This window comes from Berghia stephanieae, chromosome 8 (assembly GCF_034508935.2).
Source record: "Berghia stephanieae isolate SIO BIC M18660-M18661 chromosome 8, UCSD_Bste_1.3, whole genome shotgun sequence".
NCBI classification, from domain to species: Eukaryota; Metazoa; Mollusca; class Gastropoda; order Nudibranchia; family Aeolidiidae; genus Berghia; species Berghia stephanieae.
In genome coordinates, this window is record NC_088367.1 from 7,717,347 (window position 1) to 7,772,346 (window position 55,000).

Here is a 55,000-nt window from a genome sequence, read left to right on the forward strand (position 1 = left end):
TTATTTCTGGTGGTGTGACACTCACCTTCAGACCTTTAGGTTCCTGATATGAGCCCCGATGAGCCTTGGAAGGGCTCGCATTCTCTCAGTGTTAAGCAGTCCCTCAGAGCCATTGGGCCCATGGAGCCGAGTTTATCCCGGTTTCTATAGCGTAAAACGGACAATAGCAATTGCTTGCTACCCTTTTGATAGGACGCTAGTCTATCACAAAGTACTTTCCGCCAGATCTAATAGACCCAGGTTTCCAAGCACTGCTGGGTGGACAGGGGAGGGGGGGGGGGGGAGAAAAAATCGATTACCCCCGGGATCGATCTCGGTCCCTTTGATTGTGAAGCGAGTGCTCTACCAGCTATCGGGACTCCCGATTCTCTCACGGCACTCAGTGTAAAATGAGGACCTGGTCGGTAACAGCAATCCTTTAAAAAAAAAAAAGCGTCATGTCTCGTCATATTAGATGTCATATAGTTATAGCTTGTCACCCTTTACGAACAGGCGGAGTTGTCGTACCAATAAGGTCGCAGGTTCAAACCCCACCACCGCCGCGAAAAATTTTTTTATTCTCTATTGTCTTTTGGCACTTTTCTACTCACTTCATATCTTGTTGTTACCAACATAAGTGCCTGCTCCACTCACTTTTCTGAATTAAAAATTCACCCCATACACCGGAGCATACTCAATGTCTCAATCGTTTCTATGTTATATGTTTGTGATGAGAATATTGGCTATTAAGCTTAACTGCTGGTCAAAATTACTTCGCGATGGTGGTGAACGAATCGGCGATCTCAAGAAGTGGGTGAGAGAGGGATCTAGAAATGACTTTGGGTTTGAAACGAATATTTTTGTGTTCGTGGATAGCTCACACGGTAGAGCCACGCTCTCACCTGCCAGGCGGAGTTGTCGTACCAATAAGGTCGCAGGTTCAAACCCCACCACCGCCGCGAAAAAATTTTTTATTCTCTATTGTCTTTTGGCACTTTTCTACTCACTTCATATCTTGTTGTTACCAACATAAGTGCCTGCTCCACTCACTTTTCTGAAGCGCTTTAACCCATTTCATGGATGTATAGATTTCCTAGCTGCCCTCTTCCCCCTCTTTCTTTCAAATGCAAGTTAGAAAGAAAAGTAATGCCCCGAAATAATGAATGACTTCTCTATTTAAAAAAAAAATTTCTGTATTTTTCTTTTTACGGAGTTTGGCTGTCTTTACCTATTTTGGCTACTAGAAAATCAATCTGGCAATTGGCAATTGGCAACCCAGCTACTGAAGAAGTGGACAGTTCTTTATTTACATTACCATACCTCGACAGAGGGTTTTCTTGAAATTATCACAAGATGTCATCCTCTGGAGGTTCAATCGAAATTCCTTTGCGAGATACAGATGAGGTAAGATTTCCAGTATTATATGAAGACGTTTGTTGATCTGTCTTTACGTGAAGTCAGCAGTATAACCTAATACCGATAACTGGAAGTGAAAGTGAAAGTTGTAAGCTGAACAGCAGATTCTTGACTCTTGAACCAATTATTTCACCTCCGACTCAGACATTTTGTTAGGGCTGTCATTATTCCCAGACGCCTGTCTGGGGATAATAACAATTCGTTATCCCCAGACAGGTGTCTGGGGATAACCAATTTTTGTTATCCCCAGACACCTGTCTGAGGATACTATCCCCAGACGCATGTAGCAAGTGGGCAGAAAGATTTTATGCAAAATGCCAAACTAGGCGTGAAAAATACCAAATATTCTGGAAAAAATACTAGTGGTTGTGTCCCAAAACAGTTAATATATCAAGTGATATTTAACACAAGATGAAAGTAAATAGTGATCAAATGTCAAATCCAGCTCTTTTAAAAAAAATATTTTAAAGCAAATGGATCAATGAAATTTCTTTTGTTACTTTGATCTGAAAACGTCAAACTGGCAATTCGACTTTTTATTTTCAACCAGGAAGAAAGTTGTTAATCATCGAATCTGTTCATAGTCCACCAACCATTTAAATTTTCATTACCAACCTACCTGTTAACTTTATTGATCATCTCTTGTTTCTATAATTTGCTCATTCTGGCCACAATTTTGGGGACGACCGGGAGTAATTTTTATGTCGCGGACGAATTCCTAGGCCATGGTGTTGTTCGCCCCAAAGCCCAAAACCCACACCTGTTATTTTCCTGTCTGCTTCGCACAAGACAATACAATTTAGTATCACACGTCCACAGAACTAGATCCAACAACATATTTTTATTAGAATCAGAGATGAAAATAACTACCAAAACAAGGAAGCAAAAGTGGTGGAAATATGTTTAGCTCATATATGAATTTAAAATATTCCGATAGCGGTGTGGATAGGCAGCTCAGTGGGTAAGGCCACCTTTCATTTTACTCCTTTTAGCTGCACAGATTCGACCCAGTCGCGACCCCCGCCCCCCCCCCCCCCCCCCCCCCCCCCCCCCCCCCCCCCCCCCCCCCCCCCCCCCCCCCCCCCCACTCCTACTCATTTTTTAAATTTTTTTTTACTTTTCTTTCTTTCTTCCCAATTGATTTTTACTGTTTTCACTTTTGTTCCGAGTTCCGAGCAAGAGTTTTTTTTTTTAATCAGTTGAATTTTTTATTTCTCCGATAATATTATTTCATTATTTAATTTGCTCTAGATCTATTATTGTTTTTTTTTTTTTTTTTGGTCAATGATAATAATAATAATAATAATAATATTGATTTTTATTGTTTTCACTTTTGTTCCGAGTTCTGAGCAAGAGTTTTTTTTTTTAATCAGTTGAATTTTTTATTTCTCCGATAATATTATTTCATTATTTAATTTGCTCTAGATCTATTATTGTTTTTTTGTTTTTGTTTTGGTCAATGATAATAATAATAATAATAATAATAATAATAATAATAATAATAATAATAATAATAATAATATAATAATAATAATAATAATCATAATAATAATAATAATAATTATTATTGTAATATTTGTTATTATTATTACTATTACCATCATAATCATTATTATATTATTATCAATAATAGTATTATTTTTATTATTAATACTCTTATTATCATACTATTATTATTATTATTATTATTATTATTATTATTATTGTTATTATTATTATTATTATTATTATTAATATTATTATTATTATTATTATTATTATTATTATTATTATTATTATTATTATTATTATTATTATTATTATTGTTAACACTATTCCCTGCTCCGAGGGAAATCTCTCTTTTTCTTTTTTTTTTTTTTATATTTTGACCTAAACCTTGGAGTTTTTTGTTTGCTAAACCTTTATGTAAATGTTCCGTTTCTGAGCATGAATTTCTTAAATTGTTTTTATTTTTAAAACAATTATTGTTTTTATTTTAACACAATTATTGTTTTTTTTTTCCTCTAACTGACCATTTGGTCGCTCTCTGAATATTTCTGTTTGTTTGCTTTATAATTATTTATTCTTTTTAGACACTATTTGAGATCGGAGTGGGGACGAATATATTTGCTAGAAACTAGAAAAAAAACAAAAGAGAGAGAGAGAGAGAGAGAGAGAGAGAGAGAGAGAGAGAGAGAGAGAGAAGAGAGAGAGAGAGAGAGAGAGTTTAATAAAAAAAAAAAAAGAGGTGGGGGGGGAGGATGGATGGGACATTTATCCCTTTCAACGTTCTGTAAAAAGAAGACGGAATTAAAAAAAAAAAAAAAAAAAGTGACGTTACCAGGATTCGAACCCACAACGTCGATTATGGTCAAACTTCCAGGGCAGACGACTAAACCATTCGGCCATGACACCCACTTCGAAGTCGACGCATATTGTGTATATGTAGTAACAACTGATTTTAATGTTGGTTAATTTTATGTTTTTATAGATATTTTATTAACTTTCCTTATTTCTATGTGCATCTGGAAACATTCCATATTCTGGAATGTGGATAATTGTTTAAAAGAGCGGAATTTCAAATATGCGTCTGGGGATAATGAAAATTCGTTATCCCCAGACAGGTGTCTGGGGATAACAAATTTTTATTATCCCCAGACAGGTGTCTGGGGATAATCACAGCGGTTAATTTTATGTTTTTATAGATATTTTATTAACTTTCCTTATTTCTATGTGCATCTGGAAACATTCCATGTTCTGGAATGTGGATAATTGTTTAAAAGAGCGGAGTTTCAAATATGCGTCTGGGGATAATGAAAATTCGTTATCCCCAGACAGTTGTCTGGGGATAACAAATTTCTATTATACCCAGACAGGTGTCTGGGGATAATCACAGCGTTTTGTTAGTTTGACTGATTCCTATACAATGTTAAAGACCTTCAACTTTAACCGTAAAATGCCCTCAAAATATTACTATACTACAGTCACGGATATTTGATGAATTTATAAATTAGAAATCAGTATCAAAATTAAGCTGTCGTTATCGTTATTATTATTGTCAGACATGTCTGCCAATAACAAAGAAAAACGATTATTGGCAGACACTTGTCTGGCAATAATAAAAAACCTGGACATTTTATTATTGGCATATATAAATATAAGTTAGAGGCAATGGAAATTTAAATATTCAGAAAACAAAAAGCTCTCCAAGAACAATCCCAAGATGCAGAGCAAAATATATTTTTTTAAAGAGAGAGAGTTGAGAGAGAGAGAGAGAAATTTCCCTTGTCTGTCATTCATGCTGTAATTCCTCAGATATTGTCCACATAGAAATCTCTGAGTCTAGCAGTGTGTAATAATTATTTTTGTTTTTGTATTTTTTTATTCTTTCTTTTCTATTTATAGGTGATAGAACTTGATCTCAATCAGCTGCCTGAAGGCGAGGAAGTATTAAGCATTCTCAGACAGGAGGTGGCTCCACTTCACATATGGGTCACTTTGGCGGTAGGTTAAGATTGATAATCATGTTGTTTTTTTTATCTTGCATAAAATTTCAATTTCTTTTCTTTCTCCCCTTTTTTCCACTGTGTCAAGTAAAGTAAACAGAACTCTGATTGCGGCTAATTTTTATTATTTTTCTTCAGTGTTCTCCCTTTCCCCTATTCCTTCTAACGTGCACTTATTTGCAGGTCTGATGATGACCCAATTCCTTATGGCCTCATTGTTTTAATGGAAGTCTCAAAAAATTACACAAAATATTGTCTATTGCAACAATGTTAAACTAGGCCCATTAGTGGGTTCGGATGTCAGACCTGCATATATGTACCTACATGTCTCTTCTAACCCATATTGGACCCAAAGGACATTTTCAGTGTGGTGTATCAGTAAAGTTCTTGCACTTATAATAATCATTTTATATTATTTAATGACATTTTTAATAATGCCGTTTTCTATGCCTTTTGTTTTTATAGTTGGAATATTACCAACAAGGATTTATAGATGACTTTGTCAAGATCCTTGAGGCATCTCGTACAGACGCAAGCTTGGACTATGCAAACTTTGAGAAAGATCAGATGCGGTCCCTGGACACCTTGGCCGCCTATTACGTCCAGCAGGCCCACAAAGAGAAAAACAAAGACAGGAAACGGGACATCTTCACCAAGGCCACACTCCTTTACACCACGGCTGACAGAATCATTATGTACGACCAGGTAGGTTATGGTTTTTATTGATTTCATTGCCTGGCTCAACTGTACAGTCTTTGCTTCGTACCTGAAAGGTACCAAGTTCGATCACCCGCAGCTGCACTGTGTGGCCTTGAGCAAGTCACCTCGCCCTAGCTCAATTTGTGATGCTGCACTGCGGTTGACACCTGGGTTATTCCAGTCTTCCCTTGGAATAAACCCTAGAGACAAATTTCCCCTATGGAATGAATAAAGGGAAATTTTTTAATTAATTTATTTTTTTATCATAGGCTCACTGGTTTTGTTTTTTTCTTCCACCAATATCACCTCTGGACTCAATTGTTTTTATTGACAATTATTAATTATTCCTTAAACTACAAAGATTTATCTGGCAAATATCTGACAGCCTTATTAAATTTTGATATAAAAATCTTCAAAATCAAAATACATTTAGTCGAGGGGATCTAGTTGTTCATACTGATTAATTATGAGACAAACCTTATCGTGCATAACTATGATGACAAACCTAGTTATGGCACAGGCTCTTATAGATAATTATTTAAAAAGTCTCGGGTGCAATTATGAAATTGAAGTTTTACAAGTTTTTCTTCACTTTGGGAACTGACAAAAACAAAGTCTGGCTAATAGAGCCTACTATTATGGAAGTGTATCAGAAAGATTGGATTTGGATGCACGCTGTATGTCATTCTCCAAACGCTCACATTGTGCTGCTCCACAACGGCTAAGCTTGGATTGCCTTGGTCTTTTCTTTTGATAGGCCATTAAAAAATATATCCCAATAGTATTATATGGGAAAAGGGAACGTTTTTATTTTTATTAATTTATCATCGTCACCACAACCACTACATCACCATCATCATCATCATCATCATCATCATCACAACCACTACATCATCATCAATACCATCACTGTCAGCATACCACCACTTGATCTTCGTCATCACATTTATTTAGCATATATAATTTTTTTTTTTTTTTTACAGGATATTCTGACAATTGCAGTTTTTGACATAAATCTTTTTTTTTGGTTTGATTTCAACAGAACCATTTGCTGGGCAGAGCTTACTTCTGCCTTCTGGAGGGCGATAAGATGGATCAGGCTGATGCACAGTTTAACTTTGTCCTCAATCAGGTTTGTTCAACCCTCGTTTCTAAGTAAATCTACACAGGGAACACCGCCAAAGCCCCCAAAATTACATTTTAAGTTAAATGATGTGTGATATTCCAGCATTCATTCTCTAATGGTTGTCCCAATGTTACTTTTTGTCCTGGATTAAAAAAAGATTATGCTGTAGTTGTAAAGCTGGGTGAGGTCAATGACAATGACAGAGATGTTATTGTACTCAGCTTCTTATAAGCTGGTGGTATTTACTGTTGGCTGCTCGCCCCATTTCATTTTGGTTGTGGGTGTATTTTGTTTTTAATTCTTCTATTTTTTATATTTTTAAAGATAGGAATGGCTATTTTTGCACCACAAAAGTTGTAAAAATCCATTTTCAGAGAGTGGGGGGGGGGGGGGGGGGCAGGGACAGGGAATTGCTTCCTTGGTCTCCTCAGAGGCACTCTGCCAGATCCCCAGTGACCCTTTGACCCTGTCATTCGGGGATGGGAATCCAGACAGTCGTGGGCAGAGATTTTTTTTAGTGGCATCCGTGCTCAAGCTACTACTCCTCTCCTCTCTGTCTACTTCACACCCCTTTTTTTTTTTTTTAATTTAAAGTTTTGAAAGCAAATTGATAGGTACTACCTTTTGTACCATTGTAACTATAGTATATTCTTGATATTAATATTAGACGTTTTATTGTCTTTTAATACTTAACTATGGTCCAATGTATTAGTATTATTCCTGAAATTTGAGGTTTTATCCTAAAATGTGAGTGCAGGCATGTCAGTTTGAACTTTGACCTAAGCATACACTATTTTATATTTATAGGTTGGAAATGGAAATGAAAACTCGGAAAATTGTTTCTATTAATTTTTCTAAAGCTTGAGAGCTGGAAGAAAGACTGAAGATAGTTTCCAGTTTTTTATTTAGGCTAGCACTATTCAGTATCTGATACTGAATAGTGGTTTTGTACTATTCAGTATCTGACACTGAATAGTGGTTTTGCACTATAATACGGTGTTTTTTTTCCGAAACCTGAAAAAGTTATGGGAAGAGGGCAGGTGTGAGAGTGAATATGGGACTCAGAGAAGTGTACACCAGTGGGGAGTGAACCTGGGACTGGGTTTCGGCGGGTTTCCAAATAAAAAGCAATTACTTTTTTACGAAACACGACGACACCTGGCAATATCCGACAAAGTTATGAGAGGTAGGCAGCAGCGTGTGTGTGTGTGTGTGTGTGTGTGTGTGTGTGTGGGGGGGGGGGGGGGGAGGAGAGGATGAACCTGAGATTCAGGGAAGTGTACACCAGTGGGGAGTGAACCTGGGACTCTGGGTTTTGTAAAAAAGCAATAACAATATGGGGGGGGGGGGGGGGGATTACATTTTTACGAAACCCGACAATATGCGGCAAAGTTGTGGAAAGTAGGCAAAGCGTGGGGAGTGAACCTGGGACTCAATGAAGTGTACACCAGTGGGGAGTGAACCTGAGACTATGGTTTTCGGCGGGCTTCAGCTAGTTTCATATAAAAGCAATTAATTTTTTACGAAACCAGACGAAACCTGGCAATATCCGAGAAAGTTATGGGTAGTAGGCAACAGTGATGGGGAGTGAACCTGAGATTCGGGGCAGTGTACACTAGTGGGGAGTGAACCTGGGACTGGGTTTCGGCGGGTTTTGAAAAAAAAAGCAATTACTTTTTGTTTACAAAATGCACCAAATCCCAACAAAATGGGGCAAAGTTATGGGAAGTAGGCAACAGTGGGGAGTGAACCTGAGACTCAGGGAAGTGTACACCAGTTGGGAGTAAACCTGAGACTTTGGTTTTCGACGGGTTTCAGGGAGTTTCACATAAAAGCAATTACTTTTTTACAAAACCAGGCAATATCCGACAAAGTTATGGGAAGTAGGCAACAGTGGGGAGTGAACCTAAGACTAAGGGAAGTGTACACCATTGAGGAGTGAACCTGAGACTATGGTTTTTGGCGGGTTTCAGCGAGTTTCATATAAAAGCAATTGCTTTTTTACGAAAACCGACGAAAACCTGGCAATATCCGAGAAAGTTATGGGTAGTAGGCAACAGTGCTGGGGAGTAAACCTGAGATTCGGGGAAGTATACACTAGTGGGGAGTGAACCTGGGACTGGGTTTCGGCGGGTTTTGAAAAAAAAAAGCAATTACTTTTTGTTTACAAAATGCACCAAATTCCAACAAAATGGGGCAAAGTTATGGAAAGTAGGCAAATAATGGGGAGTGAACCTGAGACTAAGGGAAGTGTACACCAGTAGGGAGTGAACCTGAGACTATGGTTTTCGGCGAGTTTCAGCGAGTTTCACATAAAAGCATTCACTTTTTTACGAAACCCGGCAATATCAGACAAAGTTGTGGGAAGTAGGCAACAGTGGGGAGTGAACCTGAGACTCAGGGAAGTGTACACCAGTGGGGAGTGAACCTGAGACTATGGTTTTTGGTGGTTTTCAGCGAGTTTCATATAAAAGCAATTACTTTTTTACGAAATCCAACGAAACCTGGCAATATCCGACAAAGTTATTGAAGTAGGCAACAGTGGGGGATGATCTTGAGATTCAGGGAAGTACACTTGTGGGGAGTGAACCTGGGACTCTTGATTTTGTAAAAAAGCAATCCAAGGGGGAGGGGGAATTACTTTTTACGAAGCCCACCACAACCCGACAAAGTTATGGGAAGTAGGCAGCAGTGGGGATTGAATCTGGGATTTGGACACCGATGAGGATTGAACCTGGGACTGCGAGAGGCTGGTACCAGTAGACAGTGCGCTCAGAATGTACTTTTATTTCGAAACCTACTGAAATTGTCAAAAGTTATGGGAAGGGGGCACCATTGGGCAATGAACCGGGATTCAGGGAAGTGCACACTGGTTGGGAGTGAACCTGGGACTGTGAGAAGAGGATATCAGTGGAAATGAACCTGGGACTATGGAAGATAGATACCAGTGGGAAATGAAGCCGGACTACGAGAGTTGGGTACCAGACGAGAATGAAGCAATTACTTTTTTTACAAAACCCACCGAAAAACCATAGACTTAGGTTTACTCCCCAATAGTCTACACTTCCCTGAGTCTCGGGTTCACTCCCCCACTGTTGCCTACTTCCTTTCCATAACTTTGTGGGATATTGTCGGGTTTCATAAAAAAGTAATTGCTTTTTTTTTTACGAAACCCAGTCCCAGGTTCACTCCCCAATGGTTTACACCTCCCTGAGTCCCAGGTTCACTCCCCACTGCTACCGACTTCCCATAACTTTGTCGGGGTTCGGCGTGTTTTGGCAGGTTTCGTAAAAAAAGAAACACCCCTAAAAATACCACCTGTATTCAGAAAATAGATGTCAATTGTAGTCTAATATTCAGTATATCTATTTAAATCATTATTATTATTATTATTATTATTATTATTATTATTATTATTATTAATAATAATAATAATAATAATAATAATAATAATAATAGTAATAATAATAATAATAATAATAATAATAATAATAATAATAATAAAAGAACAATAGTATAATATCAACATTAAAGCATATTACAAGCAAATAAAATTACTAAAACAAAAGTTTAAAAAATATCAATAGGCAGAAGGAATTTTTAAAATATTGGCGAAAAAAAAAAAAATTATCCCTGCCGGGATTTGAACTCTCGAACCTTAAGCTCAGAGTCAAACAGCTTATTTCCACCAAGCCATGGTGTCACTGAACATTTAGTGACATTTAATCATGTCTATTTAGATATTTAAAAATGTATTTGAATACCACTCTTACTTTGATATTTTGAACTATGTTAATTGCACTATAGCAGAAATTTAAAAATTACGATCAAAATATTTTTACAACTTTGAATCGGGCTGTCAGTTACTGCACGTGTTCAATCTGGAAGTAGGTCAGTAGTTCGACCGAGATTGTCGCACTTTTCACTCTCTCTATAAAAAAGAGTTCCTTGTGGATACTGAATAGTGGCAAAGCACTATTCAGTATCAGATACTGAATAACCACTTCCTTTTATTTATTTTTCTTTTATCTTTAGATTTGTTTTATTCAAGAGGTTAGATGTCAAACTCAGTCCCAGTCTTATCATAAATTTGTTGAGTATTGATTTTTGCTCGTATCTCTTGTGTCTTGTGGAACTTTGACCAGGATTTCGTGAGTCTGTTCATCTGTATGCAGACATGCCAATCATACAGATTTTATACATTTTTAGTTGCTCAAATTTCAAATTTTTTGCAATAGATCCGTTTTGTCATTGTGATTCTATAATGCAGGACCTTATAATTGACGGTGCAGTCTTGGCTCAGTTATTAAAACAATGTTGAGTCTGCACCGATGGAGACTTTTTTCCTTTGTCGCCAATTTTCCGTATATATGTTTATGGAATTCAGTATGTCACGAACCCTTAGTCTATTTTCCAATCAACTGCTAAACAGAAAAAAAGGCAGTACTTAACGTCTTTTTACAGGAGTTCAGCACTCAGAATGGGGTCAGTCTCTGTGTTTGTGTAAAAAAGGTTCAGTAAATTTTTGCCTCTTGAATTGGCAATCCTGCATTTGTGTGATTAATATAAAACAATATAATATGTCATATCTTTTCAACAGTCCAGTAATAATATTCCATCTACTAACTTCATTTCTTGTTATCATCAACATAAGTGCCTGCTCCACTCACTTTTCTGAATTAAAAATTCACCCCCAAATACCGGAGCATACTCAATGTCACAATCGTTTCTATGTTTGTGTTGAGAGTATTGGCTATTTAGCTTAAATGCTGGCCAACTCACTTTTCTGTGTTTGTGTGTGTTGAACCTGTGACCACAAGAAGTCGGGGGAGAAAGTGGCTCTCGATAGACTAGAATTTGAAGCGACCTTTTTTGGGGTCATAGATAGCTCGTATGGTAGAGTCACGATCTCCCCGGCCAGGTGGTGTTGTCATGCCATTAAGGTCACAGGTTCGAGCCCCCATTGCCGCCGCAATTTTTTAATTCTCTGTTGTCTTCTGGCACTTTCCTACTCACTTCATTTCTTGTTATTATTCCATCTTTACATGGCAAAGCTATAAATTCCCTCAATGTCTTTTCAACAGTCCAGCAATAATATTCCATCGTTGCTCGGCAAAGCTTGCATCGCCTTCAACAAGAAGGATTACAGAGGGGCCCTGGCCTATTACAAAAAAGCACTTCGCACCAACCCCACTTGTCCTGCTTCAGTACGACTTGGAATGGGCCATTGTTTTGTCAAATTGAATCGACAGGTCAAAGCAAGGTGAGAAGAAGAATTTCGTATTTTTGTTATCGGTGAATAAAAATGAATCATCTTCTTGATATCTTATGTTTCTTTAATTTAAACAGCAGACTACTTAATCACTTCACATTGTTAACTAACTGCTTGATAAGATTTCTACACAAATTGATGTACCTGGCATAGACTCTAGGTTTACCCCTATTATTTTTTTTCCACACGACTCATTTTTTTTAAAAAGAAAAGATCTGTATATATCATAATTTTACCATATATTTCACCTGTCAGAATGGCTTTTGAACGTGCTCTTCAATTGGATCCGCAATGTGTCGGGGCCCTTGTAGGCCTTGCCATTTTAGAACTCAACGCGAAGAGTCAAGAATCCATCAAGAACGGGGTCCAGCTCCTTTCCAGGGCGTACACTATCGACTCCTCCAACCCCATGGTGCTCAATCACTTGGCCAACCATTTCTTCTACAAGAAGGACTACCAGAAGGTTCAACATTTGGCCCTGCACGCATTCCACAACACGGAGAGTGAAGCCATGAGGGCTGAGAGCACATACCAGCTTGCAAGGGCTTTTCATGTACAGGTCTGTTGAACCTTTACACACACACACACAAATCTTGAGGTCTTATGAATAATTATGTGTAATTGTAAATGACAATCCTTTCCTTCAGTCAGGGAGAAAACAAAACTGATTCTATACCCCGATATTTTCTTGATTTTACCTCACCCCGCCGGATTTTGGGAAATTCCGATTTTTTAATGAATTAATTGAAAAAAAAATAATTATTTTTTTTAAAAATTATGATTTACAGAATCAGTTTTGTTTTCTCCCTGACTGAAGGAAAGGATTGTCATTTACAATTACACATAATTATTCATACCTCACCTTGGCACATTCATACCTTATGCCATTCGTCAGCTAGTTCACCTCAACAATTGTAAATTGTTGTTTGTGTGTTATATTTATAGATGCTTGCGCCGTTACGTCTAGGGTACGTTTGTTTTTTTTTCTCTTAACATTGCTTACCCCTATTTTTTTCCCTAGACACCTATTGTTTTTGAAGAAACATCCTATTTTTTTTCACTACGGGTTGGCAGGTATGTCTTATGTAGTCCAGTATCAATTTAATGTGTTCTTTTCAAGGGGTCTGGGCCCCAGCTGACATCAACTTTTAACAAGTAGGATGAGACTTGGCGCTTTGCCAATTAAAAAAAAAAAATTTCAAGCGAGACATAACTGATTTCAGCCAGGTTCTCATTTTACTCCTGAGTACAAATAGAGAATGTGAGTATAGAATTTAATATTGCGTCGCATAGTGTGGGACTCAATATAGGTACCTTCTGGTCAGAGAACGAGTGTCAAATCGCAAGATCACAAAACTGCAAATACACACACATATTCTAAACAATTCTGGCTTTTTCTTCTTCTTTTTCTTCTTCTTCTTCTTCTTCTTCTTCTTCTTCTTCTTCTTCTTCTTCTTCTTCTTCTTCTTCTTCTTCTTCTTCTTCTTCTTCTTCTTCTTCTTCTTCTTCTTCTTCTTCTTCTTATTATTATTATTATTATTATTACTATTATTATTATTATATTATTATTATTATTATTATTATTACTATTATTATTATTATTATTATTATTATTATTATTATTATTATTATTATTATTATATTTTATTGTTATTTTTATCGTCATACTATCAGTATTATACCCCGTGTGGTGTCCGGGGTCCCTCAACTGAGAGGGTCAAGAATAGCCCAACGCCAAGCCAGCGTGTCGTAAAAGGCGACTAATGGTGTGTGATTCCCCCATCTTTGAGTCACCTGGTCCTCCAGGTTGGGGGTTGGCAAAGGGTTAACACCCCTTTCCGTTAAACTCAAACCGTTACAGAAACACAGACAGACAAACTAAATCCTTTTTTTAGCTTGGGCGACCGAAGAGTTTCTGGAATTACAGAATTTATGAAGGACAACAGACAAAGCCGAAAGGACTCTGCTGACCCGATGACGTCTTCGCCAAACAAGCAGCTTCGAATTGCGTCGTGGAACGTTCGCACCATGTATGAAGCAGGAAAAAGCTCTCAAGTTGTGACTGAGATGAGAAGATACAGGCTGCATATACTTGGAGTAAGCGAAACCCACTGGATACAATCCGGACAGAAACACCTCAAGTCTGGGGAGAAGATTTTATATTCAGGGAGAGGGGACGGGATTCATACACAGGGAGTAGGAATAATTCTAAACAAGTTTGCCCAGAAGTCACTGAGAGGATGGGAACAATGCGGAGAAAGGATCATCATGGCGTCCTTTACAACACGGAGTAAGAAGATCAGCATGAACATTGTACAGATCTATGCCCCAACAAATGATGCAACAGATGAGGACAAAGATACATTTTATGGTCTGCTACAAGTCATGGACAAGTTGCCAAGGAAAGACATCAACATATTGATGGGAGATGCTAATGCAAAAGTGGGACAGGATAACGTAGGCTATGAAGGTATCATGGGACGTCATGGCATGGGAGAAATGAATGATAATGGAGAGAGATTTGCAAATTTCTGTGCATTCAACAGTTTGGTGATTGGAGGATCAGTGTTCCCCCATAAGAGGATCCACAAAGCAACTTGGGTCTCACCAGATGGTGTGACAGAGAATCAGATTGATCATTTTTGTATCTCTCGTAGATTCAGACGTTCATTGGAAGATGTGACAGTACGGAGAGGGGCAGATGTTGGATCAGACCACCACCTGCTATTGGCAAAGCTTAAGCTCCGACTCAGAAAACACGGGGCCAGATCACATACAAGAAGAAAATTCGAGGTGAATGCACTTGATGGGGAAAAGAATGAGGAATTCAAACTACAATTGAGTAATAGATTCCAACCTCTTACTGAGCTCGAGGAGGACATAGATGTAGAGTCACATTGGGCAAAGATCAAGGAAGTCTACATAACAACTTGCCACGAGGTATTGGGGGTAAAGAAATCGGAACATAAAGAATGGATAAGTCCAACCACCTTGGACCTTATTGAAAAGAGGAGAACAAGGAAGGAACAAGTGAATGCAAGCCGAACAAGGGCTTCAAGACTGGATGCACAAGAGCAGTATCGAGCCATAGCTAAGGAAGTCAAAAGATCTGTGAAGAAAGACAAGGAAGCATTCATGAACAGACTTGCAGAGAAAGCAGAAGCAGCAGCGACTGGAGGACACATGAGGATCCTTCATCAAACTACCAAGACACTTGCTGGAAAATATGGGAAACCAGAGGTACCAGTCAAAGACAAAGATGGGAAAACTATTTTTGGAAAAGAGGCTCAATCTGAACGATGGAGGGAACATTTCAACTGCCTTCTGAACAGACCACCACCAGACAACCAGCCAGAAATTTTGCCTGCAAGGAATGAGCTACCAATTAGCTGTGATCCACCATCGATAGCAGAGATTGTGGGTGCCATTAACAAGATGAAAAGGGGGAAAGCTGCTGGACCAGACCAGATTCCACAGGAGGCTCTAAAAGTTGATGCGAAAAGAAATGCTGAGGCCCTGCACCCACTATTTGAGAGAATCTGGAATGACGGGATATTCCCAAAGGATTGGAAGGAAGGACATCTTATCAAGCTTCCAAAGAAAGGGGACATCAGTAATTGTAATAATTATCGAGGCATCACTCTTCTTTCTATCCCAGGAAAGGTTTTCAACCGTATTATTTTAGAGAGAATTAAGAATGCAACAGATGCTAAACTGCGGGACGAACAGGCAGGTTTCCGGAAAAACCGTTCAACCACCTACCAGATTGCCTCTCTGCGAGTCATAGTAGAACAGTCTATAGAATGGAACTCTCCTCTTATTGTCAACTTTCTGGATTACGAGAAGGCTTTCGACAGTATTGACAGAGCAACATTGTGGAAAATTCTGGCACATTATGGACTCCCTGAAAAGATAGTAAACCTCATTAAGGAAATGTATGAAGGATCAAGTTGCAGGGTTGTACATGAAGATCAGCTTACTGACAGCTTTGAAATTAAGACTGGTGTCAAGCAGGGATGCTTGCTCTCACCATTCCTGTTCATCCTTGCCATTGATTGGCTAATGAAGGAAACCTCCAAAGGGAGAAGAAATGGGATACAGTGGACCCCCTGGACACAGTTGGATGATCTGGATTTTGCAGATGATCTGGCTCTTCTGTCCCACACCCAGGACCAGATGCAAGCAAAAACCACAATTATAAACAGCCTCTCGGAATCAATTGGTCTAAGAATTCACCCTGCAAAGTCAAAGGTCTTGAGGATAGGTACGCGTCAAAGGGAGTAGATCAAAGTAAAAGATCAGGAACTAGAAGATATAGACACTTTCTGCTATCTCGGAAGTATAATTGACAAGGATGGAGGCACGGAAGCAGAGGTGAAAGCACGAATAGGAAAGGCACAGGCTGCATTCACATCTTTGAACAGAGTTTGAAGAACTAAAGATATCTCCCTTCAACTAAAGCTAAGACTTTTCAACTCAAACGTGAAGTCTGTCCTACTGTATGGATGTGAAACTTGGAACGCATCACAGGCATGTATAAGGAGGGTACAGGCTTAGAAAGAATGACTCAACTATAACAAAGAAAGTATTGGACTGGAACCCTCAGGGCAGAAGATCAAGGGGAAGGCCACGAGGAACATGGAGAAGAATTAAAGAAGCTGATATACAGAGAAGTGGTAAGACCTGGAATGAGATAAAAAAGTTGGCTCAGGATAGAGAAGGATGGAAACTGTTTGTCTGTGGCCTATACCCTGACCCAGGGTGAAAAAAGGCAATGATGATCAGTATTATTATCATCATTATTACCACTATTTTAATTACTTTTTTCGCCTATTGCAAGAGCTGTAACCTAACAATAATTGCCTATTTGGACAATAAATATTATTATTATTATTATTATCTATATATATTTTAATCTTTATCATCATCGTGGCCTATCCCTCCTGGACGTGGCCTCCACAACTGACACAAGCTTCTGTCCTACGCCATCCAACCACATTCAGTCATTGGCTTATTCATTCATTCGCTGATGTCTTGTGACCATCTTCTTCCTGGTCTCCCTCTTGTACCATACGTAATGCCTATGTGGTCTTGATCTTATGGTATGACACTCGCTTTCGGATTGGAAGTTCCTGGGTTTGAACCTCGCGCTCGGCGCATAGTTGAGTCCTTGGAAAAGGCTCTTTACTCACATTCTCTCACCTTACACGGGTGTAAAATGAGTACCTGACCGTTAACAGCGTTGTCTTTGTCCGAAAAATTGTCATATCGCCTAATAGGCGTTATGTCCCGTCCTACATGTTAAATGTTGCTGTTGACCAAGGACCCCTTGTAAAGCGCTTTGAGCACGTTTAGTGGATTTTGCGCTATATAAAAGCTCGTTTTTTGCACAATGCCCTGTATAAAATCATTTTCAAGGAAGGATGTCATGTCTTAAAACTTAATGCAAAATCACCTTGAGACTTAGGTGAAAGGACCTATATAAATGTACTTCTATCATTACTATTAGGATTCTGGTTAAACTAAATGTTGATTTACAAAATGTTATGGTTGAATTGTATTGTTGTAATCATGTGACATTGTAAGTTATAGATCCAAATCCCAATTTTTGTCACAAATATTTATTTTTCTGTCTGATTCCACTTTTTGAAGGAATGGGGTTGACATGAAATAATCTTATTCTAGTTGTTGCATTTCAGGAAGACTATGACCAGGCATTTCAGTACATGAAATAATCTTATTCTGGTTGTTGCATTTCAGGAAGACTATGACCAGGCATTCCAGTACATGAAATAATCTATGACCTGGCATTTCAGTACATGACATAATCTTATTCTGGTTGTTGCATTTCAGGAGGACTATGACCAGGCATTTCAGTACATGAAATAATCTTATTCTGGTTGTTGCATTTCAGGAGGACTATGACCAGGCATTTCAGTACTACTACCAGTCTACTCAGTTTGCTCCTGCCAACTTTGTTTTGCCCTTTTTTGGGTTGGGCCAGATGTATATTTTCAGAGGAGATAATGAAAATGTAAGTCATATTGCTATTACGTAAATGTTGCCAATTAAGTTGATTTTAAAAAAATTGTAAACAGATCTGTTTATTTTCATCTGCCATAGTCATCAAATACAGTTCACTCCAGATAATCGCAACATTTCCCAAGAAACAGAAGTAAGATTCTATATAAAAGTCACTGGTTAATTGCAACAAATTTTTGACCTCAAAAAGTGGCAAATTTTTCAAAAATCAAACAAACAATATCTCATGATTAAATTTTATCATCGGTGAAATATTGACAGGTTGAAGAATAAAGAGTGGGCTGGGCTTAATGCTACAGAAGTGTGTCACTATCTTATTTGAGACAAAAGAGGACAGGGCTTTGCATTATGGGTTTGTGAGGTCATTAGTGACCATTAAATAGGAGGTGAGGGGGGGCTGGACATAGTCTTGACAACAGGTAAACAATGAGGGTATCCTTTATTTTGGGATTGACAACTGTGTATTGTGACCAGTGGGTTTAGTTAGAGCTTATTGTCTCTCATCAAGGCTAATTTCTTTGACTTTTACAAATGTTGAGAACAAAAGAGTGAAAGTTAATCCAATCTGAATAAGATGTCGGCTTGCATCAAGGTTGCCTGTGCTTACCAAAATCTGTACAGACCTGCCATTTGGTTCTTGTCTCAATCAAATTGCTGCAACTAAGTACACTGATAGTATGCTCTTGGAATCTACATCTGTTTCCTATTTGAACCAATTCCCCTTTGTCTTTCCTTTTCTTGGATGCTTTACTTGTAATTCTAGAACTTTTTACTATTCCATTTAGTGCACTGCTATGACCTTAACATACCTGCCAAATCTTGCGAAATTTTCGTAATTTTACGAATTTTAGTCAAATTTCATGGCCAAATACGAATTTTTTTGGGGGAAAATTACGAATTTTTAATTTTTAGTAATACTTTAATAATAATAATAATAATAATAATAATAATAATAATAATAAAATAATAATAATAATAATAATAATAATAATAATAATATAATAATAATAATAATAATAATAATAATAATAATAATAATAATATAATAATAATAATAATAATAATAATAATATAATAATAATAATAATATAATAATAATAATATAATAATAAATAATAATAATAATAATAATAATAATAATAATAATAATATAATAATAATAATAAGACTACTCCTACTACTATAATAATAATAATAATAATAATAATAATAATAATAATAATAATAATAATAATAATAATAATGATAATAATAATAATGATAATAATAATAATAATAATAATAATAATAATAATATAAAATAATAATAATAATAATAATATTAATAGTAATAATAATAATAATAATAATATTAATAGTAATAATAATAATAATAATAAGAAGAAGAAGAAGAAGAAGAAGACTACTCCTACTACTATAATAATAATAATAATAATAATAATAATAATAATAATAATAATATTGTAATGGTTTGTACACAATAATATACAATTTCAGAAATTACGAATTTCCTTGTCAAATTACTAAAAATTGACATAAAAATTACTAAATTTTAAGTTTTCAATTTGGCATTGTATGCCTTAATGTGTTGCAAGTGCCATAAAACCCTTTTGTCTCCGGCCGAAATGCTGGGAACGGAGGTGTTCGGATTGGAAAGACATGACAATTTATAAAATGTTTAAGTGGTGTTAATGGACTTCGTTTTATTTTTTTTAACTTCAAAATTTGCTTGAGATACCTTGTATAGAATTTAATCTTTAACCTATCATTTTCATATCATATGCCTTTGACGGTGCTGGCTAGCTCCTTCTGCACTGCAAATGAAAGATTTCATCAAAATCACTTTGATAACTTTTAATTCTTTTTTGTGATTTTTTTTCTAAAGGCATCCCAGTGTTTTGAAAAAGTGTTGAAGATTCAGCCTGGAAATTATGAAACCATGAAAATCCTCGGGTCACTTTATGCCAACCACCCAGATCAGGAAAAAAGGGATGTTGCCAAGGTTTGTGGATGTTGAAGTAGTATAGATAGTTCGAAGATGACGTCACTCAGGTCTTTGTTATTGTATTTTGCCATCTGCGTTTATGAGTAATGCTCACTGAAGTGTATTAACTCGACTATAAACGTTCATAGATACACACAGTTTTGTGTTCTGGTCCGTTATACTTCTGGGTGGCAATGTTATGAGCTTCTTAGCTAAGCGCATACTATCTATACTAACAGAAAAACAAAAAATTATGCCATTAAACAAGATGTCTGATGTCAACAGGAATCACCCATGTTGTCCAAGTGAGCAAATTGGGGGTTAATAATCTTGCTCATGGAAAAAAAACGAAAGTGCCTGAAGCGGGGCTCGAACCCAGGACCTTCTGGGTCACAGTGCAATGCCTTAATCACTCGGCCATTTCACCCCCAATATACTAACAAAGATGAAAATAAAGTTTAGTGAAACAGACGAAAATAGGAGCCAAAAAATCTATCTCACATGAAAACATCATCTTTTGAAATTGTGGGGTTCTCTAATAGTTGGTCTAAAAGTGACATGAAAATATGAATCTTTGTTTGAAAAAAGTAACAAGTGAGCTCTACAACACAGTGTTTAGTATTTCTGGCTGTTGTCAAAGAAATTAAAAAAAAATTGTGATGTACGAGAGAAATCAGAATGAGAATATTGTCGGTTACATCGTAATGAATGTGACGATTTTCCTATAGGTGGAAAGGAGAGGGTTAAGGTGCGGCTGAAAAAATTTCATGGAAATGTGTATTTTGGTAGCTTAGGAAAAAATCACAAACTTAATCTGTATGATTGCTTTTGTAAACCAAATAAAGCTCATACCGAATAAATCTACAATGAATGTAAAGGCCAGACATTGATTATGTGAAGTATGGAATTTTATGGTTTTTAAAAAAAATGTATTTTTGGTGCATTTCACGAGAGTGACAATTATATCTGTATGCCCATTTTCCTAACTCCCCAATCAGCTGGCACTTAGGCAGTAACTACCATTTATCATCGACACTATTATTTCTATTGAACTTCAATTATGACTGCCACCACCACCACCATTACGACATCAATAAGTGTAATACATAAAAAAACACTGTCTTTTTTTTTTTTTTTTTTTTTTTTTTGTGGTCTATTTTCAACTTTTAGCAACACATGAAGAAAGTCACGGAGCAATTTCCAGACGACGTTGAAGCTTGGATAGAATTGGCACAGATACTGGAACAAACTGATGTACAGGTGAGAGTTGAAACTAAGTCCATTATTTTTTACTTTCAATTTTTTTCTTTTTTCGTCTTTATCCTTGCCTTGTTTTGTATTTTGTTTGAAGTGAGTACGGTGGGAGAATGTGAGTAAACAGTCATTTCCAAGGACTGAAATGTGCTCCGAGCGTGACTCGAACCCAGGACCTTCTGGTCTGAAAGCAAGTGTCATACCACTAGACCACATAGCCGTACTATCAGTTAATCTATTTATGCACATGGACAGATTGTTGAATTCACTTAGTTTTCAAATGTGTAAATCTTCTAAATCCTGTGATCTTGTTTGCCACAGGGTGCATTGTCAGCGTATGGGACAGCAACACGGATATTGACAGACAAAGTGGAAGCCGACATTCCACCAGAAATCCTCAACAATGTGGCAGCTCTCCATTTTCGCCTGGGAAACTTTGAAGATTCTCGAGTAAGTCGTGTTTCGTTCTATTAGTCCACATACCTGCCAACCCTTCTACCACTTTGGGCGGAGTCATTCCTATTTTCCTTTTTCCTTTTCCACTCTTCCGCCATTGTCTCTTAAGTTCCTATTTTCAAAATGATGATAATGGTAAGAAGAAAATAATGGAGGGGGGGGGGGGGGGGGGGGGTTTAAAAGGTGAACTTTAAAAAATGTTTGCCAAAAGGGAGATGAGTAGGAATATTAATTTCATTCCTTTCCCCCCTCCCCATTCCATTACCTAATATATGTGATATGTAGTTTTTCTAGATATGTCCGAATGCTGTCTTTATGTGTTTGGTGGCAAAGATGGTGGTCATTTTGATACAGAATTATCCATTGTTAAGAAATTCCTATTTTTTGGTCTCCAATTCCGATTTTCTGACGTTCTGATTCCACTTTTGGAATATGAAGGGTTGGCAGATCTGTTGTCCAGACATTGTCAAACTTGTACTTGTATAAATATGAAATGAAATAGTTATAAACATTTATATAAAGGACATGTTCAAGGATTCACCATGCACAATGTGCTTCACTTATTCCTCCAGCAGGTCAAGTGGAAACAAATTTTCATTATCTAAAGTACAAGTTTCCTGTTAGGCTTCTGGTTTTTTGTTTTTGTTGTTGTTTTTTTGGGTTTTTTTTTTCACTAGCACTCTTGTAATATCCACCACTGCTTGTAGCAGTTAGGTACTCATTCACACCTGAATGGAGTAAGATAACACATGTAAAATACATGATCCAAAGGACACATTGATAGGGGCCAGAATTGTTTTGACATCCAGTCACTGACCTTGCTCAAACTGCCGAAATTTGGAAATAAGACGAAGACGAAACAGCAGTGCAGAGTCACTAGATATAATAATAATAATAATAATAATAATAAATAATAATAATAATAATAATAATAATAATAATAATAATAATAATAATAATAATAATAATAATAATGAAAAGAAGAAGAAGAAGAACAACACAACAACAACATACTACTACTACTACTACTACTACTACTACTACTACTACTACTACTACTACTACTACTACTACTACTACTACTATTACGACTACTATAATAATGATGATAATAATAATAATAATAATAATAATAATAATAATAATAATAATAATAATAATAATAATAATAATAATAATAATAATAATAATAATAATTTTGTGGTTGTTCATACACAATTTTAGAAATTACGAATTTCCTTGTCAAATTACTAAAAAATTGACATTAAAATGACTAAATTTGAAGTTTTCAATTTGGCAGGTCTGTAATACACTGTCAAATATTTATAAGACAGCCATGGGACCTCTGATATTTCTTAATTGGGAATTACCCGCTGATTATGTTGAGGGCCTGTTGTTATATGGAAAAATATTATCTTTATCATCATCATCATCATTCATTCATCAATACTATTTTACTATCAATGATAATAATCCTATCAATGATTTGGTATGTGAATGAATTTAATTATTTCCATGCTTAAATTAAATCTAAGACATAAATTAATATAAAGCGGTATTGACTAAAGACAGCAATAAGATTTACAAATCTCTGTGAATTTTCTTAAAAGTGTCAGTGTAAGGTGCTCTCACAGGTAACACAATGGGTAGTTGGGGGTCATATGTATATAATTGTATATATAGTATATATATTGTATATATACATATATATATATATATATATATATATATATATATATAATATATATATATATATATATATATATATATATATATATATATATATATATATATATATATATATATATAGATGTCACTAGCAATTGTCTATTGCATTTTTGGTTTTCAGTCAAATGTTTTTTAATTCCATGGTATTATCATCATTTCGTTGTCATTGTCTTCATCATCGTCATCGTCATTGCATTTTAAAAAAAAAATCAAGATATTGTTGTTGTTTTTTTTTTTCAATTCAACTCTTAGAAATACTATGAAGCATCTCTGGAACGTTCAAAATCAGACGCCCAACATGACGAGAATTACTACAGTGCCATCTCGGTCACAACGACTTACAATCTGGCCAGGTTGTACGAAGCACTCCACGAGTTTGACAAAGCTGACAAATACTACAGAATAATTCTCGGAGACCATCCCAATTATGTGGACTGTAAGTGATATTTTTTTTAAAAAAAGAAAAAAATTGATCTTTTATATAGCGATATATTTACTAACATGCTCAAATTAGACCTCTATCATCAATGGATCTCTCATTTTTTAAATGGCTCTCAAGTATCTTGGAAAACCTTTTTATAATTAGGGATAGTCCACTGGTCCTTAAAACTGACCATTCGTAGATGACGGTTGAGAGCAACAATCCATATTTAAACCAACACAAAGAAAAAATTTATTTTAATTGCAAAAAAACTGTAATCCGAACCAGTGTTTGAATTGTGGAGAAATATTTTGTACTGTAGTTCTTTGTTATATAACCCCCCTCCCGAATTTCTAGTTTTATACTATGACATACATGCCGAATCTTACGAATTTTTCGTAATTTTACGAATTTTAGTCAAATTGCATGGCCAAATACGATTTTTTTTGGGGAAAATTACGAATTTTTAGTTCTTATTATAAGAAGAAGAAGAAAGACAATTACTACAATTATAATAATAATGATAATAATAAGAAGAAGAAGAATAACAACTACTACTACTACTACTACTACTACTATAATGATAATGAAAATTACTAAAAATTGACATAAAAATTACTAAATTTTAAGTTTTCAATTAGGCATGTATGCTATGTTGTCAACTTTTGCTCTTTGGTTGCCCTAAAGAAAAGCCTGTTTTTGTTCCTATCTAGGTTACCTCCGACTTGGTTGCATGGCCAGAGATAGAGGACAGATTTACGAGGCATCTGATTGGTTCAAAGAAGCCTTACAAATTAATCAGGTTTGACATACACTCAATGTTGTGATTATAATGAACTGAGATAGACATAGTTTGACATGTTACTTTAAAAAAAAAAAATTGAGCTTTTATATAGCGCAATATCCACTTAACATGCTCAAAGCGCTTTACAAGGGGTCCCTGGTCAACAGCAACTTTTAACATGTAGGACGAGACATGACGCCTGTTAGGCGATATTACAATTTTTCGGACAAAGACAACGCTGTTAACGGCCAGGTACTCATTTTACACCTGAGTACGGTGAGAGAATGTGAGTAAAGAGTCTTTTCCAAGGACTCAACTATGCGTCGAACGAGGCTCGAACCCAGGACCTTCCGATCCGAAAGCGAGTGTCATACCACTAGACCACATAGCCGCACAATTGAGCTCCTGAACTGGACTGACTGAAAATTAGAGAAGAAGTGAGAACAGGAAGTAGGCATTCTGGCACCAGGAAGTAGATAACCATAATAACAGGAAGAAGAAGTGATTCAATACAGAAAAGGTAAAGGGAATATTCTAATATGATATATATATATACTTTTCTACTACATTACAGTGAACTAATCAGCTTTTTAAATATTTTTTCTTAGTAAATCATTACCTGGTCATACCATTGAATGTTATGTGTTGTCTAGTGGTATGACACTCACTTTCGGATCGGAAGGTCCTGGGTTCGAGCCTCTCTCGGCGCATAGTTAGAGTCCTTTGAAAAGGCTCTTTACTCACATTCTCTCACTGTACTCAGGTGTAAAATTAGTATCTGGCCGTTAACAGCGTTGTCTATCCGAAAAAATTATAATATGGCCTTACAGGCGTCATGTCTTGTCCTAACTGTTGCTGTTGTCCAGGGACCCTTGTAAAGCGCTTTGAGCACATTTAGTGGATATTGCACTATGTATATAAAAAAAGGTCAATTTCAATTTATGTTGATGTCAGGTCTTTGGTTAAAATGATGATTTTTTAATATAAACCATCTGTGTGTTTCCTAATTGACTAAGATTTGATGGCAGTATCAATATTGAACTTGTGCTTTCACTACAGGGATAGATCACTCTTGGGTCTGATCTATGTAAACCCTATTTTCACCTCTGGAGTGCAAATGCACCCCAATGCCATGTTTTTTGGCTCTAAAACCCACAATTTTTCACCTTTTAACTAAACTATTCCACTTTGTCGTATAGATAGTAAGTGTTTGGCTAATAAGCTCACAACATTGCCATCCAGAAGTATAACGGACCAACGCACAAAACTATGTAACCTTGAACGTTTATAGTCTGGTTAATACAGATTAGGGAGAATTACTCATAAACGCGGATGGCAAAAAATGCATAACAAAGACCTGAGTGACGTCAACTTCATACTATCTATATTTTCCTTGCTGTTTGATAGATAGATCTAAAAGTCTTTTCACTATTCTACCATCTTACTTTTTTACGTATGATTCATGAAAACAAACAGGCAATGATTTCTTCCATTTTTCCCCCCATTGAGCAGGGAGGTACTTTCTGTGTCTTCTATCCCCTTATATCTGTTTTCCAATTGGTTTCTGTCTTTGTCTTGGAATGAGATTAATTTGTTTTGTCCTGACCCTGGCCGGAGTCTTTGGCTGGGAGGGAAACAGTCGAATGTATAGTTAAAGTTTTTGGAGATGATATTTTTTTCCTTGTAAATCATCTCTCTGTTATATACTGTCATTTTTTATTTTAAGCATATGAGTATAAACATTTGAGTGTATTCCTCTCAGCGGGATCTTGTGCTGGTGTCTGGGTGAGACTTTTGGGTGTTCTCAGACCAAGTACACTGATAGTGTGCTCTTGGAATCTACATCTCTTCCCTATTTGAACCAATTCCCCTTTGTCTTACTTTTTCTTGGGTGATTTAATAATTGTACATCTAGAATTTTTTTTACTATCCAATATTCTTCCTTTTTACTGACGCTGATATGACCTAAATGTGTTGCAAGCGCCGTAAAACCCTTAAAAAACAAACAAACAAAAACAACCTTTGTCTTACTTTTTCTTGGGGGTGTTTTAATTGTACATCTAGAATTTTTTTTACTATCCAATATTCTTCCTTTTTACTGGCGTTGATATGACCTAAGCGCCGTAAAACCCTTAAAAACAAACAAACCAACATTTTCCCGCATTGCTTTCAGGATCACCCCGATGCCTGGTCTCTCATTGGTAACCTTCACCTTGCCAAACAGGAATGGGGTCCCGGCCAGAAGAAGTTTGAGCGTATCCTGCAACGGCAGACCACCAAAGATGACGCCTACTCACTCATAGCCCTGGGCAATGTCTGGCTACAGACTCTGCACCAGCCTATGAGGGACAGGGAAAAGGTTTGTCTAATTTAACTCAAATGCTCACTCAATAATTTCTCAACAACCGTTATCATATGGTAACATATGATATAATATAACATAACATATCATATCATATCATATATATTGTAACATATCAGATCAGAACATATCATATCATATATCATATTGTGACATACATCATATCATATCATATCATATCATATCATATCATATCATATCATATCATACCATATCATACTGTGACATATATCATATCATATCATATATTGTGACATACATCATATCATATCATATTGTGACATACATCATATCATATCATATCATATCATATCATATCATATCATATCATATCATACCATATCATATCATATCATATCATATCATACCATATCATATCATATACCATATCATACTGTGACATATATCATATCATATCATATATTGTGACATACATCATATCATATCATATGGACATACATCATATCATATCTATCATATCATATCATACCATATCATACTGTGACTATATCATATCATATCACATATTGTGACATACATCATATCATATCATATCATATCATATCATATCATATCATATCATACCATATCATATTGTGACATATATCATATCATATCATATCATATCATATAGCAATGACTATGAAAAATGTTTTTTTCTCTTTTTGAGGAAAATTTTTGTCTAATATCAAAGCCCTATCTCCACTTAGTAAAAAATGTTTTTGAATTTTGAAAATCCATTCATAAATAAATAAGTTATACAGTTTTAAAGGTGTCATTTATTTGGATGACCCGCAAAGAGGAAAAAAACGCGAAAATATGGGATGCTTTTTCGGCATTTTTTTTCGACCTTTGGTTGTATCTTGCGTAATAAGTGTGAAACTTGAAGAGCAAATTAGGATGGTGTTTTGTAAAATACGGGAAAAGTACTCGTCATATTCATATGAAATTTTACAACCAAAAAGAAGAAATGTTCATGTATTACCTTGTCAGCGACAAAACCTCCACGCCCGGTAGTTTTAGAAATATTTTACTCCAAAGAGTAAAAATCTATTTTTAACGGTCCTCTGGTAATCGCACGAGTTTTGTCGCTTGACATAATCTAAAATGACCTTTTTTCTAACTGTGTGCCAACTTTCAGTCATATTCATCAATAAACAGCGTCGTAATTAATTTTTTAAAATAACATATACGAAACGGCTTCGTCACATATTTTGACGCGAATTCGGGCACTTCGTAAGCGAAAAAGAGGCCCAAAGATTTGTGCGGGATAGTCATTGCTATATCATATCATATCATATCATATTGTGACATATATCATATCATATCATATCATATCATATCATATCATATCATATTGTGACATATATCATATCATATCATATCATATCATATTGTGACATATATCATATCATATTGTGACATATATCATATCATATCATATCATATCATATCATATCATATCATATCAAGATATGAAGTGAATAGAAAAGTGCCAGAAGACAATAGAGAATAAAAATTTTTCGCGGCGGTGGTGGGGTTCGAACCTGCGACCTTATTGGTACGACAACTCCGCCTGGCAGGTGAGAGCGTGGCTCTACCGTGTGAGCTATCCACGAACACAAAAATATTCGTTTCAAACCCAAAGTCATTACTAGATCCCTCTCTCACCCACTTCTTGAGACCGCCGATTCGTTCGTACACCACCATCGCGAATAATTTTGACCAGCAGTTAAGCTTAATAGCCAATATTCTCAACACAAACATATAACATAGAAACGATTGAGACATTGAGTATGCTCCGGTGTATGGGGTGAATTTTTAATTCAGAAAAGTGAGTGGAGCAGGCACTTATGTTGGTAACAACAAGATATGAAGTGAATAGAAAAGTGCCAGAAGACAATAGAGAATAAAAATTTTTATTCTCTATTGTCTTCTGGCACTTTTCTATTCACTTCATATCTTGTTGTTACCAACATAAGTGCCTGCTCCACTCACTTTTCTGAATTAAAAATTCACCCCATACACCGGAGCATACTCAATGTCTCCAATCGTTTCTATGTTATATGTTTGTGTTGAGAATATTGGCTATTAAGCTTAACTGCTGGTCAAAATTATTCGCGATGGTGGTGTACGAACGAATCGGCGGTCTCAAGAAGTGGGTGAGAGAGGGATCTAGTAATGACTTTGGGTTTGAAACGAATATTTTTGTGTTCGTGGATAGCTCACACGGTAGAGCCACGCTCTCACCTGCCAGGCGGAGTTGTCGTACCAATAAGGTCGCAGGTTCGAACCCCACCACCGCCGCGAAAAATTTTTATTCTCTATTGTCTTCTGGCACTTTTCTATTCACTTCATATCTTGTTGTTACCAACATAAGTGCCTGCTCCACTCACTTTTCTGAATTAAAAATTCACCCCATACACCGGAGCATACTCAATGTCTCAATCGTTTCTATGTTATATGTTTGTGTTGAGAATATTGGCTATTAAGCTTAACTGCTGGTCAAAATTATTCGCGATGGTGGTGTACGAACGAATCGGCGGTCTCAAGAAGTGGGTGAGAGAGGGATCTAGTAATGACTTTGGGTTTGAAACGAATATTTTTGTGTTCGTGGATAGCTCACACGGTAGAGCCACGCTCTCACCTGCCAGGCGGAGTTGTCGTACCAATAAGGTCGCAGGTTCGAACCCCACCACCGCCGCGAAAATTTTTTATTCTCTATTGTCTTCTGGCACTTTTCTATTCACTTCATATCTTGTTGTTACCAACATAAGTGCCTGCTCCACTCACTTTTCTAATCATATCATATCATACCATATCATATTGTGACATATATCATATCATATCATATCATATTGTGACATATATCATATCATATCATATCATATCATATCATATCATATCATAACATATATCATATCATATCATATCATAACATATATCATATCATATCATATCATATCATATCATATCATATCATATCATATCATAGGTGGAAGGCTAAAAGGAATAATAAAAGCCATTGGTAGAAACAAATATTAAGAATAATTTTAAAAGTCACCATTCATTGTCTACATTTTCTAACTGAATGATCAGAAATAATGTATTCAACAATATTCTTTCATCTCATCAGTCAGAAAAAAATCTCATTTGAAACGATTAAAAGTAAAAGAGCATGTATTTGTATTATCTAACTTTATACTATTCCAGGTATAGACTATTTGATATATAATTGTATTAAATCTAGTTAGATAAAATTTCTCTTTATCTAGATTTTTTATATAGACACCTTACTTATAAGTTTGCATGCACAATCCAATATATCAGAAATACTTTGTCCACTAGAAGAAATAGATGTTTTAAAGTTGTTAGGAAGTTGTTATGTTTATTTTGTAATTTATTTTTAAAAATACCCCACCCCTTATTATTAAAAAAAATATATTATGATATTATGGAAATATTAAATTATCAATTAACGAATTGTTGTGGTTTTTCTATTTTAATCAAAGGAAAAACGTCACCAAGACAGATCGTTAGCCATGTATAAACAAGTGTTGAGAAATGATCCTCGTAACATTTGGGCAGCTAATGGCATTGGTAAGAAAGATTCAGGGAAAATAGAATTTAAAACGTTTTAACATTCATGTCAATCATCGTTAAATTGCCACTTGTAACACGACGGACATAATTATGACAGCGAATCACTAACTCAAATGGGGAGATGATGATATTTTTTTCCTTGTAAATCATCTCTCTGTTATGCACTGTGTTGTGTTTTCTTTGTATTATATATGATCTGTAAAACATTTGAGTGGGGACCTCTGCTTGTGTCTGGGTGAGACTTTTAGGTGATCTCAAACAAAGTACTTTGATAGTGTGCTCTTGGAATTTACATCTACTTCCTATTTGAACCAATTCCCCTTTGTCTTACCTTTTCTTGGATGCATTATTGTAAATCTAGATCTTTTTACTTTCCCATTTTCTTCCTTTTTACTGGCGCTGATATGACCTTAATGTGTTACAAGCGCCGTACAACCCTTAAAACTTAAACTAAACTTAAACTAACTCAAATGCTATATTTACAGTGGTTGGTACAAAACTTCGAGGACAGCGACTTGACTTGTATGGAATCAGAAGACCTGACTGGTCTTGTGAACGGAAATAAACTAAACTTTGAATGTTCAAAACAGGATAATGATGATTCTTGAAGATAAAGTAATGAATTGTCACATTCAGTTCCTGGCCTGAAAACTAATTGAAATTGTCTATATATGTTACAGTGAATGACATAATCAGTCGGGATGGTGAAAAGGTTTGAACTAAAATATTGCCGAGTTTAGTTAGAAGGTCAATTTTTATCCAAAATGAGCTCTTGTCATAAATTATTACATCAACCCTTTTTGTACATCTTCGGGAAATATCAAAGATTAATTTCACTTCTAAATATTTTTTACAGCTAGTCAAGTTGAAAAAAAATATGAAATTTGAGAAAAGTTGCTGGATACCTTTCCAATACATCTGACCATAACTTTATGAAAAATCACCCGATTTACTTCAAATAAAAATAAAAATGCTCTGGGGAGCAAATTCTTTCAGAAAATGGGGGAAGAAAATGCAAATCCCAAATTTTCACCTTCCGACTGATTATGTCAAGCACTGACACACATTTCGATGGTTCCACTACTACCAGCACAGATCAACACATTGTCAGTGTGTACACAGTGTGTCTTTAGGTGGTTACAGTCTGATGATCAGAACATATAATATGTGGTCTTGTGTTGTGACGCTCGCTTTCGGATGGGAAGGTCCTGGGTTCGAGCCTTGCTCGCCGCATTGTTGAGTCCTCGGAGAAGGCTCTTTACTCACATTCTCTCACCGTACTCAGTTGTAAAATGATACCTGGCTGTTAACAGCGTATTCTCTGTCCAAAAAAATGTGTAATATGTGTCATGTCCCGCCCTACGTGTTAAATGTTGCTGTTGGTCAGGGATCCCTTGTAAAGCGCTTTGAGCACGTTTAGTGGATATTGCGCTATATAAAAGCTCATTTTTATATCACTTCACTTTTGCAGGTTGCGTTCTGGCACACAAGGGATGCATCAATGAGTCGAGAGATGTGTTTGCTCAAGTAAGGGAGGCCACTGCCGACTTCTGTGACGTATGGCTCAACATTGCCCACATCTACGTGGAGCAAAGGCAATACGTTGCCGCAGTACAAATGGTCAGTGGCTTTCAGTTATCTGCCCTCTTCCCTTTCCTCGGCTTTTCATTTTACCTTCTTTTGTTTATTTCATCTAATTTTTAGGAGGATTCACATCTGCTAAGGTCTCTCTCTCTCTCTCTCTCTCTCTCTCTCTCTCTCTCTCTCTCTCTCTCTCTCTCTCTCACTCTCTCTCTCTCTTTCTCTTTCTCCCCTCTCTCTCACTCTCTCCCTCTCTCTCTCCTTCTCTCTTTCTCCTCTCTTTCTCCCTCTCTCTCTCTCTCTCTCTCTCTCTCTCTCTCTCTCTCTCTCTCTCTCTCTCTCTCTTCTCTCTCTCTCTCTCTCTCTCTCTCTCTCTCTCTCTCTCTCTCTTCTCCTCTCTCTCTCTCTCTCTCTCTCTCTTCTCTCTTCTCTCTCTCTCTCTCTCCTCTCTCTCTCTCTTCTCTCTCTCTCTCTCTCTCTCTCTCTCTTCTATCTCTTTCTCTCTCTCTCTCTCTCTCACCTCTCTCTCTCTCTCCTCTCTCTCTCTCTCTCTTCTCTCTCTCCTCTCTCCCCTCTCTCTCTCTCTCTCTCTCTCTCTCTCTCTCTCTCTCTCTCTCTCTCTCTCTCTGTCTTATGATGCGTCTTATGATTAATACTTTAGTGTAGTTCATAAAACACTATGGCTATGTTTTCTCTCTTTTTCTTCCTCAAAACAATTGTGCCGCTTGGTTTTGTAAAAGCAGTAGCTTATTTAATTTGATTCAAAGTCAGATTAAAAATTAATGAATTATAATAGTCAAGTCTCTCTCTCTCTCTCTCTCTCTCTCTCTCTCTCTCTCTCTCTCTCTCTCTCTCTCTCTCTCTTCTCTTCTCTCTCCTCTCTCTCCTCTCTCTCTCCTCTCTTCTCTCTCTCTCTCTCTCTCTCTCTTCTCTCTTCTCTCTCTCCTCTTCTCTCTCTCCTCCTCTCTCTCTCCTCTCTCTCTCTCTCTCTCTCTCCTCTCTCTCTCTCTCTCTCTTCTCTCTCTCCCTCTTTCTCTCTCTCCTCTCTCTTTCTCTCTCTCCTCTCTCTCTCCTCTCTCTCTCTCTCCCTCTTTCTCTCTCTCCTCTCTCTCTCTCTCTCCCTCTCTCTCTCCCTCTCTCTCTCTATCTCTCTCTCTCTCTCTCTCCCCCCCACAATGCCTCATTTGTAAAAGCAAACATTTTTATCTAACCTTTGCAGTATGAAAACTGTTTAAAGAAATTCTTCAAGAGTCACAACGTAGACGTAATGGTTTATCTAGCCAGAGCGTACTTCAAGTGTGGAAAACTGACAGAGTGCAAACAGACATTACTCAAGGTAACGTATGCTACTTGATTCATCGTTGGAGGGGGGATCTTAATCTTAAAATCTTAAAAGAGCTTTATATAGCGCAATATCCACTAAAATGTGCTCAAAGCGCTTTACAAGGGGTCCCTGGTCAACAGCAACATTTAACATGTAGGACGGGACATGACGCCCGTTAGGCGATATTATAATTTTTCGGACAAAGACAATGCTGTTAACGGCCAGGTACTCATTTTACACCCGAGTACGGTGAGAGAATGTGAGTAAAGAGACTTTTCCAAGGGCTCAACTATGCGCCGAGCGCGGGGCTCGAACCCAGGACCTTCCGATCCGAAAGCGAGTGTCATACCACTCGACCACATAGCCGCACAACTGATAAAAAAAAACAATCCTGTTAGGTGTTTTAAAAATCTCTTCATTTTCCTAGATTTTATTTTCCCTTGATAATTTAGTGAAAGAGTCATTAGATGTTTGTGATGTATTTCTTTTGTATTTTGTAACAAGAGCTGACATTTCTCGGTTTTAAAAAATTATTTTATGATCAATATTCATTTAAGTACCTCAGGGAATGATTTTTTAAAATATTTTAATATTTATTTTTAACTTTAGGATTTGATTTTTAAAATATTGTTTTAATTTAAAACCCTGACCGTTTTTATTTTCCAATCCTGTTTCACCGGGGGCAGCGTGGCTCAGCTGTACGGTCTTTGCTTCATAACCGAAAGGTATCGAGTTCGATCACACGCCATTTCGCTGTATGGCCTTGAGCAAGTCATCTCGCCCTAGCTCAATTTTGCGGCGCTGCAATGTGGCAGATACCTGGGTTATTCCAGTCTTCCCTTGGAATAGACCCTAGAGATAAATTTCCCCTATGGGATGAATAAAGGGAATTTATATTTATTTACATATTTATTTATTACGGGGTGGCATAGACATACCTACCAACTACCCCGATCCAATCGGATTTACCCCAATTTTTTCTTGATTTTACCTCACCCCGCCGGATTTTGGGAAACTCTGATTTTTTAATGAATTAATTGGAAAAAAATTTTTAAAAATTTTCCAAATTTTTTTTATTTATTTTATATCAGAGGAAGCCACCTGCTTGCCTGTATTATTTTATGATTGATAGAATCAGTTTTGTTTTCTACCTGACTGAAGGAAAGGATTGTCATTTACAATTACACAAAATTATTCAGACCTCACCTTGGCACATCCATCATACCTCATACCATTTGTCAGCCAGTTCACCTCAACAATTGTTGTTTGTGGGTTATAGATCTATTTATAGATGCTTGCGCCACGACGCCTAGGGTACATTTGTTTTGTTTTTTTCCTCTTAACATTGCTTACCCCTATTTTTTTCCCTAGACTCCTATTTTTTTTTTTGAAGAAGCATCCTATTTTTTTTCACTACGGGTTGGCAGGTATGTATAGAGGAAGAAGAACTAACTTGAAATATTTTATCTCCAGGCCCGCCATGTGTCCCCCAATGACTCTGTGCTTCTTTACAACATTGCCCTAGTGCAGCAGAAACTAGCTACAGTTATCTTAAAGGATGAGAAGAGCAATCTGAAGAAAGTGTTGGTGGCTGTACGTGATTTAGAGCTGGCTCACAGGTAAGTGCTATCCTCAGTTATTTGCACAATGATAGTGTGCTCTTGGAATCTACACCTATTTCCTAATAGTATCATTCCCCTTGGTCTTACTTTTTTATAAAATAAATAATAATAAATAAATAAATAAATAGATTCCCTTTAGTCATCCCTAAGGGGAAATTTTTCTTTGGGGTCTATTCCAAGGGAAGACTGGAATAACCCAGGCGTCAGCCGCAGTGCAGCGCCGCAAAGTGAGCTAAGGCTAGGTGACTTACTCAAGGCCACACAACGCGGCGGGTAGTCGAACTCGGTACCTTTCGGGTACGAAGCAAAGACCATACCGCTGAGCCACGCTGTCCCATTCTAGGGTGCTTTAATTGTGATTCTAGAACTTTTATAATATCCTATTTTCTTCATTTTTACTGGCGCTGATGTGACCTCAGTGCTGATGGTTTTCCTCGGATCCGCGGAAATCCGCGATTTTTGCGTCAGAGGAAGAATTTCCTCCTTTAAAAAAAAATGACATTTTCCTCAATCCAATTTTCTGGATTTGAGAGATTTGATATGTGGTGAAACAAACTGGTGCAGCTTCCCCATTATCCAGAAGATAGCTAGAGTAGTTTATCGTCTCAGTGGCTCTAAAAGTGGGGGTTGGTGAAGTAAACATGTGGTGTAAAGAAAATTATTCATAATTTTCCTCCTTTTTCCCTTTTTGTCACCATCAGCACTGTGACCTAAATGTGTCACAAGCGTCGTAAAACCCTTAAAAACAACACAAAAATAAACAAACAAACAAATTTGCAATTTTGAAGACAAAGCTTTTAAGATATATTTTTGCAAAAAGTTCTGGTATTCGATAAACCCCAAGTGGATCAGCGAAGGGAATTCCTTTATTTGTTTTTATAGGGAATGAGATTAGCGGAAGAGTAGCATCCCTTGATTGGACGTCACCTTACAGAGAGAACGTCAAAATGGTTTTGCGCATATGCGTCTCTTTCGTCCTCGCTTTCGTTGAAGTGTCTCATGCCGCTTTCACCGGAAGTGAGGACGAGAGACGCATGTGCACAACCTGGGTGGGGATACTGACCTCCCATAGTGGGCAGGGAGGTACATGCTGTGTCTTCTATCCCCCCGTACCTGTTTTCCAATTGTTTCCTGTCGTTGTCTTGGAATGAGATTACTTAGTTTTGTCCTGACCCTTGGCTGGGAGGGAAACAGTCGAATGTATAGTTATAGTTTTGGGAGATGATATTTTTTTCCTTGTAAATCATCTCTCTGTTTTGCATTGTATTATGTTTAGTTAACATATTATATTATATGATTTGTAAACATTTGAGTGTATTTCTCTTAGTTGGGACCTGTGCTTGTGTCTGGATGAGACTTTTAGGTGATCTCAAACCAAGTACTTTGACGGTGTGCTCTTGGAATCTACATCTGTTCCCTATTTTAACCAATTCCCCTTTGTCTCACCTTTTCTTTTGTGCTTTAATTGTAATTCTAGAACTTTTTACTATCCCATTTTCTTCCTTTTTACTGGCGCTGATATGACCTTAATGTGTTGCAAGCGCCGTAAAACCCTTAAAAAAAAAAAAAACATGTGCACAACCAACATGACGTTCTCTCTCTAATAACTTTTCCGCCGGTGACGTCCAATCAAGGGACGCTACTCTTCTGCTAATCTCATTCCCTATTCTTGACCCTCTCAACAAGTCTATTTACAAATATATTTCTCTATAGAAATACTTCATTTTATTTTTTTTTTTAAATTCTTATCATAGTCAATAATCAAGTTTTTTTTTTTTTTTTAATTAAAAATTATTTTTTTTTCTTTCTTTCATTAACAGATACTTCACTCACCTGAGTCAACACGGAGATCGAATGAAGTTCGATTTGGCTCAAGCACAGGCCGAGGCTCAGTAAGGAATTAGAGATTAAAAGCAAGATGTTTTTGTTTCATAATTATTTTTTCTTTTCAGATTACAGTTAGAATTGCCTTAGTGGTAACCTGTATTAGGGCAATGGGTTTTGTCACTGGTTCTCTCCCTTCATCCTGGGTGGGGTTCCCGACCTCCCATTTTTATTATTATTATTAGTATTATCATAATTATTATTTTATTATTATTATTATTATTATTATTATTATTATTATTATTATTATTATTATTAGTATTATTATTATTATTATTATTATTATTATCATTATTATTATTATCATTAGTATTATTATCATTAGTATTATTATTATTATTATTATTATTATTATTATTATTATTATTATTTTATTATTATTATTATTATTAATATTATTATTATTATTATTATTATTATTATTATTATTATTATTAACATCAACATCATCATTATTATTAACATCATCATTATTATTATTATTATTATTATTATTATTATTATTATTATTATTATTATTATTATTATTATTATTATTATTATTATCAATAGTAGTTGTATTATTTGACAATTCGGCTGTTCTAAAGAAATCATTTTAAAAAATAAAAAAATAAAAGAAATATATTTCTAATAAATTTTAATCGTTTTTCTAGGCAGTGTTCAGATTTGTTGAGCCAGGCCCAGTATCACGTGGCAAGGGCTCGGAAGATTGACGAGGAAGAAAAGGACATCAGAAAGAGGCAAGAGGAAGAGATGGAGGCCATCAAGCAGAAGCAAATCCTGGAATTGGTATGGCCGACAACTGCTGGCAAAATCTTTTTAACCTATTGAACCTGGGTGGGGTTCCTGACCTCCCTTAGTGGGCAGGGGGGTACATACTGTGTCTTCTATCCCCCTATATCTGGGTGGGGTTCCTGACCTCCCATAGTGGGCAGGGAGGTACATACTGTGTCTTCTATCCCCTTATATCTGTTTTCCAACATGCTTTCTGTCTTTGTCTTGGAAAGAGATTACTTGGTTTTGTCCTGGTCCTGGCCAGATCCCCTGGCTGAGGGGTAAACAGTCGAATGTATAGTTGGTTTTGGGAGATGATATTTTTTTCATTTTAAATCATCTCTCTGTTATGCACTGTATTATGCTTTCTTTATATTATATATGATTTGTAAAACATTTGAGTGTATTCCTCTTAGTGGGGACCTGTGCTTGTGTCTGGATGAGACTTTTAGTGATCTCAAACTAAGTACTTTGATAGAGTGCTTTTGGAATCCACACCTGTTTCTTATTTGAACCAATTTCCCTTTTCTTGGATGCTTTATTGTAATTCTAGAACTTTTTACTATCCCATTTTCTTCCTATTTACTGGCGCTGATATGACCTTAATGTGTTGCAAGCGCCGTAAAACCCTTAAAAAAATAAAAACCTATTGAACCTGAGCCTGCTGCCTACCTCGGTGGTGTCCATTCACACTATAGATAGTATGCGTTTGGCTTAGAAGCTCACAGCATTGCCATCTGGAATATATAACTGACCAACCCACAAAACTATGGGTAACCTTGAACGTTTATAGTCTGGTTCATACAGTTTAGTGAGAATTACTCATGAATGTGGATGTCATAAAACAATTACAAACACCTGAATGACGTCAACTTCATTCTATCTATAGAGATTTGATGGTCTTTTTCTAAAATTGAAGAGAAAAAAAAATTGTCTCAGTTGGTGAATTTCACAGAAAATTGGTGTGGACAAAGTTTTGGCCAATTTTCTTCTTTATCATAATATAACATTTGAAGATTATTACGTTCTTCATAGAAAAATGAAAATAATGCTTAAGTAAAAAGTAACCACAGATTTACTAAAATTCTTACGTTTAGAATGTAATAAAAAGGTTAATCAAAAATTTTTTAATGAAATGATAAACATTTTTATGGTAAATTTTTATCTTTTTTTTCTTATAATGTTTTATTTTATTTATTTTGGTTGTATTTCTTGTGTCCTGGCATTATGGTTGATGGATTTTACCTATTATCCTGTTATGTGTTCACAATGGAGGTTTATGAATTTTCTTATTAATTAAAAAATATTTTTTTTGGGTCCATTTTCTTTCTACAGATGGAGAAACAGAAAGAAAAAGAGCTGTTTGAGAAGAAGTTGCTGGAACAGAGAGCGGTGTATGTGGAGAAAGCCAAGAAAATCAACCTGGAACCAGAGCCGGAGACTAGAAAATCATCTGGAAAAGTGAGAACTGAAAGCTTTTTAACTCAAACTCACTCAACCCTAACACCGACTATATCCGTAGTTTATTCAGATTACTTTGACCCCATAGCATACCTGCCTATTATTACGGACCGTCCGTAATTGTTAAGGAAGTGTAAGGACAATTACGGACTTACGGAAATAGAAGAAATATTACTGATACAATTGTCGCAACGTTAAATTAAAAAATAATTATTTTTTTTTTTCATTATTTACCACGTGCTACAATAAAAAATTTCAATGCCTCATTGGCTGGCGACGAGTGACATCATCTACTCGACACAGAAACTTTACCCTCATCGGTAGACACATAGCAGTGTCCAAAGTAGGTCATCAATAAGCATATTATTATCGGGGGGGGGGGGGGGGGGGGGGGGCGGTCATTGGCAATAGTAGGTCTATATAACATGGTGAGTTTATTTTACATATATAAAAGGGTGTATCATTATTTTTGTTTGCTTTAGTATTACTGAAATTTGACGATTAATTACTGATGAATTTTGTATTTCTTACTGAATTTGAAATTTTCAAGTAGGCAGGTATGCCATGGCTATTTATTACATTTTTCTGAGACAGTATAGGCGTAGTATCAAAGCTAATGTTTTTAGTTTTTGCATGTTAATGGTAGTTGAATAAAACTATATATGTACATGTTCATTTTTAATACATTTTTTCCAAGTTGTAATGATTCCTGTAAGGCATTACGTCTCAACCTACTTGTTAAGTGTTGCTCCTGGCTTGGGACCCCTTGTAAAGCGCTTTGAGCATATATGAATAGTTTGCTCTATAAAAGCTAATTTTTAAAATCTTTTTTGGGGGGGGGGGGGGGGGGGGGGGGTGAGATGGAGTTTGGTGTGCAAACAGATTCTTTGGGGGAATTTCATAGGTTTGAACTTTGAAACGGTTTGACACTTGTTGGAAAAACAACAGTTGTCTTTGATATTTAATAAAACATCTGTCTTCTATTTTGTCTTTCTCGTCAACAGCGCTCTAAAAAAGGTGAAGATGGTGAGATTTTGTCCGAGGGGAGTGAAGATGATCGACCCAGGAAAAAGAAGAAGAAGAGGTCGTCGAGTTATTCCGGAGACGAGGAGGAGGAAAGTGAAAAAACGATCGAAGAAGAAAAAAAGAAGGTTGGCTTGATTTGACTTATTTGTTAAAAGGTTTTATGTTTGATTTTTGTTATGGGGGAAAAACAAAACAGATAGAAGTGATAAAGATAAATTAACAAACTCCTTTTCCAAACCAAATTGAATGTTTTCTAAACCGTATTCGAGGATTTGTCAACCAAATTTGACACAGTGATGAATGCAACGTTGTAATTACTTTATTTTCACAATAGATTCATCATAACAACGCCGCTACCACATTATCTCATTCGTCTGTAGTGTTTCATTCATCCAGCGGTTGTGTTATCAGTAGTGCCGCGCTGAGGACCAGTCCTTGGGACCGGTCCCACGGTCTTTTAGCTGTGAACCGGGGATCGGTCCCATAGTGGAAGACCGGCGGCGGTCCTCACTTCTTATCACCTTTCAACGGTCTCACGACATACGACTTCCCCAGCGATTCATTGCCTCGGTTCTTTGCCTATCTTCCACCAATCACCACCCATCCCGCTTAATTAATCGCACCCACCCCCCTTTGCCATACACTAAACGACACAGACGACCATAGAGGCAGACGACCACGTCCCTCCACTCCGCAAACCGCCCTATTGTGTGTGAGATGGGGGGAACAGGAGGCGCACGCCTTGGACGATTCCATTATACGGGGTAAATTTCAAAAATTTACTACACCATAATGATCGCAATGACAATGATCTATGATGAAGGCATGACCCCTCTTCTCTAATGGGTTATTGTTTGAAATGCATGTGACTACTAAAGATGTGTGTGTTTGTGTGTGTGTGTGTGTGTGTGTGTGTGTCTCGAACCTAGCAAGTAGCAAGTCACCACTCCTTTCTATCGCATTGTTGTCATTTAAAATAATACAATAATATTAAAATTTCGTTTGGTGTTTTACCTAATCAAATAATGAGTTTCATTAGTTTCTTCCTTCCAAAAAACCCAGATATAACGTCTGTATTTTTAAAAGGTCCAATAGAATATTTGGGGACGCCGATAGCTCAGTTGATAGAGCACTCTCTTTATACGCAAAGGGCCAGAGATCGATCCCGGGTGCAGTCGAGTTTTTTCTGAGTCCCTGTCTACTCAGCAGTGAATGGGTAGCTGGGTTTGTTAGATCTGGCGAAAAGTCACCATCGACCCCACTTATTACTTATTACGCATCCACCCCCTCTTATTATAACTTCACACGTCTCTCTCTTACTCTTCAATGCTCGCTGCCCTCTAATGTGTGTGTGTGTGTGTGGGGGGTGGGGGGGGGGGGGGGGGGAGGAGGTGTTGCTTGTGTGTATCAACGCCACGAACAACTCGATCAACGCTTTGGGCGATTCCATTATCTCCGTTAATGGGGATAAATTTCAAATTTTATTCACGCTAAATTATCGAAGTAACAATGAAGTACGGTGAGCAAATAAAGAAGGCATCACCCCTCTTCTCTAATTAGGTTACAATTTGAAATGAGTGTGACTACTCCGTGTGTTTTACTCCTGTGGACCACGGTTTTCATTAGTGCGGGGCGGTCCCACAGTCCCAAAGGTCAAAACGGTTCGAACTTCCAACAGTCTCTCAGGAATGTTCAATGTCGAAAAGGACCGGTCCTTGCGGTTTTCATTTCCCAGGGACCGTAGGACCGTGGTCCTTAAGCTTGCCAAGGACCGCCCCGCATGAGTTATCAGTGCTGTGACTTTGTGCTTGTTTTTCTGGACTAAGTTTCATCTACCATTTTCATTTATCTACACAGCAGACCATGTTAACATATTTTTACCTGATCTTGCTAGAAATTTTAGTCACCCTGTGAAAAACAAGCATTTATTTTTATGAATACTGTTCTTTTAATTCTTACCACCATCGTACTAGGGGCGGCAAACGAAAACAACATGCAATACCAACCGTCAGTAGTCATTTTTATAATTAGCTTCGTATTTTCATCAATTAGTTCTCTCTAAAATATATTGATTTATGCATGTTTACTTGGTGCTATATCTATACATTATTTGTTGTTTGTTTGTACATTCAAATGCCATGCTTTATTTTTACTTTTTTTCAGCCTGGGTTGGTTATGTGCAATCCTTCACAATCTATTTTCAAAATTCTATTTACATTACAAATCCATTATTACAACTCTACTCTACTTTCATGTCCAATTTTTATAGCATTGCTTGTAACTGCTGTATATTTTATATTTTATTTTATTTTATTATCTTTGATTTTTATATTGAACAGATATTTCACTCCTACCAATTCTTCTCTCTCTCTCTCTCTCTCTATCTCTCTTTCTCTCACGTGTGCGCAAACACATATACACACACAAACAGATGCATTTCGTTTTCAATTATTTTAATGTTTCATTCTCTACAACCAGGCCAAAGAAAGGAGACATGGGGGATAGTGACGACGAGGATGGATCAAACAGCAAGAAAAAACGAAAGAAGAAGGGAGGCAAAGAAGGAAAGGGAGACAAGAAGAGTAGCAAGCCCAAGGATGAGGATGATGGACTCACCGCCAAACAGAGGAGGAAAATTGTTTCCAAGGCTGTTATTTCTTCGAGTGAAGACTCCGATGATGGGGGACACAAAGCTCGCATGGAAGAGTGAGTGTCTATCTATTCTTTTTTTTGACAGTAGGGTAGTTCTCTACAGCCCATGTTAAACTTTTGCCAATGAATCAGTGCTGATGGTTTTCCTCGGATCCGCGGAAATCCGCGATTTTGGAGTCCAGAGGAGGAATTTCCTCCTTTTAAAAATTACATTTTCTCGAAACAATGTTCTAGCAATGAGAGAGGGTTGATGTGTGGTGGAACACACGGGTGCAGTTTCCCACTCTCCAGAAGTTAGCTAGAGTATCAATGATAGTCTATCATCTCAATTGCTCTAAAAGTGGGGTTTAGTGCAGTAAAAATGGGGCTTAAAGACAATCGTTCAACATTTTCCTACTTTTTCACTTTTTGTCACCATCAGTTCTGATGAATACAGAAATACTGGCAAGTGTAAGATTTATGAAACTATTTTTTACAGATTGATATACAAGTAACTTCTCTAAATTAAGGATTATTTATATCCGTGCATGACATAATCAGTTGGAAGGTGAAAATGTTGGATGTACACTTTTTTGGTTTCATTTTGTGAAAGAATATGCTCCCAAGAACATTTTAATTTTTTATTTGAAGTAAATCGGGTGATTTTTCATGAAGATGTGGTTAGATGTATGGGAAAGGTATCCAGCGACTTTTCTCAAATTTCATACTTTTTTAACTTGACTAGCTGTAAAAAATATTTAGATATGAAATTAAGCTTTGATATTTCCCGAAGATGTACAAAAAGGGTTGATTTAATCATTTATGACAAGAACTCATTTTGGATAAAAATTTATCTTCTAACTAAGCTTGGCAATATCTCAGTTCAAACCTTTTCACCATCCGACTGATTTCGTCATTCACTGTAACATTTTATCTTCTGTTAATTTATGAAATTTGCTAGGGCATAATGATTGGTCATTTGTTTGCCAGATTCATTTGTGTGCACCTACAGTCTTTATTACCAAAGTTTTACTCAAAAGTAGAAAAGATATTTTTATTCCCGATAATCTTTTTTGAAATGTGTGCCCCACCTCATCAATATGGTATAATGTCAGAATGAAGCAGATGTCAAGGAGTGAATGTAAAGTTAATGTGACCAGAGATGTGAAGTTATAGTTTTCTATATGCTAATCCTCTCCTCGCTAACCATAGGAAAATCGCTAACCATAGGAAAATCATCACATTCATTATGTCGCAACCAAAATCTTTTTCATTCTGATTTCTTTTGTACATCGCAAGATTTAAACATAAATATCTGTTATAACTATAAAACACTGTGTTGCAGAGCTCCATTAGTTGAGCAATATTAATATTATTATTATCTTCTTCTTCTTCTTCTTCTTCTTCTTCTTCTTCTTCTTCTTCTTCTTCTTCTTCTTCTTCTTCTTCTTATTCTACTTCTTCTTTTTCTTCTTCTTCTTCTTCTTCTTCTTCTTCTTCTTCTTCTTCTTCTTCTTCTTCTTCTTCTTCTTCTTCTTCTTCTTCTTCTTCTTCTTCTTCTTCTTCTTCTTCTTCTTCTTCTTCTTCTTCTTCTTCTTCTTCTTCTTCTTCTTCTTCGACTTCTTCCTCCTCTTCCGTGTCTTTATATTTAGCCAATTACGCTCATCACTCAAAATTCCAAGACAATCCGTTTCAAAACTGAGTTTAAATAGTAATGGATCAAAATCTTCATTTAAAAATTTTTTAATTTAGCTTTTACATAGCGCAATATCCACTAAACGTGCTCAAAGTGCTATACAAGGGCTCCCTGGCCAACAGCAACACTTAACACTTAGGACGGGACATGATGCCTGTTAGGCAGTATTACAATTTTTTTCGGACAGAGACAACGCTGTTAATGTGCCAGGTACTCATTTTACACCTGAGTACAGTGAGATAATGTGAGTAAAGAGCCCTTTTCCAAGGACTCAACTATGCGCCGAGCGAGGCTCGAACCCAGGACCTTCCGATCCGAAAGCGAGTGTCATACCAACTAGACCACATGGCCGCACACTTTTAGTTCTCCTTTGTTTTTCATTTTATCCCCTGTTTAACTATCGAGGTTTTAAAATATATATTTGAGTCCATTTGTTCACTAATTTGTTTCCTCCCCCCCCCCCCCCCCCCCCTTCCTTCATCTCAACAGTAGCGGCAGTGGAAGTGAGGCCAATGAAAACGTTGGCAAAAGGCGAAGAATCTTATCTGGCAGCGAGAGTGACAGTGACGGCGGTGGTAAGAAAAGTGGAAAGTCGGGCTCCGAGTCTGGATCGGACAACGAAGGGGGCAGGAAGAGTCGATCCAGGTCTAGATCTAAATCTGGGTCAAGGTCTGGGTCGGGATCTCCAGCAGGAAGTAGGTCAAGGTCGAGATCTCCGGATGGTAGTAGGAAATCTTCACCAGAGAGGAATAACGACGATTCTGGGTCAGATGGAGGAGGGAAAGGAAGTGGTGGTTCAAGACACAGTTCTACCAAAGGATCGGATGATGAGGGAGGTGGTGGTGGTGGTGATGAGTCGCCCAAGGGAGACGATGATGCGTCTGAAGGGGAAGGAAAGAAGACTGGAGGGGGGGATGACTCGTCTGATAATGAGTAGAATGGAATTAATTTGTGCTCTGAAAAAGACTTTGGAAGGGTTTTTGAACCCATCGCTTGAGAAACCTACAGCTAGAGGTGCTTAAATCAGCCAATCAGATGGAGAGAGAGAGAGAGTGTGTGACTCATATAAAAGGGGTCAACACAAAACATTTCTCCTTCCCTTACACACACACGCGTACTTTGATCTTTCTCAGTCGTTGATTAATTACAACAAAAAGGAAAACATTTATAACTGATATCAGTTTTTTAAATATTTTTGTCCAAGTATGTTTTGATTATTTAACCTGGTATAAGAATTTCCTGCATCATCCATATTACTGATTCACGATTATTACTATGTCATGCAAATTGGATCTGATTGGGTGTGTCTGTTTGTTGTGTGTGTATGTGTGGGTATGTGCCGTGCACGTGTCATGCAAATTGGATCTGATTGGGTGTGTTTGTTGTGTGTGTATGTGTGGGTGAGTGCCGTGCACGTGTCATGCAAATTGGATCTGATTGGGTGTGTCTGTTTGTTGTGTGTGTATGTGTGGGTGAGTGCCGTACACGTGTCGTACAAATTGGATATAATAATAATAATAATAATAATAGATCTTTATTGTCCATAAATATGGCAATTTGTCATTTAGTTACACTTGTTATAATGTTAAACGATAACTAAGATTGAACAGATATTTCACTCCTACTTATTTTCTCTCTCTCTCTCTCTCTCTCTCTCTCTCTCTCTCTCTCTCTCTCTCTCTCTCTCTCTCTCTCTCTCTCTCTCTCTCTCTCTCTCTCTCTTTCTTTCTTTCACACGTGCGATATACACAACATAAACATATTCATTTCGTTTTCAATTTGTTACGATTGTGGCAATTCGACACCAAAAAATATCATCATTATCAATTGGTCAGTTAATCTTACATTAAATAAATTAATCAGTTAATCAGTCAACGAATCAATCCTTGGTTTTTCTGTACCATATGAAATATTCAAAATTTTTATTGCTGATGGAACGAACGTTGATTTATACTTGTTAGTTCTACATTTAATCTGACAAAACCTTCTCCCAGATGGTAAAAGACTAAATTCATGGTATAAAATATGTTTTTTATTGTTGGTAATTGAGAATGCTTTCCTTTCTATTGCTTTTCCATGAATTCTTTCTACTCCATCAAGAGGATGGTTTATTATTTTTGATGCCTCTTTGATAGATTTTGAAATTTTTGATTTATCTTTAAGTCGGCATCCTCCAAACCATATGGTGCAGCCAAACGCAATTACACTTTTAATCAATGAGTCATAAACTCTTAACATAGTTTTCTTCCTTACTTGAAATGTTCTCAATTTCCTTAGGATGTATAATCTTTGGGCAACTTTCTTAGAAATTATATTAATATGTTGAGAGAAATTGAGGGAACTATCAATGGTTATTCCTAAATATTTAAAATAGTCAACTATCTCAACATCATCTTTACGATCGCCACACACTTTAAGTCGTTTTTATTTTTTACACCAAACACCTGTTCTTTCGTTTTTTCAACATTTAATTCAAGCTGATTTTGTTTACACCAATCGGTGAATATATTTATTTGTTTGAAATAATTCTTTTCGGTAACTTTATCTTTTAATAAGCCAAGAATAGCAGTATCATCTGCATATTTCACTATAAAACAATTTTCAAAGGATGGTCTGCAGTCGTTGGTGTATAAGATGTACAGGATTGGGGAACTCACACAGCCTTGGGGACATCCGTTCGACAACGTTCTTTTGTTGGAGATATGTTCACCCAATTTTACACATTGCGGTCTATGGGTCAGAAACTCTTTATACCATTTAATAAGGTAGTTTGGAATATCCATGCTGCACAACTTTTGAAGCAAAATATCTGTGTTCATGGCATTAAAAGCTGACGAAAAGTCGACAAACAGGATTCTGGCGTAATTCGAGGGCGTTTGGTCAAGGTGTTTCGAGATCAAATTTGTGGCGGTTAATAGTGCGTCTTCAACACTGAGATGTTGCTGGTATGCAAATTGGTACGGATCTAGCAATTTCAGGTCATAACATTTTTGTAGGAGCTCAGATTTTAAAATTTTTTCTAAACATTTCATTACAAGCGATGTAAGCGCCACTGGACGGAAGTCATTCAATACGGTCGGACAACGCTTTTTTGGAACTGGAACGACAATCGATGTTTTCCAAAGTACTGGCACTGATTGTTCATCGATTGACCTTTGAAAAAGTTTTGTATAAGGTATAGCCAGTTGTTGGTGACAGTTTTTCAAAATAGTTCCGGTAATGTTGTCTGGTCCTGGTGCTTTATGTTCTTTACATCTCCGGAAGAGGGAGCTTACGGTTTCTTCTTCAATATCTGGAGGTGGCTCATTGTCATTTGACAAACCGTTGTGAACAGGTGGGAGCCTGTCAAAACGACAGTAAAAATCATTTAATTTGTTGACATCAGTTTTCGTTTTTCCTTGTGGGAATGTTCGTTTCTTTTGGTCTACTCCTCCCATTTGTTTTATCATCTCCATGCTTTCCTTGCGCAGCCGATCTCAGTTGTCGCTCCATTTTATTTTTGTATTCAACCTTCTCTTCTTTTATTGTATTTCTGATCTCCTTTCCCTTTTCAAATTCTAGTTTAATGTCACCACTCATATAGGCAATTTTCTTTTCATTGAGTAAATATTTAAGTCGCTTTGTAACCATGGCTTATTGTTAGGAAATATCTTAATTTCTTTTTTTTCCACGCATAAATCCACACAAAATGTAATATAACATGTCAAAGTTTCGGTCCATTCATCAATACTGTCACCTTCTACCATTAATGTCTCCCACTGAGTACAGTCAAAACAGCCGTTCAGTCGTTGGATTGCCTCTTGAGTCCAGATATGGCGATATACTACAGTTGGTTTCTCACTCTTTAATTTAGAGATGTACGTCGGTACTAGGTGAATGGTATTATGATCAGATGTGGCTATCGGTTGTTTTTGTAGCGCTTTGTAGGCGTTCTTTATATTGCTATAGCACAGATCAAGCGTGTTGTTTCCTCGTGTTTTGCAGGTGACGAACTGTTCTAGTCCAGCTATGGGCAGCTGACAATGATTAAAATCACCAACAATAATAAGTGGACTGTCCGGGTGACGTAGTAGTAATGACGATACATGCTCATTTATTAATTGGTATGCTTTCTCAATTTTTGCGCTAGGTGGAATATAAATATTAACAATGGTGACAACACGAAACTCTCGAGGCAAGTAGTGTGGACGTAGAGACAAAGAAAGTAGTTCAATATCAGGCGTGTCAATTTGATCTTTTATATTTACAATTTTACACCATCTATCATTCACGTATATGCATAGACCTCCCCCTTTGTTTTTCCCTAATGACGTGTCTCTATCCTTTCTGTACAAAGTAAAATTTGCCAAATCAATACTACTATCGGTGTCCATAGACGAAAGCCATGTTTCCGTAAGACAAATAATGCATGCATTTTTATAATCATAATCAAACTTGGAGAGAGCAGTGAGGGTGTCTATCTTATTACGAAGAGATCTAACATTGGAAAGTATTATTGAAGGGAGTGGTGGTTTAGATCCTCGTCTATGAAGTCGGTTTTTCACGCCTCCTCTTTTGCCCCTTTTCCTTTTCCCATTCATTTTCTTTATTATTTCATTGTGGGAAATAACGGCTCTCGGTTGTATTGAAAGTAAGGATGGCTTAAGTCGAAGAAGGTCGTCTCGGGAATAAATATAACTGTCGCCATTTTGTTTTCCTTGAGTTGACATTGATAGAAGAAAATTTTGAGCAGAAGTGTACAATCTGAAGTATAAGCAATATTATTTTTGTAATTCTAAATCATCATACCACGCTTAATATAATATTAAGCGAAGAATAGGTCTTCAATCAACAAATCGCGTAAAAAGATGAAAATAGCGGTGCAATTTTGTGTCGGAAGTAAACATAGCCGCCGCCATTTCGATTTCCTTTGGTCATATACATTGGTTCGAACGATTTTTCCGAGGATTTGAAGCAGAATTCTAAACGTTAACGTTTAAAGTACATACCATTTATCAATACGAACAATCATACACTGTTTAATACGTAAATGAGTGAAATGTTGTCATGAAACAAATAAATACCAAAAGAATTCATCACAAGGTGTAATTGTGCGTCGCTATTAAGCGCCGCCATTTTTTTTTTTTTTTTTTTTTTTTTTTTAAATATGATTGGGTGTGTGTTTGTTGTGTGTGTACGAGTGGGTGAGTGCAGTGCATGTGTGTGCGTACATGTTTTTTAATGATTTGATTGCAGGATTTGTTAAATGATTGAATAAAAGTTTAAATATTTTAAATGAATGATTTATACAATGCCTCTAGTGGTCTTTAGTTGTTGTCAGTTGATGTTCCTGTTGTTGATGTCACTTTTCTGAGTTGCTCTTTGTCTTGGAATGGGATTAGATACTTGGTTTTGTCCTGGCCTTTGTTGGAGTCCTTGGCTGAGAGGGAAACAGTCAAATGTATAATTTTAGATTTGGGAGGGGATATTTATTTCATTGTAAATCATCTCTGTTTCATTTTTTTGTTTTGAATATTAAATGGTTTGTAAATAGTTTAGTGTGCTCTGCTTAGTGGGATACTGTGCTTATGTTTGGATGAGAATTTTAAGTGATCTCACTGGGTGGCGTTCCTGACCTCCCATAGTGGGCAGGGAGGTCTTGCTGTGTCTTCTATACCCCTATATCTGTTTTCCAACATGCTTTCTGTCTTTGTCTTGGAACGAGATTACTTGGTTTTGTCCTGGCCATGGCTGAGGGGGAAACAGTCAAATGTATAGTTTTGGGAGATGAAATTTTTTCCTTGTAAATCATCTCTCTGTTACTGTTATGCTCTGTATTATGTTTCTTTATATTATATATGATTTGTAAAACATTTGAGTGTATTCCTCTTAGTCGGGACCTGTGTTTGTGTCTGGATGAGACTATTAGTGGTCTTAAACTAAGTACTCATTGATAGTATGCTCTTGGAATCTACATCTGTTTCCTATTTGAACTAATTCCCCATTGTCTTACCTTTTCTTGGGTGCTTTAATTGTAATTCTAGAACTCATTTTCTTCCTATTTACTGGCGCTGATATGACCTAAATGTGTTGCAAGCGCCGTAAAACCCTTAAAAACAAACAAACAAACATAAGTGATCTCAAACTAAGTACACGACAGTGTGCTCTTGGAATCTACATCTATTCTCTATTTGAACCATCCTCTTTGTCTTACTTTTTCTCAATTTACTTTCAAGTTTAAATCTAGATTTTTTTTGAATATCCCATTTTCTCCCTTTTTACCGGCACTGAATGGACCTGCACGTGTTGCAGGCGCTGTAAAAAAATAAACAAAGTCACTACAGACAACAGTGATGGGCGAGATTTCTCAGGGGAGGTAATAAATGCATTTGTAACCATCTGAGTGTACCCCTCTTAGCGTTAGAGGATCGGATGGGACTTTTAGTAGATCTCAAACTACACATCTGGGTGGGGTTCCTGGCCACATCGTTGTGCATACATACATGCCGAATCTTACGAATTTTTCGTAATTTCACGAATTTTAGACACATTTCATGGCCAAAGCCAAATACGAAATTTTATGGAAAATTACGAATTTTTAATTACTACTACTACTACTACTACTACTACTACTACTACTACTACTACTACTACTACTACTACTACTACTACTACTACTACTACTACTACTACTACTACTACTATAATAATAATAATGATAATATTGTGGTTGTTCATACACAATTTCAGAAATTACGAATTTCCTTGTCAAATTACTAAAAATTGACATTAAAATTACTAAATTTGAAGTTTTCAATTTGGCAAGTCTCTGCTGCATATCCAGGGAAAGTGGAAAACGGAAAACACAGATTTTATGCTTCTCGAATGGTTATGCAATATTATAACCCCCCACGGCTTCCTGTTTGCATGATTGAAATTCATGTAATTCAATAGGGAATGAGATTAGCGGAAGAGTAGCGTCCCTTGATTGAGCGAGGACGAGAGACGCATGCGCACAACCAACATGACGTTCTCTCTCTAATAACTTTTCCGCCGGTGACGTCACAGACTATGGGTGACGTCCAATCAAGGGACGCTACTCTTCCGCTAATCTCATTCCCTATTAGCCACTCCCACGCCTCGTTCTGAAAAAAGTCCGCGAAATTAAAGGGGAGGCAAGAGAAAATCAGCTGATCGTTAAAATAGTAACAGAAAAGTGGAGGTGCTCGGCAATGAATGCAAGAAAGACATTTAAAACGCCGTAAAAATGTTTAAAAATCACTTAATGTTATAATTACCATCCATAACAACCTGTCAAATTCACATATGTAAGATGGCAACCCAATAATAATAATAATAATAATAATAATAATAATAATAATAATAATAATAACAATAATAATAATAAAAATAATAATAATAATAATAATAATAATAATAATAATAATAATAATAATAATAATAATAATAATAATAATAAGCAGTTGAAAGGATATAGTCTTTGGTGTATAAGTGCATATGATCAATATTTCTTATAATAAATGCTTCAAAACAAAACAAAACTAAAAAAAAATAAATAAAGAATAAATGAATAAAAATATCTATTTGGGCATTTACTTACATTAATAGTCTTGAAAATCACAATCACAATCCATGAAAATTAAATATCCCAAAATCCGAATAAGACATGAATTTAATCCAAAATCCAACACAGGAATGTATTTTAATAGGAGACAGATATCCTATTAATATTAAAACCATAGCATTACTTGCAAACAACAATACCCCACTCTGCGTTTAACGGGCTTGTGGCCGTCACATTGTAAATTGTGGCCGCATTAGGGTAATCGGTGTCCTAAAGACTGACATACTGACATACAATCAATGAGAACTATAAAGAATCCATTCTAGAATTCAACTACAAACTGAAAAGCATGATAAATATCACTCTCTCAAATAATTTCCTTTGCTCAGGTTCACTCACACTCTCCTTTATTGCAAAACATTGATAAGTGAGATAAAGTTTGTATTTCAATTATAAACTTAATCACATAACCTAAATGATGGAGAATAAAAACAGCTAATTATAAAAAAAATTCACAGATCAAGTTATCTATTTGAACTCCGCATATTTAGCTTAATTACTCATTGACCATATATTTTTTAAAATGGCATTGTTTCATTTAAACAAGACCATGACGCTTATGCCTGGACCGGGATTTCACAAATTCTGCTTTTGTGTTCCACTTTTCGAATCGAATGAATCTCTATCTTATCCGTTTATTTGCAAATTTTCTGCACTTTATAAATAAGACCATAACGCTTATGTCTGGACCGGTTGTTCGCAAATTCTGCCTTTGTGTTCCACTGTTCGATTAGAATTAATCTCTATTTTTTCCGTTTATTTGCAAAGTTTCTGCACTTTATAAATAAGACCATAGCGCTTATGTCTGGACCGGGCATTCGCAAATTCTGCTTTTGTGTTCCACTTTTCGAATCGAATTAATATCTAGTCTATCCGTTTATTTGCAAAGTTTCTGCATTTTATTAATAAGACCATAACGCTTATGTCTGGACCGGGCATTCGCAAATTCTGCTTTTGTGTTCCACTTTTCGAATCGAATTAATCTCTATTTTATCCGTTTATTTGCAAAGTTTCTAGATTTTATAAATAAGACCATAACGCTTATGTCTGGACCGGTTGTTCGCAAATTCTGCCTTTGTGTTCCACTGTTCGATTAGAATTAATCTGTTTTTTCCGTTTATTTGCAAAGTTTCTGCACTTTATAAATAAGACCATAGCGCTTATGTCTGGACCGGGCATTCGCAAATTCTGCTTTTGTGTTCCACTTTTCGAATCGAATTAATCTCTATTTTATCCGTCTATTTGCAAAGATTCTGCACTTTATAAATAAGACCATAACGCTTATGTCTGGACCGGGCATTCGCAAATTCTGCTTTTGTGTTCCACTTTTCGAATCGAATTAATCTCTATTTTATCCGTCTATTTGCAAAGATTCTGTACTTTATAAATAGGACTATGACGCTTATGTCTGGACTGGGTATTCGCAAATTTTCCTTTTGTGTTCCACTTTTCGAATCGAAATAACATCTAGTCTATCCGTTTATTTGCAAAGTTTGTGCACTTTATAAATAAGACCATGACGCTTATGTCTGGACCGGGCATTCGCAGATTCTGCTTTTGTGTTCCACTTTTCGAATCGAATGAATCTCTATCTTATCCGTTTATTTGCAAAGTTTCTGCACTTTATAAATAAGACCATAGCGCTTATGTCTGGACCGGGCATTCGCAAATTCTGCTTTTGTGTTCCACTTTTCGAATCGAATGAATCTCTATCTTATCCGTTTATTTGCAAAGTTTCTGCACTTTATAAATAAGACCATAACGCTTATGTCTGGACCGGGCATTCGCAAATTCTGCTTTTGTGTTCCACTTTTCGAATCGAATGAATCTCTATCTTGTCCGTTTATTTTCAAAGTTTCTAGATTTTATAAATAAGACCATAACACTTATGTCTGGACCGGGCATTCGCAAATTCTGCTTTTGTGTTCCACTTTTCGAATCGAATTAATCTCTATTTTATCCGTTTATTTGCAAAGATTCTGCACTTTATAAATAAGACCATGACGCTTATGTCTGGACCGGGTATTCGCAAATTCTCCTTTTGTGTTCCACTTTTCGAATCGAATTAATATCTAGTCTATCGGTTTATTTGCAAAGTTTCTGCATTTTATAAATAATAATAATTGTTCAAAATTTTACCTTACACCCGATATTACAAGTACAAGTGAGCCAGGTGAAGAAGATTGTCAAACAGTGTGACAGATGAAATAGGAAGAGAGAGAGAGAGGGAGGGAGAGAGAGAGAGAGGGGGTAAGAGAGAGAGAGAGAGAGATATTCGTTTTTTGTTCAAAATCTCTCTCTCTCTCTATCTCTCATTGCACAAGGTTGTGCTATTTACTACTATTTATCAAGAACAGCCAAGCTGGCAACCCAGTCTCTGTATAAACTAAGCAAGATGGCAACAGGGACCTCGCTCCTTATCCAATGCCGAAGCTTTAGTTTGAGTCAAACGGTTTTGTTAAAAAAAAAACCACCCAAAATAAGTTCGTGTCGTAAGTGATGGAAGTTGAAGTCGGCTTATTATAAAATCGTTTTTATGGTCTGTTTGGATTACCCTTTTTAAATAGAAAAAGTGAATATAACATAAACTTGAAGAATAGGCAAGCTAAATGAAATTTAAATTGACTGATTAAATGAGTACGCGAGGCTGAGTTGCGAACGACTACTGGGTTCCGACATTCCGATCCCAGTGTCATTCATGTTCACCGTACCGTGTTACTGTCTACACACTACACTGCATTGTTAGTGACTGGTCATGTCTTTTTT

The 55,000-nt window shown here is 36.5% G+C and overlaps 1 protein-coding gene across 1 annotated transcript; it reads left to right on the plus strand.

Annotated features, from left to right (window-relative positions):
• Positions 1-1,229: 1,229 nt before the first annotated feature.
• LOC144978107 (RNA polymerase-associated protein CTR9 homolog) lies at positions 1,230-45,664 on the plus strand. The gene is given in 24 exon segments (XM_078923724.1): positions 1,230-1,383; positions 4,780-4,878; positions 5,346-5,585; positions 6,622-6,711; positions 11,790-11,968; positions 12,233-12,536; positions 17,892-18,011; positions 19,905-20,021; positions 21,174-21,263; positions 21,579-21,707; positions 23,694-23,877; positions 24,576-24,664; positions 26,820-27,005; positions 30,521-30,608; positions 32,083-32,231; positions 33,412-33,528; positions 34,990-35,135; positions 36,959-37,030; positions 37,676-37,811; positions 39,132-39,257; positions 40,262-40,377; positions 40,379-40,408; positions 42,762-42,989; positions 45,100-45,664. Coding segments are annotated over 24 exon segments (3,534 nt in total). The 5' UTR covers positions 1,230-1,332; the 3' UTR covers positions 45,548-45,664.
• The last annotated feature ends 9,336 nt before the right edge of the window (positions 45,665-55,000 follow it).